The 72,089-nt window shown below is 34.6% G+C and overlaps 2 protein-coding genes across 2 annotated transcripts; one reads left to right on the forward strand and one right to left on the reverse strand.

Annotated features, from left to right (window-relative positions):
* Positions 1-30,906: 30,906 nt before the first annotated feature.
* LOC145031257 (uncharacterized) lies at positions 30,907-34,856 on the forward strand. The gene is made up of 11 exons (XM_078979780.1): positions 30,907-31,063; positions 31,158-31,229; positions 31,879-31,974; positions 32,060-32,135; positions 32,217-32,309; positions 32,399-32,466; positions 32,552-32,659; positions 32,773-32,910; positions 33,010-33,115; positions 34,250-34,458; positions 34,588-34,856. Exons 1-11 carry the CDS (start codon positions 30,989-30,991, stop codon positions 34,654-34,656), a joined length of 1,110 nt encoding a protein of 369 aa, XP_078835906.1. The 5' UTR covers positions 30,907-30,988; the 3' UTR covers positions 34,657-34,856.
* A 1,369-nt stretch (positions 34,857-36,225) lies between these two features.
* On the reverse strand, positions 36,226-45,167 carry LOC145031258 (uncharacterized). The gene is made up of 18 exons (XM_078979781.1): positions 44,379-45,167; positions 44,142-44,252; positions 43,989-44,045; positions 43,826-43,899; positions 43,629-43,728; positions 43,277-43,350; positions 43,046-43,140; positions 42,861-42,964; positions 42,708-42,761; positions 42,550-42,605; positions 42,383-42,421; positions 42,024-42,165; positions 41,199-41,383; positions 40,258-40,325; positions 40,102-40,174; positions 39,921-39,982; positions 37,774-38,950; positions 36,226-36,610 (listed from the first exon to the last, which is right to left on the reverse strand). The coding sequence occupies exons 1-18, from the start codon at positions 44,457-44,459 to the stop codon at positions 36,352-36,354; spliced, it is 2,811 nt and encodes a 936-aa protein (XP_078835907.1). The 5' UTR covers positions 44,460-45,167; the 3' UTR covers positions 36,226-36,351.
* Between the last annotated feature and the right edge of the window lie 26,922 nt (positions 45,168-72,089).

A 72,089-nucleotide genomic window follows, 5' to 3' on the forward strand; every position in this document is an offset into this window, starting at 1 on the left:
ATTATTAACCAATTTATGATAATTATTAGAAAGAAATTGAAAAGTCATGAAGTTTTCAAATGCATGTGGTGCAAGTAAATGCATCTTTTATGAATATACCAGGTGAATACATTGTGCATGTTAAAGTTATGTAATGTTAAATTTATGTAGTTATAACTTTTTAATGATTATATATTTTTAAAAATGACTATTTTATTTATATTATCTATTACAAAAAAAAGATTGTAAAAGACTTTTAAAAGCCATATATTATTGTTAATATGATTTAGATACTAAAGTTTAGGTATATTGTTTTTTTTTTTTTTGTAATTATATTATATTAATGAATCTCATTTTAGAATCAATAAAAAAAACATTAAAATTTTATGAGAGTTTCAAATGAATATTATATAAATAATATTATAAACATAGATATAGACTTCTTTGAATTTATATATGAAAATTAAATCTATTAAAAATATGTAATAAATTCTATATATTGTAAATATATTAACTTTTTAATTAGCAACTAAAACTTTTAATTGACATGATTTGTTTAATTGTTTAATGTTGCTTTGTTAAAATTTAACAATATAAATATGTATTAGAATCTTGTTAAATAAAAAAATAATTATTATATTTGTAAAGAAAAATTTTAATTTAAAGACACTAATTAAAACAAAAAAAAAAATGCAAGTTAAATAGAAAAGTGAAGGGTTGTAGTGGCAAATATGGAAGAATAATTGTAAGAGAAAATATGGTTGGGTGCAATATGCAACACTGAACAAACCATAGAGACTGAAAGTGTAACATTTGCATTAAACAATCTGATACGTGATTTGGCCTATATAATTTATTGCCTTTGTTTTTTTCAAGTATACATACATTTGAGGCCCTTTTGATCCATATATACTAACCGTATAAGAGTAATGGTTGTTTATTATAAACCACCGCAAGAGTGAGAGAGAGGTAAAGATTACTTGTAGTAAGAGAGACCCGGAACGAAGTGAAGCTAAGGTGTGTCATCTATGGCTAAACAAAGAAGATAACATGAGATATTAATTTTACTTTCCTTTCTAGTTAACTCCATTAAGGACGGTGAATGAGAGGTTGGGTTACCAGCCGCATGTGATCATGTCAAAAGAAAATAGGACTTCCAATAGGAAAAATATCATATTATCCCAACGAACTTCTCACCTATATATATTTATATATTAACAATCATTAAGTGTCATAAGTTAAAGAATACCTTTGATTAGTAGTAGTTAAGACTTAAGATTCACAATTAGCCATCATTATTAAAAGAAATTTGAAGATGAAGATGTGTGGGAGTTTCAAATGCATATGGTGCAAGTAAAAATGTATCGTTTATAAGTATACTAGTCGAATCTCCACGCGTTGCGCATAAATATAACTATTTAATTCAAATAATAACATTTAACAAATTGTTATTTAATATTTATACATGAAAAATCAGTGTCAGTACCAACACAAACTCTATAGTTAAAATATTAGCTAATTAGTTGTAATAAATTTATATCATTAGTTATTTCCACTATTAATTCATAATTTTATACATTGTTTTGCGTTATGTAAATTATATATCAAACATATATTCATTTCTATATATAACAAATACAAAGTAGTATGAAAAAATGAATACTAAAATTTATGATGATTTTATAGAACGTTTTAAGTTATGGAAATTATATATAAAGCGTATGTTGATTTGTATACAAAACAAATAATAAATAATATGTAAAAACACTATAGCTTTTAATAAATAAAAACACTACAACATTTACTATAATATTTACATCAAACAATACTTATTAAACACTTATAAATCATTCAAAATAAATATTTAGAAATCAACATACATTTAATATATAAAAACATTATTATAAAAAATATGTGTTTAAGTAAACAGTAATCCGACAAAACTTATTTTTTTCAACTCTTTCATTTTGAATCACAAATCTTTTCAAATATATGATTTTTTAATCAAAACTTACTTATATGCTACTAATATAGCTACAATGTGTATAATAAATATGTATAAAATAAAAAGGCATTACACATTAATAACCATAAGTTTAAAAAACTTTTGAATCTAGTGGAAAATATAAGGGTATGGATAATTACATTAAATTTGAAATCATAATTACATTTAAATTAAAAAACTATTGAGTTGTAGTGGAAGTTTTAAACTCTTGAGTTGTGTCCGATAATATAATATAAATATGAATAAATTACACGAATAGTCCCTATAGTTTAGGGTAATTTGCGCATTTGGTCCCTAACTTATTTTTTTAACTCGGAAGGTCCCTACTGTTTGTTTTTGTTACTCGTTTGGTCCCTGATTTACCAAAAAATACTATTTTACCCTTGATTTTTTGATTTATTTAAATTAATACACCCCTAATCCCACATCCTTCACCTTACCTTATCTACCCCACCATTTTTTCCTATTTAAATAATAGTTTTTTTAGGTAAGATGGGGACCAAACGTGTAACAAAAACAAACAGTAAGGACCAAACAGGTAACAAAAACAAACAGTAGGGACCTTCCGAGTTAAAAAAATAAGTTAGGGACTAAATGTGCAAATTATCCCAAACCATAAGGACCATTCATGTAATTTACTCTATAAATATTAACAATTATATGTTATAAAAAAAATATTATAAGCATTTATCATTGAAATAATAATTTTCATACTAAGTTATAACCAACATTATAATAATTTAAAGTATACGATAAGAAAGATATAAAAAATTGTGTTTGAATCAAATTGAATTAAGTTTCTGATTTAAAATTATTCTAAACTATAGATATTTTTAACTAATTTATAAATAATTTATTTGAATATTTTGTATTTCCTATATAATTATAATTATAATTATAAATTATTATTATTATTATTATTATTATTATTATTATTATTATTATTATTATTATTTCAAATAACAATAATTTTTAATATAATATAATCTATTATTTAGTTTTACGTTATTTTAAACCATTATTATTTTTTACTTAATTAAAAACTACTTATTTAAAAAATATATATTATTGTATTTAGAAAACAACTATTGTCGTTTTGTATTGTACTTTCATTAGTGTCTTAAAGATATAAAATATCGGAAAAGAATAAATGATCCAAAATCCAAATAAAATGATGATTAGAATTTGAAAACTATAATAATTGTTATATAATGTGACCAATCTTTAAAAAAAATAGGTTAAGAGCGGATGAGTGGAGTAGGAGTGCTACACTTAAGGTATATTTTTATCACTTATATTTTCTTATGAAAATGTTAATGTTTTATTTATTTTACGATACTAAACGAATAGGGAAAAAAGGAAATTGACAAATGTGATAAGATAATAATTTGTTTTTATTACTATAAAAACATTTAAAATTGATACATCCATATAGGTTTTGGTAGAACATAAAGAATTCATTTTTATAAAACACATAATCATTGGTTTTCAACAATAAAGTCATATCATATTAAAAATCATTCGTTATAATTCATCATTTTCACCAATAATTTGGAATAATAATTGTAAACTCCTTTCATCAAAATCAATTATAAAAAACTACATCGATGTTATTTACAACAAAATAAACGATAGAAACTAACATAATATATAACTTATAATAGCATAAAATACATGTTGAATAATGTTCTCTTGAACATAAAATATATTTTCTTAACATAAAAAAGAGAGAGACAACATAAAGATACATACATGTTAACAAAGTTAATTGCTCTAATTGATAAATAGCTTGAAGGTTGATTTACCAAAAGCTTATGAGAAGTAATTATTAGTATCACTTCATCATCCTGTGATTATAGAAATATGCATAACGTATAAACTTTACATGCACCCAATTTGAGTTTACATGAATTTATATGTGGAAAAGTTGCAATTACTTTCTTACATCCATAGAACCACTCACATAACTCTTCAAACCCTACAAATATAATCTATCATTTTGTATTGACATACATGCAATATTTAATCTATAAATTTCTTATATAGACTAAATATTTCCTTTAACTCATCAATTAAATAACATGATTTGAAGAGTTTTAGGTGTTACAAATCATATTATTTCAGTTAATCATAAATTAATTTGTATAAGTTGAATAGTATTGGGAATTTCAAATGCATGAGATTCAAAGAAAAATGTTTGCTTTATAAGATATATTAAACGAATTCTCGCGCGTTTGCACGGCGCATGTTAAAAATATATTGTTAGAATATATTAAAAAATATATATGCTTATAATGGTTATGTTATTGACATTAACTTTGACATAATATTTTTACACTTATATATATATATATATATATATATATATATATATATATATATATATATATATATATATATATATATATATATATATATATCTCAACTATTTTGAGCAATAATATTCATTGACATCAACTCACATTCCTCATTAATAGAATTAAATATAATTATCTACTGAGTATTATTTTTAACAGTTGTTATGATTGATTAATTTAAATTTTTACTTATTCAATTATTTTCTAATTTCATTAAGGATGTTCATTTAAAATAAAGTATATTTGTAGCTAACGCTATGTAAGTTATAATTTGATGTTATTATCATTTAAAATTATTTTTCATTAATTCTAAACCACTTATATTATTAATAAGTTAAATATGACTTTTAAGAAACACTTAATATTATTATTCAAATATAAAACATATACTAAATAATAAAGTGATAAGATTGACAATTTGCATTTCAAAAGAAACTTGTATGGATAATATGACATATTCATGATTTTTATAATTTGATTTTATTATTTATAACTATTGTTCATTAATTCTAAAAACACTTATTATTATTAATAAGTGAAAGAAAACTTTTAAAAAACACTTATTATTATACTTAAAATGTTAAACATATACTAAAATATATAATGATAAAATAGACAATTTGCATTTTAAAAGAGACTTACATAGATAATATGGATAATATGACATATCCATGATTTTTAATTAATTATTGCTTTGAAGCTACACAAACATACAAACATATATACAATATTTAATTAAATATTATATATATCACATTCTATAACATATGATCAATAACATGAATCTAATCTAATTTACAATAACATTTCAACCACAACATACAATGATTGTTTTAAAAGAATACTTAAACCAAGAAAAAAAAAGAATTAGTATATAACAAACTTACAAATTAAAAACTTTAACATAATAACATGGCTCGAAAAATGGTCCAAATTCCTCAAACCAACACAAAAATCTTTAAACTTGTTCTCTTTGTGAATTTTGTATGTGATTGGTATTCGTGTGTCTACTCAAAGAGATTGGCCTTTTATAGTAGACTATCCATTAGTTGCTTATTAAACATATTATATAAGGTATAAAACCTTTGAGTGGTTAATCATTATTAAGAGACTTTTGAGTGGTATTCATTAAAATATGAGGTTTCAAAAGGATATGAAATGAGTAAAAATGTCTCATGGTAGTTTCAAATGAATGTGGTGAAAGAAAAAATGTTTCCTTTATAAGTATACTAGGCGAATGCCTGCACGTTGCGTAGTGAAATAATTATGTAGTTTAATATGGTTATATATATTATGGTAAAATAAATACTTAACATTATTTTTAATCATATGCTTAATTGAAAAGTTATAATTTTAAAACAAATAAGATGCTAACATAATGCAATTAACAAAATTATTACATTATAATTGATATGGTTTAATCTATTCTGAATAGGTTGTACATAAAGGTTATAAATAATGCAATCTATTCTAAATAGTATGTATATTTTTTGATTTACAAATAATATATACTAATAAATAATGCAAAATTATTATTCGTTTAAAATTATAAATGTAATGTTTATGTACACATTAGTATGTAATATAATTATTCGATAATTGAGTAAATATGGGTTCTCATTTGTGGTCGTATGCGTTTAATTTCTTAAGTAAACCCCACATGTGTTGAATCACATTTTTTGAAAATTATTTAAAAGGATTAGAGAACTTACATATTGCCTGCAATGTTTGGTAATTTAAGACATCTAATTTCACATTTTTTTTTCTTTGTAGATTTTGTAGAACTTGTGGATTTCCGTCATTAAATCTCTCTGCTCAAGTTTCTCATTCATTTTTAAACAATTTAAATCTTATTTCATTCTTGGAGTTTCAGGTTCTTCAAGAATTATAGGTAGACCTCCTGCTCTTGCATTCTTTAGTAAGATTAGAACAAATATAGTTCTGGAACCTATATGAAATTCAAAGGTTTTGATATTCTATCTTGAGACTTTAAATTTAATAGAAAATATTGCCTTCATCGACCGACGATCAGACAACTTGGATTCATTTCTAGAGTATATTATCTGCTTTAGTTCATCCCTAATCCATATTATCCTATAACATCTGCCATATATTCAAAATCCATTTATAGTATTTGAAATTTTACAAACTAAAGGAGTGGAAGTTATGAAATGAATGATATAAACGGATTTAATTACAATGCAGTAGGATCAAACTAAAGGAGTGAAATGTATTGTAAGTCTTTAATTTGCCTGTGTATTAATCAGATCCGTTTGATGGTACGGAATCCCAATCAAACGGATGATGCCAGATCACAATAAGAAGAGAAAGAGAAGAAGAATATTAAGAATCTTGATTGTATTGATGATATGAATGAAATTCCTTACAATAGATTCTCTCACACAATATGCTCTTTCTTCCTCTCTCTCTCTCTCTCCCTCTCTCTCTCTCTCTCTTTTGGCCGTACAATCTCTAGGGTTCATCAATCTCTACTCCTCACCCTAACACCTATATTTATACTTAGAGAACATGGGCCGTAAATGGGTTTACGGCCGTAAGGTGTTTACTGCCGTAAACTCAACCGTAAACATGACCGCAAACTCCAAAAATATTACAGAAAAATACAATTGCCCAAAAAAGCAAAGTATAAACCATATTTTGACCCAACAATCTCCCTTTTGGTTTATAGCTTTCTTTTCTTAATTGACCCAACAAGCTCCCCCTAAAAAGTAGCTGGCTCTTCTTGTTGATCTTCATTGGGAGATTTGCTTCAGCATTTATCTTCAAATTCTTCACGAATTCAAGATGAACTTGATGAATCTTCAATGAATGACTTCATCTTGAGCACTTGAGCTATTCTTCAAGATTTGGAATTGAACGCACATTGGGTGAAGATGCTTGATATAGTGATTCTTGAAAATTGGTGCTTTCAGTTTGAGAATCTTCAGAGAGAACATCAGAGAGAAATAATTTTCTAGATCACTTTAGTAGGTACAACGATAGCAGCAGACTGATTGAGGAGGCTTCAATGCAATCCGTCACATAATCTTCAATTTCTGCTTCACCTTGCTTATGGGGTTGAAGGATTGAATGTTGAAAGAATGATCTTCATTTCTTGCTCCTTCGAATGAGAATTCTTCGATGCTCACGGACGAAGCCTTGGCTCAGAAATCTTCAACACAAACTCCATGAGGTTATCTTCACCTGAAATCACTTTTCAAGACAAAACAAAACTAAAAGAAAATTTTAGCACACAATATTTTTGGATTTTTCATATTTTCCGAAAAAGAAATAAAACAGAAATAACACTGTTTTTGGATTTTTAATTTTTTTGATTTTTGTTTGTTTTTTTTTTTAATTTTTAATTTTCCCCTAATATTTAAATTAGAAGAAACTATGAACAAATTTAACAAAAACAAAAATAATAGCTAACTTTAAGAGTGATTTGGGATCAAAGTTGTTGGACAGTCTTATTCCACTTGTCGGTACCCTTATCTTCACATCTTTGTCTGGTCGATCATCGGTATTGTGATCCACTTAAACACGAAAAATTGTGACCATTTTAGGACATACTAATAATTGTAAGACAAAGTGATCCTAAGTTCCTAGAAATTTTATTTGATCCTAATTCCTTAGATACTATCTCTTAAGGACCATTCAGCTAATGATGACCAGGGATATTGTTGTCCACCTAAATTGAGCAGCGAGATCTATAGAAAATCTTTGAGTGTTCAATTTTAATTTTACTAGAACATGTTTCCCGCTTCCAGATATGCCCCGGTAATCAAGGACTTCCAGAGTACTCCTTACATCAGATGAGCAGACCATCATTAGGAGAGAAGATAGATTCAGAGTTCTATTACTTATTACTTCAGAGGGGTTGAGAAGAAAAAAGTTGCATATGCTATGTACCAGGTCGGATTTGAGGTCACGCAAAGGAGAAAACATATGGCTAACAGATAAGAGGAATTTCATATATATATATATATATATATATATATATATATATATATATATATATATATATATATATATATATAACTTGCAGAGAAATAGAGTTGCATATGTTATGTACCAGGTCGGATTTGAGGTCATGCAAAGGAAACAACATATGACTAACAAATAGAAAGAAAGAAAATAATATGTTATGTACCAGGTCGGTTCCAAGTACAGGTTCAATTAATGTGACGGGTAGATTCCCATATATATCTCCATGATCAACCTATCCAAGCGTCGTATTGTTAGGCTGAACGGATCTAACGAGGTCAAGGTTTGTCAAGTCTATAAATTTCCTAAGTTCAACTCTGCCTAATCAAGTCCATTTAGAATCTTCCGTACCTACTGACGCATCAAGTCAGAGCATAGACCCTTCAACTTTGGGTACGTTATGCAGACTCAGGTTACCTGTTATCACTTGATAATATCACTTCCCAAAACATCTCCCTCAAGCACATTTCATAACCAACATATTTTTGATTTTTTGATTTTCTAATGTTTTTGGATTTTTGAAACTTTTCTAATTTTTGTTTTGTTTTTATTCTCCCCCTAAATTTGTGCATAGGAGAGAAACGAAAGTAAATGCGCAAATTTAAACTATCCTAAAACAAAAATTAGTCTTTAAAGCGAATCAGCTTAAGAAAAACTCAGGAGTATAGAGAAGAAAACTCAAACCGTAAGTCACCGATTGAATTTGCATCCAGAAGGTATGAGAATAGCACGCGTAATCTCAGAACAGATCCGAAAATTCTTCATGTCATTAAGCACTAACTCCATGAGTGATCTCTTCTTTTCTTCCTTTCCTGCAAAAGGACACATACTCTCAAGCAAAATTCTGAATGTTGTACAGTTGAGAAATGTACCCTATCATGTGCCTGGAACAGCCACTACCAACAAACCGAAGTCTGATGATATGCCTCCATAGCTGCTCCGACACAGAGCAGGATCAGTTGGTCTTTGGAACCCAGTCCATTTTGAAACTGGGTCGACCTTTGTCATCCTTTCACGTTACTCTCTCCCATGACATGTCCTGCTTATCACAAACAGAAGATGTAGAAATATTAGAGTCGTTAGTTGATTTGGGAGATTGAACCTTTTGTACCTATTTGTAGTTGGATTTAACCCTTTTCTTTTTCGATATGATGGGTGCCACAGTACTTGCTTTGGAACTTGATGTCGGCCGTTGAGATGACTTTGATTTTGGCTTCACGGGAGCATCTCTTGGATTGGACTTCTTAGCCGACATTCCCTTCTTGCCCTTGGGATTTGGATTCTTCTCCTTTGGAGTTTGATTCTTGGCCTTGGGAGTTGAATTCTTGGCCTTGGGAGTTGCATTCTTGGCCTTCTTGGCATTCCAGTTGTCAATGTCTGATCGTGATCTCGAGGGGTATCTTTTGGAGTATCTCCCTCTTGGCGCGTTCTGACAACCTTGTGCATAGTAAGGAACGTATGCGCGATTTGGACAATTTCAGGCAATGTGACCAGGTGTTCCACAGTGAAAACAATTCTTTTTCATCACTGGGAAATTGTTTCTTCCTGCCCCTGGTGGCGTATCCTTCCCTTGTCTCTGATTTTTCCCACATGCACAATTGCAAGAGGCACTCTGTTGCATTGGAATTGGTGGCATGTATTTCTCAACGGCAGGTTGATCAGAAGCAGTTGAGTTCGAAGCAACAGATTCAGAGTTCAAGGAGTCATTGGTTTGTTCAGTAGTGTTCTCTTTGTTCTCATCTTCTGCTACTTTACCTGCACATGAAGTAGAAACATTAGTATTTTCAACATTAATAACTCCTCCTGACACAAATCCAGCTCGTTTGCCATATAACGACCGAAAAATTCCAACCAATTTAAACTTTTCGAAAACAACCCGATTTCCTTAAATTATTACAAAAGGTTTTCAATACATTTATTATCAGAGTATTCGCATAACCATAACATATAACATAAGAACGAGGAGCGGTACGATCACGCCTTCGTCTTGCCACGGTCTCCTAAAGAACCTGAAAAACATTAAACCACAACTGTAAGCCCGAAAGCTTAGTGAGATACCCCCAAAATACCAACTACATATACCATACACGCATAACATGTCATATCATAACCGATCAAAGAGCAGCCATGCATATCGGGTCTACTGTGTGATTGGTCTGCCGTATCGGGCCTTCAGTCCACCGGGTCCACCCTCCGAGTCTAGTCATGTCCCTCGAGTCTACAATGTGGTTGGTCCGCCCGCACCGGGCCTTCAACCCACCTGGTCCACTCTCTGAGTCTACAGTATGATTGGTCCGCCCGCATCGGGCCTTCAGTCGGCCTGGCCCACTCTCCGAGCCTCGGCACGTCTAGTCCACCCTCATGGGGCCTACAGCCCATCCGGACCGCTCGCTGGGCCTTCGGAATAACCGGTCCGCCCTGGGTATGTTGGCCTACAGCACAAAGCAGGTCCCGCCTCAACCCAACTCCAGTCCAAATAACCACGTACACATAAACATACAATCATATAACAATTCACAGTCAACAAGCCGATCAAACAGATCACATAACATATCATCATCCTAACCAGGATACCGACCTAACAGGTCACTAGCATAGCATCACCCTACATATCAGGATACCGATCTTAACCAGGTCTCTAACATATACGATCCTAGCTACCAAGATGCAAACATATCAAAGCAATAACATAGCAAAAATACCCGGATCTCAATCCGATAAAGGGCCGGCCTTGGTGCCTTAGACCCTCTTGATATAGTGAGGATAACTCACCTCGCGATTGCCGAAACTCTGAACTAAAGACACCAATTCCCGAATCACCGACTCACTGAAAATCCCAAACTAGCCATCATAACAAAATAATCATTAGGCCAAACATACATCCACTTATCAGCCCAAGGCCAAAGTCCAAATCTTCTACAAAGCCCAATATTGGCCCAATTTACTAAATTGGACCCTCCTCACCAAATGGGCCTAGATTCAAGGTCCAATAATAATAATTGGGCCCAAAAATACTCTATCCATAAACTTCCAATCATGGCCCATAAACCAACAGCCCAATAACAGCCCAAACTCTAAGGCCCAAAATGGAAATCCAACAGGGGGAGTACGATGGGCGTACCCTCCTTGGTACGCGGGGCATACATGCTGATTCGCAGTTGGGGATCGGGGCACTTATTCTCTACGCGGGGCGTACTCAAAGGTTACGCGGGGCGTAACCTTATGGCTCAACAAAATCATATAATGACTTAATGGTTTAAGCTCTTAAGCCCAAACTTCAAATCCTTAGGCCAAATATGCCTAGGATCCATAAAGTCTTGAACTTTATCACATGGGACGTCCATAAAGCTCTTTATCTATGGTCTTAATCCATTAAGGCCTATATATCTCACACATCGAACAACCACAGCCCTTGGGACCTCATTTTTCTCACTCAAGACCTCTCCTAAGGTCTGAAAGGACAGATAATCTTGACCAATTCGAAACATGCAACAAGATGAGGACTTTTGGAACAAGAATGATGTCAAAGCTTCACAATACATAGATCTACACAATATGAATGTCAAGCAAGAAGCTTTATACCTCAAATACACTCCAAAGGATGATATCTTTCCAGATCTATAAGCTCCAATCGTTCCTCTCCTTCTTTGACAACTTCTCCTTTCTTCTTCTAGCTTCTCTTTTGCCAAAATAAGCTTTCCAAGACCAAACACACCCAACCATGGAGGGAATACGGATTTCTAGGGTTTCTGGGGGTAAAAGAGTGTCTATGGAGGCTTAGGAGGGAACCATTATGTTCCATATATAGTGGTTGCCCTTAAAATTAGGGTTTGGAGTTTCTGAGAGTACACTGGGCGTACTTACCCTTGCCCCCCGCGTTTCTCCCTTCACTACGTTGGGCGTACCCAGCCAACTTCAAGCATGGCATGCATGGGACCTTTTTCTCTAATTACCCCTAAGGAGCTATAATCAAAATCATCTTCAAAACGCCGCAAATCCTCTACTCTAACTTGCTCCCAATAAACTTTACATTCACACGAGGGTGGCGAGAATCCCTATGCTTCTATCAACCCACACACCTGACCAAACCTTCTCGGATAGAACCTATTTCCCACAAAAGGACCAAAATTATCCTTCCTCTTAAATCTCAGGGACTCATAATTAAATACTTTAGGAAGGGGGCGTTACAATTCTCCCCAACTTAAATTAGGCTTCATCCTCGAAGCCTGCGGCAACTCTACTCTAGAACTACCCCCGCAATGCACCACCTGGCATTCACCGGACCAGGTTCCTCAAGACTCAACCATCGAAATCCGAAACCCAGCTTTACCAACTTTACCTTTCTTGCTGACAGGATGACACATGCTTCAACCTCAGAGCAACTCCCACGAGTTCTCCATCGCAATCTCATAACCACACTGAACTGGCTCTAGCATCCTCGGGTTGGGAAAACTCGTCACACTGATGACACCTCCAAACATCCCCCAGGATGAACCACCACTACACACACAATTCCTTGATCAGAATCAAACTGGGAGTCCAAGACTCCATCCCTGCATCCCTTCCGAGCCTCTTGGCTCTACACCCGCGGAATTCCTTCCGCGACCTCAGCAGACATCTAATCCGTACGTGATCCCATACCACTACCGCAATCACGCTGCTCAATAACCATAATTGGACCACTCCAATCATAACTCTGCGTTGCTGCTTTCACTTCCGTGAATTTACACTCCCTCTCGGAGCTACATTCCTCTCTCTTTCCTTACCAAGGAAATCCACTTGGCCGCCTTGTCACTATGACAGGTGCCACGGTGCTCCCCAATGCTACACCACTCCCTTATAGCATAAGCGCTATCCATGCAACACACATGCCTTGAATCTGCTTGCAAGGACTCTCGAGTCCATGCACCATCTCCACTAATCAAGATCAATACCCGGGGCCAGACCTTCTAATGCTAACACATCGCGACATACTCAACCCATTTCCTCGAACTGGTCTAACAATATCTACAGAGTCTTCAGCATGACTGGACCGCCTTACCAGGCCTTCAGCCAATCTGGACCACTCTCAAAACCTTCAGCCAATCTGGACCGCCCTCCAGGGCCTTCAGTCTGGTTGGACCGTCCTCCGAGCCTTCGGCCTAACTGGTACGCCTATCGGCCTTCAGTTTATCCGGACCGCTCAACTAGCATTCATCACTCAGAGTTATCTCTCCGGGAAATCCTCCCATGCATACTGTTCTAGCCCTCTAGGGGTTTCAAACTCTATCTCCATCATACATACTCGATCCCGGCCTAATCCCAGGCCCTCCACAATCAAATTCCCTAGGTCTGTATCCCGCCCCGCACGCCTGCCACTTACTCATACCAGCCTATACTCTTGACTGACAGAACCACTGCTGAATCCCAAGCAGCTAAACAACCTCTCATGCCCATCGACCTTCCGGATAATTTCCAATTCTCCCCCACTTAGGGCACTGACTATCGACCACCGGTCGCTATCACCGACCTCCCAAAACAACTCTGCACAAAACCAACACTTACACGCGGACTGATTCCCCCTAGCACTAGCAACCTTCACAAAAATCACATTTCCACACTGATCATCCCGCTTGAAAGAAACTCAATCTTCAGCTAACCACTCCTCAGACTGCAGATGCTACCCGGCATTCAGACCAACGCCAGATTTCCACTAATAACCCTCATGAATGATAACCAACGAAATCCCAAACACTAACCCATAACCATATTAAATTCTCAAGGAACAACGGATACCACCGAAAACCACACAATGAGACTAGTAGATAAACAATATTCCACAATAATCACAAGATAATCAAGACATCAAGAAAGAAACATACCCGCAGCTGCATCCGACACTACTCTGACCTCCTATGCTGTAAGCTGAAAAGCACAACCCTGAGTCCTTGGGGGCTCCGCTCCACCTTGACCTCCACCCGTGATCCTCAAAGTGGCCGGTGCTGGAGCCTGAACCGACCCCGCAGCAAGCTGTGGACAGTTGACCCTCAAGTTCCCAACCTTATGACAATGATAACAGATCCTCAGATCCCGACCCGAGGCTGCGTGTCAATAATCCCTCGCATAGTGCCCCTCCTTTCCGCACTTGTGACATGCACCGCCGGACCTACAAACTCTGGTGTGACCCCTCCCACACTTCCCACAAGCGTGGCTGCTCTAATCTCCCACCCTGGAATCAACGGTCTTGGATCGTTTCGATGCCGGCTGCGACTGCACCGGAGCCTGCCTCAGCTCACGCAACTGCAACTCAATCTCTAACTCACGCTGCCTGATGGCCTCCTGCAACTCCAACAAAGCCTCGCACCTCTGCGTAGACACAAACTGTCTGATATCTCTCTTGAGCATACTCAGATATCGGGACATTTGAGCCTGTTCCGAAGCGAACTTAGGGCAAAACATCGCCCTCTCCATGAACATCCTGGTGATCTCAGTCAACAACTCCGAACCCTGCTTCAGCTCAAGGAACTTCTGAGCCAATCTCTCTCTCTCTCTCTCTCTCTCTCAACCTGCAAAACATAACGAGTGCTGAACATCTCTCTGAACTGATCCCATGAAACCGCAACCCTCTGCGCATCCGAATATGACCCCATGGTCAATCTCCACCAATCCTTTGCCCCGAGCCTCAACAGGTTCAGAGCACACCTCACCCTCTTATCAGCAGGGCATGAACACGTGAAGAAACACCCCTCCATGTCTGATAACCATCTCATAGCAACGATCGGGTCCTGAACTCCATCAAAGGTGGGAGGCTTCGTATTATTGAAGTCCCGATACTGGAAACCTCTACCAGCTCCTCCCCTGGCACTTCTACAGCCGTTGTAACCGCCACAGCAGCCGTCTCAATGAGAGCCGCATAGCGCTCATCAAAATACTCCACCATGGCAGTCTTGATCGACCCAAACAGTTCCGGCAGCTCGGCCCGGAACAACGCAGCAACCTCATCATGCAGGATCTCATGAATCCTCGGATCCAACTCGCATGTTCTCATCTGACCAGTAACCTCGGGCGGTATTGACCCGCCCAGAACTCCCTTTCCTGCTCCCGATCCTGACCCGGATCCACTCCCAGCATGCCTCAGAATCTCCATACTGAAAATAACCCACAAAATCTCAGTCACTTCCCACTAACCCGGGAACCAACTCTCAACCCAACCCTAGAGGTCATAGTTTCCCTGATACGCGTATGGGTCCTGTGCTTTCATTAGTACGGGCCCATACTACCTTCCACACCTACCCATATTTGTATGAAGTACTATCACAACACCCTAGTGAAAACAACATAATAAGAACTCAACCCTCACTCATAGAGGAACACTGGAAATCTCATGCAGAGGGAATCCATAGGCTAGCAGGCATCATAAAACAGGCAACATTATCATGAAATCTCGAAGATCCCTAGCCTAGTACTAGCATGTTGTTCTATCAATGCTTGAAAACAAATATCATGCATGGTATTTTGGGGTTACTTACTGGCTCTGGTTGATCGTACCTCCGCATCCTCCTTTTACTTATTTTGAAAACCATTTTAAATTGTCTTTTAAAAACTCTCCCTGATTTGAGACTGGATTCACACGAATGTTCCTCCAATTCACTCAAACCAAGGCTCTGATACCAACTTGTAACGACCGAAAAATTCCAACCAATTTAAACTTTTCAAAAACAACCCGATTTCATTAAATTATTACAAAAAGGTTTTCAATACATCTATTATCAGAGTATTCCTAGAACCATAACATATAACATAAACACGAGGAGCGGTACGATCACGCCTTCGCCTTGCCACAGTCTCCTGATGAACCTGAAAAACGTTAAACCACAACTGTAAGCCTGAAAGCTTAGTGAGATACCCCCAAAATACCAACCACATATACCATACACGTATAACATGTCAATTCATAACCGATCACAGAACAGCCATGCATATCGGGTCTACTGTGTGACTGGTCCGCCGTATCGGGCCTTCAGTCCACCGGGTCCACCCTCCGAGTCTAGTCATGTCCCTCGAGTCTACAGTGTGGTTGGTCCGCCCGCACCGGGCCTTCAACCCATCTGGTCCACTCTCTAAGTCTACAATATGACTGGTCCGTCTGCATCGGGCCTTCAGTCGGCCTGGTCCACTCTACGAGCCTCGACACGTCTGGTCCGCCCTCGTGGGGCCTATAGCCTATCCGGACCGCTCGCTGGGCCTTCGGAATAACCGGTCCGCCCTGGGTATGTTGGCCTACAGCACAAAGCAGGTCCCGCCTCAACCCAACTCCAGTCCAAATAACCACGTGCACATAAACATACAATCATATAACAGTTTACAGTCAACAAGCCGATCAAACAGATCACATAACATATCATCATCCTAACCAGGATACCGACCTAACCGGTCACTAGCATAGCATCACCCTACATATCAGGATACCGATCTTAACCAGGTCTCTAACATATACCATCCTAGCTACCAAGATGCAAACATATCAAAGCAATAACATAGCAACAAATACCCGGATCTCAATCCGATAAAGGGCCAGCCTTGGTGCCTTAGACCCTGTTGATATAGTGAGGATAACTCACCTCGCGATTGCCGAAACTCTGAACTGAAGATGCCGATTCCCGAATCACCGACTCACCGAAAATCCCGAACTAGCCATCATAACAAAATAATCATTAGGCCAAACATACATCCACTTATCGGGCCAAGGCCAAAGTCCAAATCTTCTACAAAGCCCAATATTGGCCCAATTTACTAAATTAGGCCCTCCTCACCAAATGGGCCTAGATTCAAGGTCCAATAATAATAATTGGGCCCAAAAATACTCTATCCATAAACTTCCAAGCATGGCCCATAAACCAACAACCCAATAACAGCCCAAACTCTAAGGCCCAAAATGGAAATCCAACAGGGGGAGTACGATGGGCGTACCCTCCTTGGTACGCGGTGCATACATGCTGATTCGCAGTTGGGGATCGGGGCACTTAATCTCTACGCGGGGCGTACTCAAAGGTTACGCAGGGCATAACCTTGTGGCTCAACAAAATCATATAATGACTTAATGGTTTAAGCTCTTAAGCCCAAGCTTCAGATCCTTAGGCCAAATATGCCTAGGATCCATAAAGTCTCAAACTTTATCACCTGGGACGTCCATATAGCTCCTAATATATGGTCTTAATCCATTAAGACCTACATATCTCACACATGGAACAACCATAGCCCTTGGGATGTCATTTTTCTCACTCAAGACCTCTCCTAAGGTCTAAAAGGACAGATAATCTTGACCAATTCGAAACATGCAACAAGATGAGGACTTTTGGAACAAGAATGATGTCAAAGCTTCACAATACATAGATCTACACAATATGAATGTCAAGCAAGAAGCTTTATACCTCAAATACACTCCAAAGGATGATATCTTTCCAGATCTATAAGCTCCAATCGTTCCTCTCCTTCTTTGACAACTTCTCCTTTCTTCTTCTAGCTTCTCTTTTCCCAAAATAAGCTTTCCAAGACCAAACACACCCAACAATGGAGGGAATACGGATTTCTAGGGTTTCTGGGGGTAAAAGAGTGTCTATGGAGGCTTAGGAGGGAACCATTATGTTCCTTATATAGTGGTTGCCCTTAAAATTAGGGTTTGGGGTTTCTGAGAGTACGCTGGGCGTACTCACCCTTGCCCCCCGCGTTTCTCCCTTCACTACGTTGGGCGTACGTCCAGCTTACATTGGGCGTACCCAGCCAACTTCAAGCATGCATGCATGGCATGCATAGGACCTTTTTCTCTAATTACCCCTAAGGAGCTATAATCAAAATTATCTTCAAAACGCCGCAACTCCTCTACTCTAAACCCGCTCCCAATAAACTTTACATTCACACGAGGGTGGCGAGAATCCCTATGCTTCTATCAACCCACACACCTTACCAAACCTTCTCGGATAAAACCTATTTCCCGCAAAAGGACCAAAATTATCCTTCCTCTTAAATCTCAGGGACTTATAATTAAATACTTTAAGAACGGGGCGTTACAGTTTGCCATATCGAAGATGTGGCTCCCTATCAGTTTCATCATGTGTCATAGGAATGGATGTGTAGTTATGATTATAAGGGGGAGGTACACTATCATACCCTAGACCCTTGTTTTGATTTTCTTTGAATTTTAATTGGGTTTCATATAAGGACTCCACTGTCTGACATGACGCAGTATAATTTTCAAACTGAAATCTGTTTTTCCACACTTAATTTTTAAAGCGTCAAGTTCTTCAGTTACAACAGCAAGTTGTCTCTTAATATAATCATAATTTTCACACTTGTTGCTATACTCTTCCTGAAGTTTCCTAAAGTCCTTGGTTTTTGCTTCTAATTCAGCCTTCAGGGGTTTCTGTCCTTTCCTGAGTTGATATCCTTCATATCTCAGGTGCTCAACTTCTCTTTTACATAAATCAATTTGTTCTCGAAGAAATTTAATCGGGGCTTTACAAGCTGGAGTACATGTAACTTCAGTGACTGGAATGTTTTCAAAACTCCTTGTTTGTCTACACTTCAAAGCATCAAGTTCTTGAATTACATCAGCAAGACTAAGATGATTGAGATCTTTTGTCTTCTTGATGATGAACACGTTCATATCCCACGATTTCGGAAGTAAATTCAATAGCTTTTTGTTTATCTCATATTTGGACAAGAAGATCCCAGCTATATTCATCTTAGTAGTGAGTGTAGTAAATCGCTGCAACTGAGTTTCGAGGGTTTCTCCAGAGATATAATCGAACATGTTGAAGTTTTGTCTTAACATCTCTTGACGACTCTCTTTCATGTTTTTAATTCCCTCGTAAACTTCAAAAACTATTAAAAGCACAACTATAACTTAAAAGTCAAACTTAAATTTAAAAATGCCCTTTGATTATAAACCTCAAAAATCAACCTTAAAAGTTAAATTTAAAAAGTAAAACTCAAAACTCAAACTTAAAAGTCAAACCGAAAAGCTAAATTTGAAAATTTAAAAGTTAAATGAAAAAGTCAAAGTTTAAAGTCAAAGGTCAAACTTTAAAAGTCAAAATCAAAATTTTATGTAAAAAGTTAAAAAAATAAAAGTCAAAAATTAAAATATAATTTTATTTATTAATTTTAATTTAATTTAATTTAATTTAATTTATTTATTTATTTATTTTTATTTTGGATGAAAAAGGAATTTAAAATTATAAGAAATTGAGTTTTTGGGTTAAAGGTGTCAAAATTCGAAAGTTGGAAGCGAGAAGGAGTCTATTTGAATAAAAATCAGAAGAGTTGAATTATCAAGTGGCCTAGCTGAGTTGGTAAATCGCAGAGGTAATGAACCGGAGGTCCCGAGTTCGAACCCCAGCTCCTCCGAATCCGTCTGTCCCTTTCTTCTTTTTTAATAGACGTTGCAAAGACTACTTCTTGCGAGGCCAAGGTGTGAGCCCGTAAACCGAAGACCGCAAGCTTGGATTGGCCGTGAACTCCTCGGACAGCAAACCGAGGCCGTGAACTCCTCGGACCGCAAACACTTCGGAAACCCTAACTGCTGGCCGCCACCCCCTAGTTGATTACGACCAAAAACACCGATTTTTCGACTTTGAAGCTCCAAAACTCGATCAAAAACCCTTTTTTATGAAAAACACGAAGAACAAACCCCCTTATTTTTCAGAGATCTATCCAAAAACGCAAGAATATTTCGAAAATAAGATCAAATAATGCTCCAAATCTGACAAAATTGACTGATACAACATTGCTCTGATACCAATTGTAAGTCTCTAATTTGCCTGTGTATCAATCAGATCCGTTTGATGGTGCGGAATCCCAATCAAACAGATGATGCCCGATCACAATAAGAAGAGAAGGAGAAGAAGAATATTAAGAATCTTGATTGTATTGATGATATGAATGAAATTACTTACAATAGATTCTCTCACACAATATGCTCTCTCTTCCTCTCTCTCTTGGCCGTACAATCTCTAGGGTTCATCAATCTCTACTCCTCACCCTAACACCTATATTTATACTTGGAGAACATGGGTCAGATAACATGGGCTGTAAATGGGTTTACGGTCGTAAGGTGTTTACTGCCGTAAACTCAACCGTAAACATGACCGTAAACTCCAAAAATATTACAGAAAAATACAATTGCCAAGAAAAGCAAAGTATAAACCATATTTTGACCCAACATGTATGAAATGAATGACATAAAATATTTAATTATCATGCAGGAGCAGCTTTTGTTTCATCATTCTTGCCAAATTTTCATTTAGGAACATATTTATAAGTATGTAGGAGCAAAATCAATTGTTCCTTCATGTCATGCTCTAAATTCACCATCTATAGTTCCATTCATAGCTTCAAAATGTGAAAAGGTGATGTGTTATTAATTACTTTGAAGGTGAAAACGTGTGAGGGTTTAAAATGTATGAGGTGATTGGAAAAATACCTCCTTTATATTATAAGTATATGATGATGATATAGATATCTAGATAGATATAGATATAGATATAGATAGATAATTTGAGGTTGTGAAAACTATAGTAATTTCCTTAACATGTGACGTTTTGACCATTCTCATAGAAATGTCGATTCCTATTTAGTCATTGCGGTGCATTGGTTTTATCCATAAATTTGGATAATCATGAAACCAACTATTACATGCCATTATACTTTTTTTTAAAAGTCACTTGATAACACTTTAAATAACACTAGCACCATCAATTGACTTGTACTACGCGTAAAACATAAATGTTGCCACAAATCCTACTATAAATGTTGGCAGCATCGGAACCTTAGTTTTAAAAGTTGCCACAAATTTAAATATAACCCAAATCGAAACAAAGATTTTTCAAAAATCAAATGTCCATTTTCAATGAAACATTTCAAAAGTTATTTCACCATTATGCAACCAGATATGGTAAACTAAGTAATTTGGTAGTTGATCATATGATGAAGGACACTAAATTATGTAATTTGGTAGTTGATCATATGAGGAGGGACACGATCTAGAAGTGACCACCATGCACATTACCAACTTTATAATACATAATGGAGGATGCCAGATATGGTAACAAACTTCAAGGGTAGCAAATATGAAAATTAGGGAAAATGACATTGTAACACATGAAAGTTTTGGCATTTGTCTAATTTGGTCAATAAATTTTTTTTTGGTACACTAGACCAATAAATTTGTATACAACCTATCAATTTAGTCATTTTCCCCGCTTTTACACAGTTTCCCGGTTGACATTTTATATGTGTTAATTAATATTTATTTTTGGCTAATCTGATGCATGTGAGATATCCCACGTCAATAAATGATATACGATGCTTAAAACCTATTATCTTCAGCTGTCGAACTTCATTGTACATTTTTCACTGTAAATGAAATTGAGCTAGGGTTGGTAAAGCATTTTTGTGATCGAGCTGAAGTACCAAAGAAGTCGCAGCAATTGTACAATCAGAACCTAATGGATTATTTGTGATGGTGGAACTCAACTACCAAGGGGTATTTACTCGTAATCCTTTCTCTTACACTGGTGGTGTGAAAACCATGTTCAATGATGTCAACTTTTCTTCTATGACTTATTCTGAGTGTGTGACCTTCTTCGAACGTTTCATGCATGAATTTTGTAAAAAGTTACACTACTGTGAATTAGGCATTTCCCTAATGGAAGGGCTTAATCCCATTTCAGATGATGTGGAATATGTTGCTTTAATTTTTCATGCTTATGGAACAGATGGTATAATTTATGTTTATGTTGATCATATTGGGGTTGGTGTTGATGGGTGGTTTCATGATAAAGATAATGATGATGATGGACGTGAGTCTTGTATTGATAATGAAAATGAATATAACATAAATGAACTTAGGAACGTTGAGTTTGAAATTAACGAGGATGTAGTGCATATGAATAGGACATCAAATGATCCTTTCTTGAGTAAGTTATGTGTTGATGAGGAGGAGGATAAAAACATTGTAGATGATAATGATGGGAGATAATTTGAACCTAACATCCAAACTCATTCCATATTTAATGAGCTATTACACTGGAAAAAACAAAACCCAATTCTAGGAATAAGATTTAAGGGTCTAGGGCAAGTAAAAGCAATGTTGTGCAACTATTTTGTGGCTAATGGATATCAACTATGCTTTCACATTTAGAATATGGGCTTCTTGGATGAGTGATGAAGAGAGTTTCCAAATCAAGTCACTAAAAATTGATCATAATTGTGCTAGGAACTTCAAGTTTTGATTACTTGTGACATATGCATGGACTGGGAGTCACTATACCAAAGAGATTGTATAGAGTCAGAAATTAAGTGTAATAAAGCTTATGGTAAAGGTAATGACCAATTTTAGTATCCAAGTTAGTATGGTCCAATGTAGGAGAACAAAGAAGTATGCACTAAATCTTATTGAAGGTAGTCTTTTTGATCATTATGGTAAGCTATGGTCATGAGATTTTGATGACAAATCCCGGTTCAACTGTGAAACTAGATGTAGAGGATGGTCTAGATAGAAAGAAATATTTTAGCAATTTCTATGTTTGTTTTCAAGGAGTTAAACAAGGCTGGCTGGAAGGGTGTAGAAAGATAATAGGTCTTTATGGATTTTTTGAAAGGTGTTTGTAAGGGGAGATTGCTTTGTGCAATTGGGAGGGATGAAAATGACAAGATATATCCTATTGCTTGGGTAGTGGTTAGCATGGAGAACAAGCAGAATTAGAAATGGTTTTGGAGCTTCTCACTGATGATCTAAACTTGAATTTAGGCAATAGATTCAGTTTAATGTCAGACCAACATAAGGTTAGTATTTACATAGTAATTCATGTATATTTATTTTAGACAATTTGATTTAAACCTTCTTATTAATAGAGGGTTTGATAGAGGTTGTTAAAGAGTTGCTTCTATATGTAGAGCACAGGCAGTGTGCTAGACATATTTGCCCAAATTTGCAAAAGATATTTACTGGTGCCATATATCATAGCTTGTTTTAGAGAGAATCTAAAGCTACAACTGAGCATGATTTTAAATTTGAGATGAAGGAAATTGATACATTAAATCTAGATACCCATCAATATCTCATGGAGAAAGATATAAAAACCTGGTCAAGAGCTTTCGTTCAACTTGGCAGGTGTTGTGATGTAGTTGAAAATGGCTTTTCGTAAAGTTTTAATGTTATAATAGTAGATGCCAGGAAGAAGCCCATAATCACCATGTTAGAGGAGTTAATATTGTACATAATGGATAGATTGTACAACATGAAATTAAAGGGACAACAATTAGGAAATCATATTTGTCTAGTGATAAGGGATAAGGTGAATTTGCTTAAAAAATTTCAGAGACATTATCAGGTACTACCTAGTGGATTAAACCAGTTTGAGAACCTCAACAACATGAACATGTTGAAATGACTCAATTTAAGATGGATACTACTCAAAATGATTTGCAAGCTACTCCTAATGATGTTGAATCCAGTAGTGTATGGGATTTTAGTCAGTATATGAAAGTTACTCCACCTATAAGTTATGAAAGTGAGGAGGGTGTTGTGGGTGAGGAGGTTGTTGAGGCTGAGAAGGGTTTGTAGGTGAGGAGGTTGTTGGTGCTAATGTTCAAGTTGATGAGGTTATTCCTAATGTCCAAGTTGTTTCTAATGTTCAAATTCAGGAGGTTGTTCATATTATCTAGGCTCAACAAGGTAGAGTTAGACCAATTTCATAGATTTTGAAGAGAATAAGGAGAAGAAAGTCAAAGAGAATCTTGAAGCTGAAATTAGGCAAGACAATTGGTGGTGGTGATGATCTAGGAAATTCTAAAGGAAAAGCTCTTCTGATTGATTAGTATTGAATTTGTCTTTGTGTTATTTGGATTTAATGTATGTGTATTAGGATGATGGTAATTTTCATTTGAGTTTAATGTGTGTATCTAGATTGTTTAAATTTAACGTAATTGTATTTGTTATGTACATGTGATGTGAAAATATTATGTTGGTCATTTTTATTCCATGTTGTTGTTATTAGTAAATTAAGGATAGAAAAGGGCAGTTTTGTAAAGTTTAGAGTGAAGTTTTAAAGTATATTGCATTTGTATGTAAATTAATGACATAAAAGGGTATTTTGGTCACTTATGAATGTATGTTTCCTTTTTAAGTAAACGCATGACATAAAGGGGTATTTTGGTCACTTATGAATGTATGTTGCATTTTTAAGTAAACTCATGACATAAAATGTTATTTTGGTCACTTATGAATGCATGTCGCCTTTTTAAGTAAACTCATGATATAAAAGGGTATTTTGGTCACTTTTGAAAGTATGTTGTCTTTTTAAGTAAAGTAATGACATATGGCTTTGTGTATTTCTGCATGGAAAAATTTGGAATAATGTGCATGCATGTGAATGTGTTATATGGTCTCAGATATGATTCTATAATAGGTTGAAAGGTCCCATTTTCCATTATAAAAACATCCACTAACTATTAACTAAAATGGTCCCCATACACAATGTACTTTCATATGGACCACTTTCTACTTTATTCCCAATATAATATTATGCACTACAACCAATTTAATTATATATAATAAAAGGAAAACAACCAATGCATGTTTTAATAACATAAACATTTCCAACATTTGATTATACAAAATGCCCTACAATTAGGACGTTCAATCTGGCTTTACAATAGTTATAAAATGCCTTTTCATTAGGGACTTACCAGCTTACAACATCAACACACCAAGGTTGACACCCCAAATTCTAACTAAAAGCAACTTCCAGACATATAAAATGCAATCATTGCTGAGTTTTCTAATCTACCTTTAAAAAAGCTTACACTAACCTCCTTAACTAACTACAATCACTCCCAAACTTCAAAACACAAAAGACCAAGCCAACAATGCAACTATCATCCTATACCTGCCTATTCCCTTCCGTGAATCAGAAACATATTACTTCTCTTGTTACAGCAGGAACTCCACTTCAGCAATCATTGTCCTCAAATTGTTCATCTCAGATAGATTCTCTTTAGCATCCAGTTTCTACTTCAGAGAATATGGAATTTTTTGTAGTACCCTTCTTCCTGTTCATCGTCTTTTGATTCAAAGAAGTTACATTTCTTGAACCTAGTCTGTAAATAGCCAATCCATTAAAAAGTGAAAATGCTTTGATTTAGATAGTAAAGAAAGATTAAGGAAATCAACTGCCTTTAATGTATTAACGAAATGATTTTGATTCAAGATCACAAAGATTCCTCAAGAAGAAAATAAAATTAGGTTTTTTTTTTCAAAATACAAATCTAGCACGATTGGATGTACATGAAGAAACACCACAGTCAAACCCTAAAATACAAAGGTAGCATGATCAGGATTATCGAGACTTACCAAACTGTTTTGACAATTCTAGAAATACCTCCCAAGGTTTGTTATCTTCCAACACATTCGTTCTTTAGTTGTAACATCGCAATCTCAAAGCTTTACCCCTTCTTGCACTTTAACACGAGTCACTTATTGTTGATTCCTTGAAGTGGATTAGCTGGAAGATATTGTTCTTGAGGATGGCAAGAGTCGGTGGAGAAGATTTGACTTTTCACAAAAGGGTAAGTAACATTTGAATAATGGTCCGATTCAAGGTTTCAATTAATAAGGGTTGTTGGATGAGTCATCTTCTTTAACACATCAGTATCCCACATACGTGTTACACATAAGCTTATTAGGCATATTACCCAGCCACATAAGCATTGGAACCGGTAAACCGTCTAATTTTTTGAATAATGGTGCAATTAAAAGGTAAAAATGGAGTTTAGTGGCCTAATGTACCAAAAAGAACAAAACTTTAGTGACCAAATTAGACAAATGCCTAAACTTTCAAGTGCTACAGTGTCATTTTCCCAGGAAAATTATACAAAATAAAACTTTTTAGTCTGCTTTAATGTCGATGAATTTAAAATCTTTGATATTTTTGTTTGGTGGAGAGAAAAGGAACTGCAATATTCAATTCTAGCAGTCATGGTTCATAAATTACTAACATCCCAAACTTCTACAGTAGTTTTATTACTAACATTCCAAACTTTTATGGTAGTTTTAAAATCTGCATTTTCTTTTAGTGGCAAAGTAATATCGGAACAAATGTTGTGACTATTCGTTGAATGAATAGTAATATACATTTATTTAAGAGATTATTTACACGATGTTGAAAGGATACAAAATTGTGTTTAACTTAAACTATTACTTTTACAGGGACGAAGCCATAAATTAAGAATAAGGGGGACTTACAGCACATCGTGATAATAGACATTTTAATAATTTGTTGGTTGTTATCTTTAATTTTAAGCATAATGGAAAATATTGATTTTGTTTGTGTCCATGTAAGAAAGTGAATGTATCACATTTAAACAATGTATCTAAATACTAATATACATGTCAACCCTAATGTATCCAGGAAATTGTTCAAATACGCCAAAATAGATTTTTATCACAAAATAAAATTTTATATAAATATGGGAAATCTGCGAAAAAAGTCCTAATATTTTAGGTCAGTTTACGATTTAGTCCCAAATTAAATTTTGTTTACCAAAAAAGACAGATTACCGACTAAAACTTCGGATTAACTCTTTATGGTCGGTTTCACAGATTTAGCCGGTATCTCGTCTTTTTTCGTTAATTAATCCAAATTTTGGGGCTTTTCATTAATTAATCAAAATTTTAGGGTTTTTTCATTATTTATTACCAATAAACCAAAATATTTGGACTTTTCTGAAGATTACCTTTAAACTAATATATATTATATGATCTAATTTAATATGTACTATTCCATGTCTTCTTTCGTATGCTCTTCTAGGCTCACCGTGTGTTTTTATCGGTGTCGTCAAACCCAACAACAAAAATCTCACTCACAAGCCTCGTTAACTCCATCGATTTTCCAAAATTATCCATTCATAACTCTATGATCATCTTTTAATCTCCAAATAAAGAACGGAGGAAATCCTTGTTGATTACGTGGATGTCTTTATTACCTAACCATGACTTAAACCGTGGTTCCAACAGTTGGATGTTCCTATTACCTAACCATGACTTGAATCCTATTTCGAACCCATACACTATTTGCATTGTCCATAGTGTTGTTCACAACAAAATACAAACCCCACATGGTTTAACCACTGATACCTTGGCTCAAGTCTTACATGAGTCTTGTTTCCTTACAATAGGGCTTGAAAACCATGAAGAATGAACAATTAAGCTTAAAAAACTCAACATAGATAAAAAAAATCAACTCAATATTATGTACTGAAAACCGTGAAGAATGTTAACTCTAATTGTAAAAAAAAAATGTCAACAAGCTATCCATCATAAACCATTAAAATATTAATTTGGTATACCTACGAGCTACGGTTCCAACACTCGGATGTTCCTATTACCTAACCATGACTCGAAACTTATTTCGAACCCATACACTAATGGCACTGTCCATAGTTTTGTTAACAACAAAATACGAATCCCACATGGTTTAACCACTGATACCTTGGCTCAAGTCTTACTGGACCCTTGTTTCCTTACCATAGGTGTAACATCCCGACTCCTAGGTATAATATTTAATTAATTTATATTCTTGTTGTCTGATCAACTTGAAGATTTGGAGGCTCCAACTCGCCGAATAGAGAGTGTTAATGGTCGCGTAATTTCTAGAGTCTACTCAACGAGTTGGAGGACCCCAACTCGACGAGTAGGAGCTTAATGTGAAAACCCTAATTTTCAGGGTTTGTGTCCTATTTAAAGGACCTTAAGCCTTCATTTCCACCTCCCTTATCATCTTAACACTCTAAGAGAAACCCTAATTGAGCTATATGCTTGTAGGAGAGAAAGAGGGAATAATATTGCATATTGTAGTGCATTTTTTGGAAGAAGATTGAGGAGAAAAATCCTTGGGACGAGAAGGAGATCTTGGACCCATCAATAAGATTGTGTTCCGATCTTTATCAAAAAGTTCATCATTTATTGGTTTTTATCTTGCCAAAAACTAATGCATTCTGGAAGCCCTAAATAGACTAAAATGTAATAATGACAATTGTTGTGATGTTACATTTAAGTCATAATGACAATTGGTGTGATATTACAATAATTGTCATTATTACGTTTTACTCTATTTGGGGCTTCCAAAATGCTTTACTTTTTGACAAAAAAAAAAAAACCAATAAATGATGAACCATGTGGTATTCATCTTACGTTGGGGCTTCTATAGTGTTGTAAGGAAACAAGGGTCAAGTAAGACTTGAGCCAATGTATCAATGGTTAAAAATGTGAGATTCGTCTTCTATTGTTAACAACACTATGGACAATGCCATTAGTGTATGAGTTCAAGGCATGGTTAGGTAATAGGAACATCCAAGTGTTTGAATCACGGTTTAAGTCATGGTTAGGTAATAGGGACATCCACGTAATCAACAAGGATTTTCTCCGTTCTTTATTTGGATATTGAAAGATGATCATAGAGTTGTGAATGTATAATTTTGAAAAATTGATGGAGTTAACGAGGCTTGTGAGTGAAATTTTTGTTGTTGGGTTTGACAACACCGATAAAAACACACGGTGAGCCTAGAAGAGGATAAGAAAGAAGACATGGAATAGTACATATTAAATTAGATCATATAATATATATTAGTTTAAAGGTAATTTTCAGAAAAGTTCAAATATTTTAGTTTATTGGTAATAAATAATAAAAAAGCCCTAAAATTTTGATTAATTAATGAAAAAGCCTCAAATTTTGGATTAATTAACAAAAAAAGACGAGATACCGGCTAAATCTGTGAAACCGGCCACGAATGGTTAATTCGAAGTTTTAGCTGGTAATCTGCCCCTTTTTGTAAACAAAATTTAATTTGAGACTAAATCGTAAATTGTCCTAAAATACTGGGACTTTTCGTAGATTTCCTTATAAATATCTTGCAAAACTAAATATAAATAATTTAGGTATAAAAGTAATGATTAAATTAAACTAAGGATGCAAAGTTGATTTACAAAACAACCAATATTGAAATAAAATGACAATCCATATAACTTTCTAGACATTTAAATAAAGATAATTAAAATAAAGTAAAATCTTCATAAAACAACAACAAATAATCACATACAAGGTTTAGATATAAAAAATGGTTTTAAGGCTCAAATATCAAAAAATAGCATTGGGATTATAAGCATCACATATATCAAAAAACTATAAACATCATTAATGAATATTTACAACAAAATATGCTTTCATTTTTACCTCAAATGGAGAAAGAGAGAGAGATGGAGCTCACTCTACAGCTAACTTTCCTAAGAGAGAGATATGAAGGAGATTGACGACGGTCTTTTGGGGATGGAGGCTGATGGCGAAAAGAGGAAAATGGTGGCGACGCAATGCCAACGGTGGGTTGGGTGAGGCGATTTATCCGAGAATATAATGGGAGCGGAAAGACGATTCGTTTTCTTCGAATTTTCGAGGGTGTTTGCATTGCTTTTAAAATGATTTTTAACTTTTAATTTTTTCAAAAAACCAGAAGATGTTTGGGTAATAGAAAATTTCTTTTGAAAATGACTTTTGCATAGAGGAAAATGAGGGGTTTCAAAAAATCATAAAAACCTGAGTTTTTGTGACTTTACATGTAAAAGTTACACCAAAAGTTATTTTGCTAATCCAAACACATTTTAAATAATTTTTTTTACAAAAAATCATTCTACAAAAAAGACTTTTGATGTTCAAAAGCAATCCCAAACACCCTCTTCGTCTTTTTAACTTCTAACTTTTGCAACTTTTTCAATTCTTTTTATCTCTTGGTTGCGATCTTTTCTCATATTTTGTCTCTCGCCAATTGGGTACACGTAACTTAGAAAAATAATTTCTTTTAAAATCTTCTTGGTTAAAGGATATCTAAGGATCATATTAATGCTATGTAATTTTGGATGGATACACCTAACGAAGAGAAAGTATGTAATAACCCAAATTGCATATGAATCCCACAAAAGGAAAAGATCAAACAAAAAACCATAACAAAGATATTATTAGCAGACAAGTTGGAGGGGGCTAAGCACCTGCTGCCTTTGTCACCTTACTCTTAGCACTTGTGTTAACAACTACATCCATGAAGAAGGTTTTATAAAGGGTTATCACGTGATGATGATGACATTGCTCAAGATAAAATTCTAGAGTTTTCCAAATTAAGATAAACTCTAATTCCATTAAGACGACGAATTTCAAATCTAAAATTAAAACTATTAGTATTTTTGGTTTCCAGGCTTATATGGTTATGTTGACGTAACGTTTTACTTTTTTTTTTTTTTTTTTTTTAATTTTAAAACCAAATATAATATAAATCCAATACAAAAATTAGAAAACATCCGGATCCTAATTTATCTGATAATTATATAAGAATCGTAATTTTTAAGAATTAGTTTTGGATTTAAACTGTGTGCATCTATGAGTTATATAAGAGGAAGGCCCACACGGCCCAACAAATGGCCCAATACTTATCACGACTTATATGCATCGCATGAAACACATGTCCAAAACGACGGCGTTTCCTGAAGCTTTTTTCCCGACCTCATCTTGTTGAAATACGATTAATAAAAAACATTTCGGTTTCAGTTGTAAATCGTGGATCGGATTTCTCTTTCTCGATGGATTCTATAAGAGTTCCAAGCTTGACTTTGATTTTGCTAATTATTTCATCGATTCTCTGCTTACAATCTAAGGTTCGTATACATGATCGCTGTTCTAGTTCAATACTTCTATTTAATCGAAATTTGATTTGGATCGGTGAATTGTATCTGTTTAATTTGCGAATAGGCCGATGGAACAGGTTCAGTTTATCTCCTCGATAGCTCAACTCACCACTATTTTCAATCTCACTCATCCGAGGTAGGTAACTTCGTATTTGATTTTTACTTCAAGTTTGCTGGTCGTTTTAGTTCTAATTACCACTGTTCACTGCAATTGTCTTTGATTGATCACATATTATGCCATATGTTGTTATATTATGTCATATATTGAAGTTGAAAGATAAAACCTCCAGATTTTGATCTTATACAAGTTCACAACAATGCAACAAGTAAGATTTTTTATATTTCTTTTGACCATAAAGGTTATTAACAAGCTAGTGTCCATGATTTTGGAATCGTTGATTAGCAGGTAATCAATGTTCTTAGATGTTCTAACTTGTTCCTGTAAAATTTTTTTATCAAAAAGTCACAGTTCAAATAACAGTAACTACATTTACAAAAGTTGGAAAGAAGATAGTCATATACTTGTAAAATAGTTCTAAAAGTAACTAACAAAAGATTCTTGAATACAAAATGAGAACTTTTTAATTCAATAGATCAACTGTTACATGTTGCCATACATAGCATTGAACTATTGAAGTCTTGCTTATTTAGTTTATCTGATATATTTATCATGTATCTGTTTGAACTAAAACACAATATGTTCAAAAAGAAAGAAATCTTATTTGCATAGTTGGAATTTGAAATCTCATATTCAGAAATCTTATTTTCATATCTTGATTCTGCAGTCCAAATCATTATCCCTTCCAGAAGTAGGTGCTGCCATTTCAGTCTTGCTTGGTTTTGCACCTCCTTCAACATTATCTTCTGCAAGCTCAGAAAAGGCAACATTACTTCTTAACTTTTTCAAATTTCTTAGTGCATGATTTCCTCTTTTAAATCTGATATAATTCTTTATTGATCTTCCAGTTGAACGAGGTACTTACACCTAACCCCTTTGTTAGGCCTCATGCTGTTTTCTTGCTAGAGGTCAATGGATTAGGAGGTGCCTAAATTTATGTCTATTATATTCTAAATTACTTCCAAATGAAATTTATCTTTTTAAATATTGCTATGCTACTTGCAGATAAGCAGCTTGAACTTAATTCAGATGGTGATGTTTTCAGTAGGGGTTTTAAGAGTGAAGTGGCTATTGAAAACACTGAAATTCAACTTTCAGGTAATACCTCCTTCTATATTTAGCATTCATTAGACTAATAAACAAATTTATTTATGCAAATGACGAAATTTTCATTCACATATTTGTAGAAGATGAATTGTCTCTAGTTTCTTTAAATGAACCCCTGGAATCAACCGAAAAAGATTTGATCAACTTTGTAAGTTTCAACTTATACTACACTCAACTATATCTTCCCATGTGTCATTTTACATTTTTACCCTTTCCATTGATTATCAATTCAGGCCCTTCGGTTGGGTGGAGAATACATTAACAATGCAGCCGAGCCATTGACCGGAGAGTTGACTATCCCCTTGTCAAACAATGTTCAAATCACTCTTCATATGTCAAAGGTTGTTTTTTACTTTTTCCATTTTTTCCATCTCATCGCTTTATAACATTGTTGATTTTGTACCGTTGTGGTAAATGACGATTATACCCCTGTTCATGTATCATTCATTTGCAGAAAGCAGACAGAGAATTTATAGTTAGTCTGGTCTCTCTTTTCCACAATGCTCAAAAGGCAGTTGAATTGCATGCAGATTTGGAGGGAAGTAAGCTTACTCCATCAGAATTGATCAAAGGAAAATTTGATGGTTTTAAGGTTATAAATAATTTTCTTTTCCCTTTTTTTTTAATCATATTCTTTTGTTACATTTTTGCTTTTGTGTCTTTACATTTTTATGTTTAAAATGTTGTATAGGCTTTTCAAGAACACTATGGAACAGATGATATTGTTCATAAAGGTGCTGAATTGTTGGTGACTTCAATCTCCATGATTTACAACTCTTTTCAAACAACATACAAAGGTCATCTTTTCTTTAATTCCTTTTTGAATTACTATTGTACACTTCACCTATTTGCCCTTCTTTTTTCCTCCTATTAAATTTGTTATTTTGATTTTTGAATGTAAGGGTAAAATGGTCATTTACTAGTCTAGAAAAGAAACAGACTTTATGTATACAACATTTTATCCAGACATACATCATCATCACCCTTTTAGCCACTTTATTAGGGTGAAAAAAGAAACAAACTACAAACATTAATTGAAAATTTTAATAGATATCATAAATAAATCCTTAATTCCTCAAAATATGTGAAATATTCAATCTTTAATCACCAACTAGAAAATACCCACACCCCGCTTCACGGGGGCGTAATCTGTAAATTTTCTATAAGGTAGAGACCATTTTTGTAATTTTTAAACACATGGGCGGAATCTGTAAAAAAAGAGGAGTAAATTACACGAATGGTCCCTATGGTTTGGGGTGATTTGCGTGCTTGATCCCTAACTTATTTTTTTTAACTCGGAAGGTCCCTACAGTTTGTTTTTGTTGCGCGTTTGGTCCCTACTATTTATTTTTGTTACACGCTTGGTCCCTATCTTACCTAAAAAAACTATTATTTAAATACGGAAAAATGGTGGGGTATGTAAGGTAAGATGAAGGTGTGGGGTTAGGGGTGTGTCTATTTAAATAAATTAAAAAAAAAAATCAAGGGCAAAATAGTCTTTTTAGGTAAGACAGGGACCAAGCGCGTAACAAAAACAAACAGTAGGGACCTTCTGAGTTATAAAAATAAGTTAGGGACCAAACACGCAAATTACCCTAAACCATAGGGACCATTCGTGTAATTTACTCAAAAAAGAACTTTGCAAGGACCTTTTCTGTAAATTATAGGGACAATTTTAGTACTTTATTTTCTACATAAGGGCCAAACATGTCCACATCCGAAAATCTTAAATATATGGACTCTTTTTGTAAAAAAAAAAAAAAGAACTTTGCAAGGACCTTTTCTATACAATACAATTACAGGCACTAAATCTCGCAAAATACAATACTTATGTGGCAAAACTCTAAAAACATGAAAAGTTACTATTGCTAAGGACTTTGCTTTTAAAATATATAGTATAATATAATGTTGTATATTTGGTGATCTTATAGGTCAAATTGTTGGGGTGGTTGTTTTCAATGGATCACCTACTAAAGAATCAGATTCAATGTTGACCATAAAGTTGACCACCCAACAACATCCTCGGTGGTTAGAGGAAAAAAGTTTGCCTGATTTTGCCAAGATCGCAGAAGTGGCTCTTGTTAGAAAAACCCTAGCTTGGATTACCGGGATTATTCTTATAGTTTCCACTCTCATGGGGGTAAGCTCAAGTTCTTTCTATCCCATTGATATCAGTGTCAGTGTCAGTTTCAGTCTCAGTTCCACAGTACATTGTTTTGTTTTGTTCTGTTCTGTTGAAAAGCGTAAGAATGTTTTTGGTTTTTTGCAGATATGCTTTTTGTTTAATATGCCAATCACGAGGGACACACTTTTGTATTCGAATGTGAAGCTTGATTAAATGTGTGAGGAAGGGGAATTATGGCGACACGAAGGATTATTGTTTCGTATACGTTGGTGTTATATATTTGATACTTTTAATGTTTATTTTTTAATTAACGAGTGACTTGCAATGAGATTTTTTGGTGGATGGATTGAGTTAATGGACAATAGAAACGATTTGTGTGTAGTGAAATGGTATTTATCTATTTGTTTTTTTTATGGGCGAGGGAATGGAAGAAAGAGCATGGCGAATTCAAACTAATCTTTAGAAAGTCTTATATATTATGTGTTAGTTACAATAGGGTGTAACTAACAAATTCTTTGTTAGATAGTACTTTTTGACTAAAAAGCTACAAAAAATGGTTATTTTCTTTAGAAATAAAATCTCTATAAATGTTACAAAAAAGAATTGTTTCTATAAAAGGTTGTAAAATTCGTTCGGCACTAGCTTGGCGGTTAACCGAGTCAATCGATTTGACAGGGATTAATCGGAGATTTTAAATTACTAATAAAAGTATTTTTAAAAAATAATATATTTTAAAGAAAATTAGTATTTGAAAATTTAAAATTTTGAAATTTTGGGAATTTGAAACCTTTGGTATAATATTTAGAAATTTGAATATTTAAAATTTTGAAAATTTGAAATTTTATAAATTTTGGTGTAATGTTTACAAATTTATAATTTGAATTCTTAAAATTTTTCTCGCTAAGGAGCACTAAGGACTCTCTAGCCCAAATTTAATTGATATTGACCAATTTCCATCAAACACCCCTAATCATAATCGGTTGCAGACCGTTAAACGATTAACCAATGCTGATTTCTACAACACTGCTAAATAGAGAGAATATAATAAGATTGCAATAAGATAATACTTGTTAGAAAGTATATTTCGTAGAATTACAATAAAACAACCATTTTTCAAATAAAGAGGTTTCACTAACATAATATATGTTAATTAGCATTTAATATATGAAGTTTTTAAAGATTACGGCTTAAAAACAAACATTATTTGCTAAAATCTCAAATGTGTAAACAATTGCCGGTTTTTTTTGTTATTTTTTTTGTAAACAAAATGCCCGTTTTATATTGGGTTCTCTTACCTTTAATTTCCTTCCATAAGTAGTACACGACATCCAATAATAAACATTTTAATCATTATTTTAACATTTACAAAACTTTATACCCATATATTCAAATCTTGACAAAAAAACATCAAAAAATAGACCTTACCTTTGAGATGAGAAAAAACTTCCTTTACAAATGTTCTTCTATGCAAGCTAAAAAAACTTCAATGATTGTTTCAAGCACATGATTCACGACTTAAATCCTTGCAACACTTCTATTTCTCTCTAAATCAACAAAAGTTGAGAGTAAATATATTTCATTAACAAAAATCCCAGCTAATTTTTTTCAGCCACTATGACAACTTTGAACACTTTTTCTTATTCTTGACAATAGAGTCAACTCCCACCAATTTACCACATTTTAGTCAACAAATACCCACAAAAAATGCCAAGAAAATATGTTGCATGAATTTGAAATTTCACCCAAGAAAGACAAATGATAACTTATTTATAACGATATAAATTAATACATAATGCACACATATTGCTATTTATGGTAAAGTTTAGAAGAATGAAACAACAACAATTAGCATGGATACAATCACAACAAAAGTAGGAATGGAATAGTTTTCGCTCAACAATTAAATCTCTATAGACAATGAAACACAGAGTTGCTAAAACACTTGGCTTTACGGGATTTCTTTTTAGCAGCCTTATAATTGAAAGACGTTCGTGAACTAAGAGCCGGTGTTTGAATACGGTCCATTACATTTACACCCGGTGCATCAAGTTCGGCCTTAGGTGCCGAAAGAGCCGATTGCATTGCCCAAATTGAAAGCGGCCTCATGTATACCAATGATCTAAAGTGTCCGTCCATTGTCCATCCTTCAGGTGTCTGAAACGCATAACTGCATATCAAAGGTTTGAGTCTTAGCAGCTGCAGTATGAGAGTTTTAGTTCCAATGTATATTGGACCGATCGTGGATTTGTGGTCATTAAGCTTTTATAGTCTTATGTCAACCACCTAAAGGGCCACCATGGGACGTTGTCTACGTAGACACGTCAACCACCATGGGATTTGTGGTCATTAAGCTTTTATAGTCTTATCTCAATTGTCTTCTCTGTTGAAATAGTTGTTCTATTTCTGAATAGCAGAGTCCTATCTAAACATATCCATATAACCATTTAATCATTCAACACAATCCATCATCAAACTAATCCAACGCATCATTCAGGTATAACCTTCTGCATCATTCAGGTATAATCTTTTCTTAATCTTTATTAATTCCATCATGTTGTTAAATTTTCACCTAGTTTGCCCTATGGCGAGATTTTTACGTCAACAGTGTGGGTTAACTCAAGAATGTCAACCACCTAGTGGGCTACAGTGTAGTGTGGGTCTCAAGGATGTAAACAATCTAGTGGGGCCCCTTCAGGGATGTCGGCCACCTAATGTGCCCCTGTGGTATGTTGTTTACATCGAGAGTGTTCATCACAGATGTCAACCACCTAATGGGCCACCTAAGGGATGTCAACCACCTAATGTTTACTTCGACAGCGTGGATCACAGATGTCAACCACCTAATGTTACATCGACAGTGTGGATCACAGATGTCAACCACCTAGTGGGCCAATTAAGAGATGTCAACCACCTAATGTTTACATCGACAGTGTGGATCACAGATGTTAACCACCCAGTGGGCCAACTAAGGGGTGTCAACCACCTAATGCACCGACAGTGGTGGGCCTCAGGAATGTAAACAACCTAGTGGGCCCATTCAGGGATGTCAACCACCTAATGCGTCACCGTCGGATGTTGTGTACGTGTGTACATTGACATTGTGGGCCAGCTCAGGGATGTAGACCATCTAGTGGGCCATTGTGGAATGTGTGGGATGTTGTGTACATAGAAAGTGTCGGTTACGGATGTCAACCATCTAGTGGGCCATGTATATAGAACATTAAAATTTTAAAAAGCTTGAAATGAAATGTGTAAAAAGGTTGTCTTTTTAGTTGCATAGAACATTAAAAATTTGATAATATTGGAAAATATGAAGAAAAGTAAACATACCCAAATCCATCTTCCGACCACCCGGAGGTGAAAATCCCTTCAGCCGTAGTAAACGCTTCATCCACCATTCCGGCATGAATCATGGTGGCAGCAACACCATAAGTGACACCTGTCCACACTTCCCTCGACTGCATACACGTTTCATCAACTTTCCCATTCGGATACATACCATTCACAGCTCCCATCCTCCCTCCTCTCACTTTCATCACATTAAAATCAAAAATCTTTCTCAAAGAACTTTCAATCTTACTTCCCTCAAAAAGATCCGGCAACCCCGCCGCTGCCGTATACCACTGACCCGCCAATTGATCCGCCTGAATCGACTTACTATTCTCATCATAATTGAAATACGACCCGTTCCATAGCTTCGTCTCAAAAGCAATCTTCGCTTTCAAAAACATCTTCTTGTATTTCTGGGCGGAACCCTTATCGCCTAACTGAACAGCCATGGCAGCGGTGGCTTGAAGGGCGGCGAGCCATAAACAACCGCAGTAAGCACTAATTCCATGAACAGTCCACGCGTCATAAGTTTGATCCGGGAACCCGTCGTTTTCGATCAAACAATCGCCGTCACGGTCAAACTGGTCCATGTACTCCATGGCGGCACGAACGGCGGGCCATACGTCGGCACCGAATGATAAATTTCCGGTGGCGGCGAAGTCGCGATAAGCTTGAAGGACGAATTTAGGGTTTAAGTCTTTCCATTTGCTTGTATCGTGGATGTTGTATGCGTTCATTTCGTGCCATGGATCGTGGGTTCCGAGATCATGAGGAACTGCGCCTTTCACTTTTCGGATTCCCGAATTACCTTCTGCGAGAAATTTGACTTTTCTTGTGTCTTCTGTTAACACAGCTTTCGCGAATTCACGTTGGATGCTTAGTTCGATTTTGGGGAAAAGCTCGAGGAGAGCGAATGATGCGTAGAAATGGACGTCGTATGTGCACCACATGATGTATTCCACGCCTTCGAGGTATAGAAAGCTACCAACATCGTCATTTTCATCATCATTATCGTCATTATCATGTGATTTTGGATTAGGGTTTATGGAAATGGTTGTGTCTTCTCTTTCGGGAGTTTCTGTTTCATCTTCTTCGCTGGAATTTGCATCGCCGTTGTCTTGTATGCTCGGTGGTTGCCGATCACTCCCGGAATCGTCTGCTCCTGGTAGGGGAGTGTCTGATTGAAAATATCAAAGTCAAATTCATAAAGTTAGAATTTTAAAGGGCTAAATCTGACAATTTTTAAGTTAGAAAAAAAAAATTAATTTAAACAGATATTAGTACTCATTTTAACCATAAAAGTCTTAATTAAGTTTTGTTATAATATTTTGAGTAAATTACACAAATGGTCCCTATAGTTTAAATTAATTTGTACGTTTGTTCCTAACTTATTTTTTTAACTCTGAAGATCTTTACTGTTTGTGTTTGTTACGCGTTTGGTCCCATCTTACCTTAAAAAAATAGAGAGAATTTCATATATGCCCTTCTTAAACATCAAAATATCATATTTACCCAACTTAATTTCTAAATATCATATTTACCCTTCATAAAATTTCTACATATCATATTTACCATTCATAAAATTTCAAAATATCATATATGTCCTTTTTAAACATCATAATATCATATATGTCCTTCTTAAATATCAAAATATCGTATATGTACTTTTTAAACATCAAAATATCAATTGTAATATCTAAAATATTCTTCATCTACAACATAATCAACAAAAAAACTGAATTAAAATATACATTCCATAGAGAAGGTTGAAGATGAATATTTTTGTTTATCAAGAGGACGACATTCCAACAATTTAGAAGTTCACATTCCATTATCATAGACGTAAGGATAATATCGTTAAATTTTTTAATTATTATAGTAATTTTAAGTTATAAAAAATGATTATAAAATATTAAAAACATTATAAAAAAGGATTTGGGCAAATATGATATTTTGAAGGTTTATGAAGGGTAAATGTGATATTAAGAAATTAAGCTGGGCAAATATGATATTTTGAGGTTTAAGAAGGGCATATATGAAATTCTCCCAAAAAAATAAGTTAGAAACCAAACACGCAAATTATCCCAAACCATAGGGACCATTCGTGTAATTTACTCTTAATATTTTTGTTGTGGATTTAAATATACCTATCCAAATTGTGCCACCAGCAACCAAAAAGTAAAGTTCGTTGAATAATGTAAACTTGTACCTGAAAAAATAAATGCTATATCAAAATTGATCGATTATAAAATAATAAATAATAATAATAAGGTAAAATTGAATGATACTAAAGTATAGGGATTATTTAAAGAATGTAAAAGCACCAACCATTCTGGTAGATCATCATTTTTCAAGATGGGATTTTGCCATTTCTCGATATCTTCTTCCCATCTTTTATAATCTAAACCAAAAATCATATTATCTCAACATTAGATCACAAAAAATATAAAAGAATTTGGTAATTAAAGTTCTTTAAACACCCACTTGTCAAAGCATCATGAACCAAGTCCTCAGCTGCCCCCTCTGAAGTACCATAGTATTTCGTGTACCTCCTGAAAAACAAAAAATTAAATAAAAACATAAAATAAAAAAATAAAAAAAAAAAGTCAATAAATCGAAGATACAAAATTGTTTAGGCAAAAAAGTTGAAATTTGAAACAATCATAATCTGACTGTGGTCCTTGTTTCAAGGTTTCATATCGATTTTCATCCTTATTTCAAGATTCTAACGACCAAAAGTGATATGAAACCTTGAAATAAGGACTAATAATAATGAAAATGTTTTCAATTTTGGACTAATAACGGGCAAAATCAAAAAGCAAGGGACCATATTTGAAATTCACTCTAAAAATTAGTAATTTTTAATTTATATTAAAATTGAAATATTTTATGTTTATTGTAAATTATATAGACTGAATTTTTGTTTCGCATAAAAGATCTTATATTTTGTGTTTTTCCAGGATTAAACCTCAAATTTATTTTTTGCCTGAAAAAAACCTTGTATTTTTCCATTTTTCAGATCTTTGTCCTTTTACTCATTTTTTTTTCCAAAAAAATGGTAAAATGCAAAGGTTTTTTCAAGAAAAACTAAAAAAGTTAAGGGTTTATTTGGAAGCAGTCAAAAGATTAGATTGAGGGTTTTTTTGGAAAAAATGAAAAAATACAAGGTTTTTTCACGCAAAAAAGAAAGTTGAGATTTAATCCGAAAAAAACACAAATATAAGGACTTTTATGAAATTAACCCTTTCATTTACTACGATCTATACCGACAGTACAACGAATGGAATTAAACTTTTTCAAAAATGATTCCGACGGAATTGAAATCCGTCCATTGGGCAACCACCATGGAATGGAATCTCGGATTCCAATTCCGTCGGAACCAAACACACCCTTATATACAAAAACTTGGATAAAGATTAAAAAACCTGTGATATGATTTTCCTTTCATGAATTTGACTTTTGGAGAAGACCATGCCAAAGCAAACGCGACAGTGCACTTCCCATTCGGTTCAACCCATGCAGAAGCAGACACCGCAGCACAATTCGCCTCCCCTGCTGATGATGGAAATGTAGCTCCATTTTCAAAATTCTCCCTATCAAATTCTCCATCCTAAATCATTCACAAATAACAAACAAAAAAATTATACAAATATCAAAAAGATTATAACTAAGTTACAAATCTGGTCCCTACAATTTACCAAAAATCACAAGTTCAGTCCAAATTTTCAAATTGTCCCAACTAGAATGATATTACAGGGACCAAACTTGTGGACAAACAAAATTCTAGGGATGAAACTTGTAAATCTACCAATATACGAAAGGTAAGGGGGCGGAAATTGTTGTTGTCCAAATTTGAGGGGATGAAAGTGATATTTTACAACGTAGAGGGATGAAAAGTGTCATTGTGCAAAGTACGGGTGGAAAGTGATAACATACAGAAGTCTAGGGACAAAACATTTCAACATACAAAAGTCCTGTGGCTATCTTAAATAGAAAAATTTTGTGGCCAAAATCTAAAATTTTTAACTCTTGTGGCAAAAAGGTGAAACATAGAAACTTTACTACTCCTAAGCCAATTTGTTTTAATCTATAGTATAATCAATAATATGCAACGAAATAGGACAATTTCAAAATTTGGACTGAACTTGTAATTTTGTGTAAACCATAGGGACCAAATTTGTAACGTACTCAAACTAAAAACTGAAAATACAATGTTGTAATAATGTTTTTATAAAGAATCGGAAATATACCTGCGCCATTTTACCCCACATATCTTTGGCAGTGACGTGGCTTTCATCGGATAATCCAAAACTTGGTAAAACGGTCACATTCACATTTTGCGTCTCACAAGCAGCTATGGCAAAAGTAACAGGGGGGTTATTTTTAGCTGTCCTGCATTGTTTAATATTTATTAGAAATGTACTTTTGTCTATTTGTTTATTATATTTATTATTCCAGTGTACTTGAAAAATCTAAAGAAAAGATTTGAAAATACAATCGTTTAATTGGTAATTTGATTGGATGTTTTCGAAGTATAGTTTTTAAAATTTAACAATTAAAATTGTATCAGAAATTTGGATTTTTTTTAAGTGTCAAATAGTGAACGAACTTGTGATGTAGAAGCACACCGGAGACTCCATCTTCACCTCTGCCAAAAGAAAAAATAGATGTGTGTAAAAAAAAAAAAGTTGTTATTTCTTGCATTTAGCCTTAAGAAAAATGACAAAACAGGAGGGACAAGATGACAATGGAGATATTCAAGTTAATTAAACTCACACGAAAGGCTCATTCACATGATCTCCTGAAAAGTGTGAGGTTCCTCCAATCGAATTCTGTATAATAAAAACACAATAAATATGTCAAAATGTTAAAATCTATAACGAAAATATGTTGCTATTTTTTGCTAATACAATAACAGAATCAAACAAACATACCGCCCATGTGAAGAGAAGGCTGACTTTTGCCCTTTCCTTCCCGGTATTCACCAACTAAAAAAATAAAAAAATAAAAATCTTATTAGTTCAAAAGATTTACAAAAAATGATACACATTGGGATTAGATTATTAGATTTACAAAAGATTATATACCGTGTAAACAAAAACGGTAACTGGAAGACTACTATCTCGGTAATTATGAGGCAAAAATGGAGATATTTGACGACATGACACTTTGAGTTCAGGGTCAGGTTCACCTGATAATAAAAAGTTGTTAAAAATAAACCAAAAAATTTTAAAAAAAAATGTTAGATAAAAAGTAAATGATATAATGATACCATCATAAACTGTCCATGCTCGTGGAAATAACGCATGGTATGTTGAATGTTGACCATTTAAATTCCATCCCCATGATGACAACCCTTGATCCGTTCTGAAGTAAATACATATATAAATAATTAAATAAAGTTTATCACATTATAACATTTAGAAAAAAAAAAAAAAAAAAAAAAAGTTGCACTATGATTTAATGATTTGTATTTGTTTGTGTTATGTACTTATGTTCTTACCCTGTTCCATCGTGTTGTCCTGGGGATAAAACCGACGCGTATTTTTTATTCCCACCGTCACGCGAAATAAAAATCTGTAGTTGGATTTAATGCTTTAGAATTAAGACGGTTATCAATGTTTTATTTGTTATACAGGATTAGACAAAGGCATTCACGTCTTTTGCACTGATGAGAAATCAAAAGCAAGTCCATGTCCTACCTTTTTGCGTTGGATTTTGTGCCACTGACATCAGTTTTAATCCTTGTCTCACTTTTTTTTTGTGGGACTTTGTGCCAGTGACATCAGTCTCAGTCTCAATCGCAGTCAAACACACAGTTCAAGATAAATGGATATAAAAAGTTAGAGATTTACGGAGAATTGATTGGCCATCATAGGAGAAGGCTCACATGCACCGGGAATTATTTGGAATTGCCTAAACTCTCCTCTAAAACCTCTAGTTATACTTCCACTTCTACAAAACATCAACATGATAAATAATACCATTATTCTCATATATATGACCATGAAGCAAAACATCCAAATCTTTTTTTTTTTAATCACAAATTTACCCCATTCCACCTAGTGGAACCCCTTGGGTTGCTGCTGGCTTGCCTTCGCGATTGAAAGGATCAATCGGTGCTCGCTGGAAATATAGAAGGGTAAAATGGTCATTTACTAAGATTTAGTAATGACAAACAAGAAAAGAAAAAGAAATAGTCGATTACGGATTACCCTTCCATGAGAGGCCTCTTCCCTTACATATGACCATAGTCGGATTCCAAGGCCAATCTGTAATCAAATTTTCATTACTAAATATAAACCAAGATTAATGGATAATTAATTGGGTATTTTATGTTTTAGTTAGTTTAAGGTTATTAAAACTACCATTTTCATTGCTTCCATGAAAGTAACACTGAATTCCTTGAGAATACCAGCATGGCTGTTTAACTTCCGTCTCCATGCGTGTTCGGGAGGGGCACCACTATCGAAGTCAAGCTGCAGAAATGGTAGAAAAAATTCTAGCTCTTCGATTGTCCAAAATTCATGGAATTTTCAAGAACTTATGGGAAAGGGAAAAAAAAAAAAAAAGAAGGATGTGAAGAAGGTTGAAGAAGAACTTACGAGTTGCAGAGTAGTCCGATTTACGTATCCTTCAGGAGGCCATGAGTCCTTTCTGTAATGGAAAATATTCCCTTTAACCATGTTTGCCTAATTTATATTCTTGTATTTAATAAGGGAATCTTCAATTCCAACCATGGAAGAGAAACCCTGCTTCGGTTTCGTTGAAGAAGAAAGATCAAACTTCAGCTCCAAATCTCCGATCCCAATACAAACAACAACCCCTTTAAAGTTCACCAAACGAGACGAATTAGAAACCGGGAACTTCAACACTGAAATTGTTGAAGAATTTCTGGAAAAAGTTGAATGAGGATTGAGATTTGCCGGATTTACGCCTGGCAACAGTAACGTCGAGTAAACCGTACGGAAAACGGGAAGAATCGGAACAATTCTGAAGTAATTACTAATCAACCGATTTGATGGAATTCAATTCTAATAGCCTTTAAATCGGAAACACTTTTGAGTTACAAACACGTACAGAGATGAGTTGCAGGGTGTAGAATATGAGGAAGATTGCGATTTCAGTTGAAGAAACGGCTGAAGACGGAGGATGTTGCTTTACACCTGTAGAGTATGATCCTTCAAGTTGTTCGATGGATTGCAAGAAGAAATGAAGTTCGAAATGGCGATATGATTAATGATGATGTAGATGGTGTTCTTCAATCTGTCAAACCATCGATCAGCCGGGCAATTTTGAATAGAAATCGGAGGTCAGAGTTCCTGTTGAATGTGAAACCGAGAGAGATACAGAGGGGAGAAAATGTTATTGAGGTAATTTAATAAATCAAAAAGAATAGGAAAGCCGTTTTAATGGGTTTATCCGTATATTTAATGGGTTTGGGTCGAATCTAATCACCATGTGTCAACTTTCAACCAATTATTATGTCAATAAAAAACCAAGCCATGTTTTTAACATCAAACTAATTATAATAAAGGTTTTTAGGGTCTAAACAAAAAAATTAAGACTTTTAGAAATAGTTAGACCGGTAGGTGTGGGCAACGCCAAGAGACGTTAATCTGAGTTGGAAGCCAAGTAACACTGCCATAACACGCAGTATATCACCCAAATCTCATGTTAGGTTATTGAGTGTAGACTACATGTTATTGTTTGTTACTATACCCGATCATCCTTATTTTCTATTTTATTTGGCAACACCAAATAACATGTCATAACACTCCTTATTTTTTATTTTTTTTATTTTTTTTTTATGTTTTTAATTTCTATATTTCCAATTTGTTTTTTTATTTATGTCATAATATTTATAATTATTATATAAATTAAATCATAGATTAAAAATAACATTTAAAAAGTAAAAATAAATTTTTAATAAATCCTAAATTAAAATAACATTAAAAAAATTACAACAAATGAACATTTAAAAACCTAAAAAACAATAAATGATGAGAAAAGTTATATTTTCCCACCTAAGTTATTGATCTTCGGTACCATTGTAGATACGATCTAACAGATCTCGAATTTGCTTGTGTTATCGTTGGTCTTGAATGTCAACAACTCTATGTAAGTATTATGTTGTCCCTGATTGAAATTGAATGTGTCCAGGTTCCGTAGGTGTATACTCCGCAATGTTCCGTCCTTTATATTCAATCACCATGTTATGCATTAAGATACATACATACATAATATCTCGTAGAGTGTCTAAGTGATATGGTCGTGTCGCATGTTCAATTATATGTCATTTTGTTTTCAGAACTCCGAAAGCACGTTCCACATCCTTACTTGCTCATTCTTATATTCTTTTGAAAATTTTATCTCTTGATTCTATTGGGTGTTGAAACGCCTTCATAAACGTGGAATATGATTGATATATTTGATCCGTAAGGTAATACCCAAACTTATACTCATGGCCATTAACTGTAAAAGGAGCATCTGGTGCCTTTCTTGTCAAAAGCTCCTGAAATATTGGTGATTGATCAAGAACGTTTACGTCATTGTTAGAACCCACAACTCCGAAAAAAGCATGTCAAATCCATAAGTCTTGTGAAGCAACAACCTCTAATATCAACGAAGGCGATCCAAGATGATCACTTGTGTATTGACCTTTCCACACTACATGACAATTTCTCCATATCCACTTTATGCAATCAAAGCTTCCAAGCATACCTGGCAAAACATGTATTTATTCATGCACTACATATAGTCGTTGCATGTCATTCAATGAAGGTTGGTGCAAGTATTTGTCACTGAAGGTTTCGATAACACCTCCCACTAATCTATACAAACTTTCTCGTGCAGTTCGTTCCTACATTCTCATATAGTCATCAATGGAAACGGGCGACTCCCCCATAGTCATAAGCTTGATTACAGCAACACATTTTTGCAACCCTGTAAAACCGTTTTTACCTCTCGCATCATACCTCATTTAGAGAAATTCATACCTTAACATATATTTAATTTGTAAAAAATATGTAGTTATGTTATATAAAAAACAAGTATCTAAAAAGTGTATTATATTTGTTTTCCAATGCATCGGCTAAACATCTATGCCCTTTTTCACAATCTGTATTTGACGTTGCACGTCTTATCAGTAGTGGAGTTGGCTCTAGCAATAGCATGTGCGTAGAATATCGGTACATCATACTCACGAATATATCATCGTCGGCGTTATCATCGTTGTATGGATGGAACAGATCAAAATAATCCATTTTTTTTGTAAATAGAAAAAGAGAAAATATAAGTGGAAAGAAATGTGAAATTGAGAGAAATTTATGAATTTTATAGGTAAAATTTTGAAGTTAAATGTGTATATATTGGAGTTAAAATGGATTTTTTTTTACTTCGTGCCCATTGTGAAACGGTCGAAAATATGACCGTTATACACGTTTCATCCTGTTGCCACACTAATGAGTATTAACATAACACAAAAAATGGGGACATGAGACGGTGTTTTTGGCTTTATAATATCGTTATTCTCTGGCCACATCGGAATAATGCCTTTCAGCGTTGCCTGAACGAGTGACCTTAATTGAAGTTATGGTAAGAAATGGTATCACGGCCACAGAAAGTAACGTGCACATTAACCAATCAAAAGCCTCTCTCTCTCTCTCTCAACATATTATAACATTTGAACACCATTTCCTACATAAATCAAACAGTGTTAAGGATGGCATGACATGTGAGCTAAAAAATTTAGGGTATGATGATATGTATTAACCTATTGCCCACACCTAATAGCCTTATTGTTTTCTAGGTTTTACATATGAAATTGGTAGGTACTTGCTCAATCACCAAATGATGTTGTTTAACAAAAAAAAAATTCAAATATGTATATTTTCCAAGTTATATATATATATATATATATATATATATATATATATATATATATATATATATATATATATATATATATATATATATAGGTGGGTTCAATTGAAAAAATAAAAAAGGTTGAGAATGGGGGAATCATTCTCAGCCACTCATTTAATTAGCCTCTAAACATAAAGGACATGGTGGCAAACTTGTAAATATGATATAATACCCTTCAATCACTAATACGAACAGTTGAAATTCATTCGTTTTTTGCTCTTTTAATCCAACCTTCAATTTTGTTTGAATACGAACATATCTTCAACATCTACGATTAATTATACTCCCAGCATCATTAGAACAATATCATCGATGATCAACAAAAAATTCAATTCGTATAATTCATTTAACATCGTTTATCAAATAAAACATCGAAATTAAGGTTAGCAAAAGATCAAATCATTTTTTGTTTGAAATTTTCATATATTTCTCTACCAATCTACTATTTTGTAAGATTTAGGTAGTCAAACTATCATATTTATCACATTTTTAAAAAAGTTAACTTGTATGCACTCCAACTGTTTGATGAAATGCATAAACTAAATTACCACGTTATATTCACATATGAATATGTTTTCTCACCTGAATCAATATGTGATTATTAAAACACAAAACAAATATGCAAGTCTGTATGGTATTCATATGTGAATAACATATAAAAATTATATATATTTCTAAAAACACATTGTAATATTCATATATGAATATACCAACTATTATTCATAAGTGAATATACGATCTAATATTCACAAGTGAATATAATATGTACTATTCTCATGTGATATACCATGTAATACTACATAATATTCACATATGAAAATATCATATAATATTCATAAGTGAATATATCATATAACATTCACAAGTGAATATACTATCTAATATTCACAAGTGAATTTATCGTCTAATATTTAAATATGAATATACTATATTTAGTATATGCTATATTCATATATGAATGATACTTAAATTGTAAAAAAAAAATAACCATAGTTTTTATTCATAAGTGAATAACGAATGTACTGTAGTAAAAACCAGATTCATTTTTATTCACTTATGAATAACGATAGCTGAAAATAATAAAAAAATAATTTTTTATTTTATCTTAAAACTCTATCAATATGGATGTCTATTTGTAGAAAATAAAAAATCATGAATTTTGGTATATTTAAAATCATTTTTCGATAAAAATAGTTTCTTAAAAATTAAAAAAATGAAAAAACTATGTCTTTGTATATATTAAGGTAATGCTTAGCATACTTTATGGGAACATGTTTTATTGAAAAATACATGTGCATTCCTTTCCCATTTCTGCCGGTACGTTGGAGGCTTTTGCGGCAAAAATAAATGATTGGCTGAGAATGATTCTCCCATTCTCAACCTTTTTTTTTTCAATTGAACTCTCCTCTCTCTCTCTCTCTATCTCTCTCTCTCTCTCTATGTATATATATATATATAGAGAGAGAGAGAGAGTCAAGATCAAATAAGAAGGAAATTTTAGATAGGAAGGTAAGAAGTTTTTTTTCTACATATTTTCTTCGCGAACAAACAAAATGAATCATTAGATGATTCATTTGTAAGATGATTCACAAGAAAAAATTCTCAAAAAAACATCTCGATCATTCATTTATATAATGATTTTGTTGTTATTCACTAAAATTGTCATAAAAGTGAATTTTTTCTTAATTTACTTAAAAATGAATCATAAAGATGTTTTTTTGGGAATTTTTTGTTGTGAATCATCTTACAAATTTATCATTTAGTGATTCATTTTTTTTATTCGTCAAAAAAATATGTAGAAAAAAAAAACTTCTTACCTTCCTACCAAACTGGATATATATATATATAAAGTTTTTATGGTAAAATTTCTAAGATCCATTTCCACTGCAAGAACATTTTATATTTTAATTTTATCTTAGGAAAATATATAACAAAAGAAAAAAGGACAACTACCGAATCAAACATTAATTTTTAAAATCAAAACCACAAATATTAACGAAAAACAGGGTTCATGTCATATCTTGATTTGATGGTTTTTATTTTTTTTACTGGTGGTTCATATTTATTGATGCATATTTATAAATCAGCAGTCATTTTGGACTGCACATGCAGATATGACTGTTGATATATATATATATATATATATATATATATATGTGTGTGTGTGTGTGTGTGTGTGTATGGAAAATTGAATGTACCCTTAAGGTTATATAAACTTATGTACCCAAACTCATTATACAACGTCGATATATATATATATATATATATATATATATATATATATATATATATATATATATATATATATATATATATACATATATATATATATATATATATATATATATATATATATTGTAATTGTCCAACGTTTTTATAATTCAACTTCTAACATAATTTACTTCCCAAATTTTTATAAATTTTACATTTATCTTCCTCTCACATATTCAACTATAATATATATATATATATATATATATATATATATATATATATATATATATATATATATATATATATATATATATATATAATATAGCCTAGCAGGTGTTTAACAAGAAGATAAGATGTAAGAGGAAGGTAATAGTGAAATTTCAAAAATCTTGAAAGTAAATCAAGTTACGGAATAAAGTTTAAGAACATTTTAATGAATATATCAAACAAAACGACGTATTATGGTGAATGTGAGTAACTAAACTTATATATCCTTAAAGGTATATTAATTTTCATATATATATATATATATATATATATATATATATATATATATATATATATATATATATATATATATATATCAACAGTTATATAAATTGTGGACATATGTTTATCCGTAGTTATATGACTGCAAATGTGTATTCTCAGCCGTTGATTTTGGGGTTCGCAAGCTCACACAAATCTTTAGATTCGTACAATGACGTAGCCATATATATATATATATATATATATATATATATATATATATATATATATATATATATATATATATTCGGAATAAGATAATAACCGGATGAGATATGATTTGGAATATTTTATCAAATGTTTTAAACATTTAATTATTTATTGTTTAGCTATATTTAGTACTTAGGCATTGAGTTTATGAAATCACATGTTCAATTGTGTAAATATGTTGAAATAAGATTCTCTTATTATGATAAGAATGACTAAGAGTTTATTGTTTATTTAGCAATTCAAAGAAGGTTGATTTGGAATGGGCGGCTTACAATATTATTAGAGTGAGGGCCATGGTGGCTAATTAGTATATTTGTCTATATGGATCTCATCTGACCCGAGTATGTTTTTTATAAAGAACGACAAATTTACAAAAAATGTGCCATGTGGTTTAACTTTTATTCATTTTATTTTGGTTACAGTGTTCTTTTGGATTTTTTCTACGGTATGTTTTTTAGCCGTTAGATTAAACGATTATCAATCAAAATTTTGTAAATAACAATTTATCTTTTTGTTTTTTTTTGTGTTTTATTATTTTATCTTTTTTTAGTATTATACTATTAAAAATAAAATTTAAGAGCAAAACAATAATAGTCTTAAAAGTTGGTCAGGTTCATGCATGCCGTGTGATGAGGCGAAGATCTGGGTGGCATTTTATGTGGGAGATGATAATGGCGATGATGGAGGGTCGAGGATGTAGTGATGTGTTAAATTTATAATCGATTTCCTCATAATTATGGATTATTATACAACTAGATAAGTGTAGGCTTTGTAGCCAGTTGTATCCATAATATAATATTGGCAAGGCTCGAACTCTAAGACTAAACGGAGTGGGAGTGTCAAACTCACTCGTCATGCTCGCTAGCGATCCAGGAACACCGCCCCTTAGCTCTCGCTAGGAGGGTCGCCACCCATGCCTCGTTACAGATTTGGCGAGAAGAGAGAGAGAGAGAGTGAGGGAGGAATTCGATTGGTAAAAAATCCCATAAATCTCCATCCCCAAACCCCACTGAGTCATCTTCATCCAGGTAATCTCAAATGGCAGGTGATGTCTTAACATTTGGATCAATCGATCCACTTTCTCAACAAAATCCGACTGTCGTGTTGGTGGTCAGGTGTTCCATTCCGCCCCAAATCAATTGACACCTCGTTCATCTTCACCAAGAATCAATAACTCAAGGTAATTTCTGGGTTATATATTCTCTATATCAAAGTGATTTGATGTTTATTTGTGTGGTAGCAGAACCAATATTTAGATCAACCCACCGATTGCACCACTGCTGATCGTTGGATACAGTTATGGGTATGGTGGTTGGGGGTGGTCACCGTTTTCATTCTTTGCATCTGGGTCTAGTGTAGCTGTGGGAGTCGGCGGTAGGTTTGATACTTTAATACCTTGGTGTTTTTTATGCTTCTTAGTGCTACGATAGAAGTCGTTTGAAGATTCTTTAGATCCAGGAATGAATATGACGATGAAGATTACTGGTAAATTTTTGTACACTTAAATGTATGATATATTTTTAGATGTATAAATCACATAAAAGGTGAATATCACTTGCTAAACTTGATGTCGCTATGAATTTGATTGGATTTGGAGTGTTTGCTAAACTTGATGTGGACATGAATTTGATTGGATTTGGAGTGTTAAGAGTGTTACCACTCCCTGCCAATTGTTAAGATTAAGTGCTAAATAGAAAAAAAAAAATGAGGTGGCATTTAAAAAGCTGACATGGCAAGGTGTTAGGAGTGTTACCACTCCTCTTAGCCTAAGGGAATGAAATGGTCACTACTTAACCACTTCAAAAGTGTATCAGGATATCATCATAGACTTTATACCACTTCCTCATCATAAACTTTAGAAAATTGTCATCACTCCACAGACATGTTTTATAGGTTACAATTTTATACATGCGGCGAAAATAACTTAACATTTAAGTTCACATGCAACCTATTTAGATCTAAGTTTTTTCTATTGATAGCTATAATCTATAAATATCAAGAACCCTAAGGTAACCTGCTATTTTCGAAAATAAGAAGGGAGTATGGTTTACATATCTTTTGATTATTATAGCAAATAATCAAATCAATCTCTTTCATCAAATGCCTTGGAAAGCAAGCAACAAAAACGTGATATCTCTAATGGTTTGTACTAAAACCCTAGTAACAAGAAGACTTGATTAGAGAGGAGAGAGAGGATGAAATTTCAGCTATCCTTCTTGGATTAGGAGTCAACGAAAACTAGTAGGCAATGGGTCATATTTATAGTTGAACTAAGGAACCATAGAAACCCTAATTTGAATATAGTGTTATTATTTAAAATTAGGTAATTATCTAACTCTTTAATTATCTTGAAGATTTAATCTAGAACCCTTAAAAAAACTCTCCAAAACCGTCCATGACCCATGGAAGGTTTTATTATATAGTATTATTATTTAAAATTAGGTAATTATCTAACTCTGTAATTATCTTTAAAATTTAATCTAGAACCCTTAAAAAAACTCTCCAAAACCGTCCATGACCCATGGAAGGTTTTAGAATCTCTCTTGTTCAACTATTGAACAATTATAGCTTAAGTTCATGCATTTTTAATTAATCTAATTACTCCTAAAATTAATTCCAATTGATTTCTAATTAATTATTAATTAAATAATACTATTTCTAATTAATTTATTAATCTTATAATATATTAACAATTTATTTATTGCTATTTATTAATCACATAATAAATCAATAAATCAACATCTGTGACATCCCCATTTTCACGGCCAGAAAAGACCGATTTTGTTTATGCTTTATGAAAATCAGAGTACTTCATTTTATAAAAAGGTTGCGGAATTTGTTCCCAGAAAAACACGATAAATACGTTATTAAAACATTTTCGAAGAAACGTATTTTTATTCATCTTAAAACGTTTGGGATGTCATCGTTAATACAGAAACATAAGCATAAACAGAACTTACAATTATTTACACTAGTAATCTACATCTCTTTAAATCTCTCAGTGTAATGTCACTTCATTTCGTCACCTGTGATATACATAAACTGAGTGGGTCAGGTTGGGAAACCTGGTAAGTACATAGGGTTTTCAACCCACAATAATATAATTATTATGTTTAATCAAACAATCAACCCAATTACCCATCCCCATTATCTTCTTTACTCTTTAAGGATTTAACCTAGGAGTCATCTATCCTTCATTCGTTTATTCCGAAGTCCCTTACTTCCAGGGTTCTAGGACTGGCACTAAATCCATAGCTGCCAATGTTCGTTCGTAAAGCACTAATTCCATAGCTGCTATATCTTACTCATCGGGTACTAAATCCATAGCTACCATTGCTCAACAGGTACTAAGTCCATAACTACCAATTCCTACAGGTACTAAATCCATAGCTACCAGTGTCTGACTAATAGGTACTAAGTTCATAGCTACTAACTCCTAACAGGTACTAAATCCATAGCTACCAACGTCTGACAGGTACTAAGTCCATAGCTACCGGTGTTTGTCCCATAGGCACTAAGTCTATAGCTGCCAATGTATACTCACGTCATCTTCTATCTCTCATCATTCATCTACCCATCATCATACCCAACATATTCGTATATATAAAATACATATACAGTTTAAATCCTTTAAAACATGTATAAAACGTTCATCCAGCATAGACAGCAAGTATTCAGATAATATGCACACATAGCACCTAGTTTATATAAAATACTTCATATCTATGTGTAAGATGAAAGGGACTATGCACTCACCTGATAGGTGGTGACTCAGCACTCGGACAGCGCTTCGATACTCTCAAAACAATTTCCTTTGATAAAACCTAGTATCAATACCACTAGGGTTTAGTCTAACGATAACCGTGACTAATTAATAGTCCGAATATTATTATTATTATACAAGCGTTAAATAACACTCAATATAACTCATAATAATAGCCCAAATACTCATTATAAGTTCCTAATAATGTTACTATATTAAAACATAAGCTATACTAAAGATAGCGTAGGCATAGCTCACTTACAGCGGGTTTTCTCGAAAACCGGGCTTCGCTGGAGCAGCGTTTCCAAGCCGAAAGACCCTTTTTCTCGGGACTCCGGGAGCCTCGGGGCTTCCTTCGGGTGCTAGGGGGTTTACCTAGGCTTTTAGGGGGGTTAGGGGGCTAGAGAGAGAGTCTAGAGAGAGAAAGAATAGTTTAGGAAGGTGTGAAGAATGAGGGAACCCGACACCTCTATTTATAGGGGAGGAATCTGATGGAATCGTCGATTCTGAGTCATGACTCGTCGAGTTGGTCCATGTGGTGGCCTTCTGGTGGTGCCACGTGTCCAATTCTGGTGGTGCCACGTCACCCCCTATCGTGTATCAGCCTTCAAACTTAGAAAAATCATAACTTTTGCATACGAGCTCCATTTTCGACGTTCTTTATATCCACGCGTAGGTAAAATCAAGATCTACAACTTTCGTTTAGACTCCATCAGCTGTTTAACAGTAGGAGGCGTTTAGACTGTTAAATGACCGCGAAGAGATCATAACTCCTTCATCCGGACTCCGTTTTCGTCTGTATTTTTACCGTTGAGTTCCTATTAATGAGACCTTCAACTCTCATTTAGGTTGCGTAAGCCAAAAACTGCTCGAACTAAAATTCGAGTTTCGGGTCGTGCACTGCTAAGCCGAATCTTCGAAAAATCATAACTTCTTCATACGAAGTCAGATTTGGGCGTTCTTTTTATTGATGTTCTTAGTTTAACATATTCTACGACTTTTGTTTAGATTGCTAAGGCTAAAAAGTCTTCTATCGTAAATTCACTATTTATGTCTCCCGGTGCCGTGCCGGTTTTACCGTGAAACTTCGGCGGGCCATAACTTCTTTGTTATAACTCGGATTTCGGCGTTCTTTATATGTACGGAAACCTTGTGACATATTCCACAACTTGGTTAAGATTATTTATTCTAAATAATCTTTTGTCGAAAAGTCGTTTTCGACCCCTAGTGCCTCTAATTTGACTAGCCCGGATCTACGGGCGTTACAACATCTCTCTCCAAATGTCATTCTACTTAATTACTAGTTTTTAGGGCAACCCAAAAATGACTTTGCTTTTAATTCAATTATACACCAATTTAGTTATTAACTTTATAGATTTTAATCCAATAGTCTCCTACTTGGATAAGTCTATAACTACAATTGTAAGTGTAACTTTTAAATTAAACAACAAAGTGTGCTTTTTGAAGTAACTATTGAACTTTTATCCAATTAGACATTGGCCCTAAGATAAGTGATTAAATATTCATTTGTTCTTCAAGATATCGTATGGACATGGTACATAGATTATAATCAATTTCATTATCCAAAAATTTTGTTTTCGAATTTCCTGATTTGTGATGAAGTCATAAGCTTACTAATTGAATACATCAGTTCAGTCCTAGTTGGGCCCAACACTATAATGTCAACAACAAATCATCGAGGGGCCCAAATATATCGTTTTTCCTATTAGGGAAAAAGGAACGAATAAACTTCAACTTATATACTTGTATCATTTGCTCACCAAATCATACATGACACTACATTCTATGACATCATGTTATTGTGCTAGGGTGCAAAGTTCTCCTTGGATGTTGCTTAACCTCTTTAATTGGGTAATGGATTTAGCCTTTCGTATAAATATGAAGTGAATGGCTCCTATTTTATATAAAACCCCATATGAGAGATTAGTCTAGTGAGAGAATTATTACAAAGACCCACTTTGTAATAGCTTACTAGATTAATGAGAGTTAAATCGTTTTTTTTTACTTCTTGTGTTCTTGATACGATTTGATTCACTTAATCATTACATTTCTGCATTCGTCATCATAATCGAGTAACTACAATTGGTATCAGAGCGGGTGCTTGAAGTTTTCAAGAAATTGATCCATGATGACAACATGATTTAGTGAATCATAAATTGTTGTAAGTTCTTAGTTTTTGGGATTCGCCGAGGACTTTGGATTCCCCGCTTGAGGTTGAGATTGTGCATGATCACACTATGAGTGATGCGAGGGTGTATCAGGATTGTGTCCTGAATGTGCTTGGGATAGGTTTCGTGTCTAGTCTTGATACTATTACGAGGGCTGAAGGTGATCATCGGGATGGACTTTTTGGGGGTAATGGGGCTATCATAGATTGCGAGTGCCAGCTGGTGAGATTATAATGTTAAATGTCCCCGTAAAATTCATAACTTCTACATACGGACTCTGTTTTCGTCTGTCTTTTTACCGCTGATTTCCTATTAATGAGATCTTCAACTCTCATTTAGGTCGCGTAGGCCAAAAACCGCTCGAACTAAAATTAGAGTTTCGGGTCGTGCACTGCTATGCCAAATGTTAGAAAATTCATAACTTCCTCATACGAAGTCAGACTTGGGCGTTCTTTTTATGAACGCTCTTAGTTTAACATATTATATGACTTTTTTAGATTACTAAGGCTAAAAAGTCATGTATCGTAAATTCACTATTTACATCTCCCGGTGTCGTGTCGGTTTTGCCGAAAAACTTCAACGGGTCATAACTTCTTCGTTATAACTCGGATTTCGGCGTTCTTTATATGTACTAAACCCTTGTAACATATACTACAACTTGGTTAAGATTAATCCTTCTAAATAATCTTCCATCAAAAACTCATTTTTTATGCTTATTGTCTCTATATTAACTAGCCCGGATTTACGGGCGTTACAAGTGGGTCCTTAGGGAGACTTTGATGGGCCATGGGTGCATTGGATTTAATAAGTTAGAATTGGGCCTTAGGAATTCTTTAAGTTATGCCAAAGGGGTAAAATGATCATTTTACCCTGAGTAGTGTTATAGATTCTGATTGAGTGTTATTATGAGTATGGTAGCCGGGAGTCATCGGAGCAGCTGTTAGAGATTACTTCCCGTGAGATTCGACACACAACTTTATGAGGTGAGTTACCTTCCAGTAGAAGTGGGTCTAAGGCCACAATGTCGGCCTACTGGTAAGAGTCTGTAGTTAGATGATTGTATGTGTGATAATTGTCTGGTATGCCACTATCTGTTATGTTCTATGTGCCAGTATGCTATGATTCTATGTGGTAATGGTAGGGGTGAAATAGTCTCTGATATCCGGTTGAAATAGACCGAAGGGGAGGCCAACACCCAGATATGCTAGACAGTTATCTGGTTGAAATAGACCGAAGGGGAGGCCAGCACCCAGATATGCTACGCAATTATCCGGTTGAAATAAACTGAAGGGGAAGCCGACACCCATATATGTCTGACTAGATATGTTATTTTATGGTATGTGGTATGATGGGGAAACTCACTAAGCTTTGTGCTTACGGTTTTCAGTTTTGGTTTCAAGTAATTACTCTTCGAAAGAAAAGGAGCTGACACAGTAGCAGCGCATCGCACACATGATTTCCGCACTATGATGTTCTTGGGATTGTACTCTAACATTATTATTATTCCGCGACATGTTTTATGACATTTGACTTATGAGATTATGGATTGATATGATATCGATGATGTTTTTCAGTAACCTATTTTATAAGTAACATAATTAAAAACAAAAATTTTTTATCATGATTTTTGGGATATTACACAAAAGATAGGTTTTTCTTCTTTCTATCTAAAATTTGAAAATACCTAGGTATCCTTAGGGTTTTTATTTGATTTTCATAGTTATAGATTCAATAGAGAAACATAGATCCTTATTAGGGGTACATGCACACTTAAGAGAGTTTATGTTTATTTGTTTTGCATAAAACTCATCACTAAGCTTCTAAGCTTGTGCGCAAACCCCAAAGAGAAGACCAACAGGAAAAGACTAAACTAGCCTATACATCAAAACGGCTCTAACAATCCCTTCATATAATCATAGAAATAACTGAACATGATATAACACTTTTGATGGAGTTTTTTAATAAACATCTTTAAATGAAAAAAGCTAATTTTATCTCCATAATAAAAGAGTTTTTCAATTTGCTTATATATATACGACTGGCAATCAATAGTCTATTTACACTTGGTTAAAAATATATACGATGCATCAAATCATTGAAAAAAAATCATATAAAAACTTGTTAATTAACAAATTCTTTGAAAAAGTTTTGGTTTGAAAAAGCTTTTCCAATAGCTTTTTAATTTTTCAAAAGTTTTTTAACTTGGAAAAGTTTTTAAAATAACTCTCACAGAGTTCTTTTCGTAAGCTGAGCATGTCCGGTATTTATACATTTGATTATTAGAAAAAATCCATTTTTATTGAGTTCCTATTAAACAGACCAAAGTTACGTGACGAAATAATTATTGACCTTGTCTCACTAAAATAAACACTTTATATCAATATTGAATTGAAAAAGTTTTTATATATAAAATTAGGTGAATAGAATAAATACTTAAACAAAGAAATATTTGGTTTACTTGAACCAAACGAGGAACAGTGGGTTTGATATCAACACTTCTAGATGATGACGCTTTCCTCCCATAGAACTTTTTAGAAAATGTGCATTTCTTGAATACTTTCGAAGACGACTTTTAGCGGTATTTGATTGAAAATATGTTTTAAAAGAAGTTAATAATGTAAGAGAAAAAATCTTTTTATAATTGATTTAGTGATTATATTTTTTTAGTAAATTAAGTTTTAAAAATAAAAAATTGTATTCATTTTGATCAAAAGGTTATCCAACTTTTAAAAATTAGATTTTGGCTAGGGTTGAACATGATACGGTACCAATTTATTTTTACTCAAACTGTGTGTTGTACGAACTATAGTTGAAACAATTTTTTTCTACTAGTTCCGTACCAAATATATTTTGTACAAACTTGTTTGACTACCAATAAGTTTGGTTGATACAAATTGATAATCGTATATTACCAACTTTTTCCTTTTTTTTTTTTTTTGAACTGACAAATTTAATCTACTCCTAAGCTAACAGCACCTATTCCACTTGATATCCACGACGTAACTTGAACTTTCGACCTCAAAAACAGGAGGGCACTATCTACTACCGTTGGACTACAACTCATTTGTTAACTTTTTCCTACTTTCAATCGCAATGATTAAAGACCAAAAACAACATTGGAAAATTTTATTGTCTACGAATATAAATTAGTAAATTAACTATCTTAGTCACTAAAAAATTTATTAAGTAACCTTTCATTTTTTTCAATTTAATGTGGTAATAATTTCTGACTTTGTCTAATTAATAATATCATGTTTTTAAAATTGTAAACAATAAACACACTTGATATATATATATATATATATATATATATATATATATATATATATATATATATATATATATATATATATATATATATATATATATATATATATATATATATGTGAGAGAGAGAGAGAGAATTGATTTGTATGGTAATAGGATGATATTTAAAATTTAATACGATTATAAGCACCAAGTTTATTGAATTGTTATGATATTACCACGATGCTTGGGTATAAATAAAGCCTTGCATTTTTAATTTATCTAAAATTTTATATAAAAAGAGTTTTAGTGGCTTACTTTAAAAACAATTTAGGATCTACTTTACCCATAAAATCTTAAAATTTATATAGAAAATTTTCTATAAAAAAATCAGTGAACCACATGGTTTGTTATTCTTGACTCGCCATTGGGTACTACCAACAAAACATATTGGTAACCAACTTATTTGATTCGGTTGGTAATATATTGGTTAGTTCTCCGTGGTAAATATTTGGTAGCCCTACTTTTGACCCAAATTTTAAATTTTATTACAAATTCGGTCCAAAATTTACACTTTTAGCATAGATTTCAAAATTTTGTTACAACATCACATGTGAAAAAAGTATTACAAAGTAGGTTACCTTTATAAAACCGTCACACAATGTTGTTAAATATATTATAAAAAAAAAAATTAATGTGTTATCAATATAAGGGTTGTTTAACAAAACAACTTACTAGCTTATTAGTGGTTCCACATCACTATAAGTTAAAAATATGTTTGGATAAAAATATTTTACAGTGGAAACAAATCCCTAATAAGTTAATTTTTTTCATCAGTGAACTCCCTTTAACCTATTAGCTTATAAGTTAATAAGCTAATAAGTAATAAGTTTTTTTTTGCCCAAAACCCTTATAATAAAGAAAATTGATACAGTTAGTATCATATCAACTAGTCCACTTGGTAGAGTGTAACATCCCGAATGTCACACCCCCAAATCGAACGGTGGAAACGTTCGAGGCCTCTTGTGACTCAAATTGAATACCATCACAATGGATATACATGAATCATAACACTAATCATCACCATGAATTGGAATATTACAAATGATATTGTTTACATTCAGTACATTGTTTTAAACGTTACAATTCCATGACATAGACTGTCTAATAGATAATTTAAGCAAAACACCATGACATAACTTGACACTTTTTCTTTGGCTTACCTGTTACCTGAGAATACATGTTATTTTGAAAAACGTCAACATATGAAATGTTGGTGAGTTCATAAGTAATGTTATGGAAAAATGATTTTTGTGAAGTTTGAAAAACCCAGAAAATCCAATATTTTCTTAAAAGAGTATTTGTTTATAAAAAGTGTGAAGATCCGTAAATATGCTTGTCGATTTTGAAAACATGTATAATTGTTGAACTTTGTATACATCTCATAGGTTAAAATGTTGAACTCCACGGGAAAACCCGATGTTTTCCCAATACGTAAATTACATGACTTGTTTATTGTTATACCGATACGACGATTGTTTTTTATTACCCATGTGACATTGGATTAATTAAGGTTTGTGAGTTGTTACAATCACACATTATTGAAAATGACTAGTTTATAACTACAAATTACGAACGATCCTTAAGGCGTCGTCCGTACTACTCACATAATCCAACCACCCTGACTTCTCTTGATTAACGCCATGAATCTAATTACTCGAATTCTCATAAGCCGGTCAACCGAGGAGAAAGGAGGGTACGAAGCCCCCTTCATTTCCATAAGTTATTCAAGGCTATCAGGAATGCGAAAGGCACTTGGCCCAACTCGTATTTGACTTCTCGACCTCACTAGCAGTACTGATGGACCATTAGGGCCCAATAGCACAATAGAGCTATTGAAAGTTCTTTTACATGAAATTGGGTCATAGAAGGCCCGTTAACATGTAAGCGCATTCCCTTCGGGCCCAAAGATCATGTTATTGGGCTAGCAAGGCCCAACAAGCACGATTTGAAACTTTCAAGCCCAAAGTTTGAATGTTGACTCCTCATAGTTATCGTGTGTTTATTGAAATACTATGGTTTATTGATTTTTGTTTTGTTATTGATTCGAGAACGAATCAATTCGTTTTGTAACGATATTGGTTGTTGAGAGTGTATTTGTTTTTACGTTTCGCCGGTAGTCGTGGATCTTGTAACAACCGAAAAATCCAACAAATTTAAATTTTTCAAAACCAACCCGATTTCATTAAATTATTACAAAAAGGTTTTCAATGCAAATCATTTAGTGTATTCCTAGAATCACATTACTACAAAATCATGAGGAGCGGTACGATCACGCCTTCGCCTTGCCATAGTCTCCTGAAGAACCTGAAAAACATTAAACCACAACTATAAGCCCGAAAGCTTATTGAGATACCCCCAAAATACCAACCACATATACGCCCTTCCAGGCTACGACCTTCCGGTCCAAAACATATTGCCTTCCGGCCCATAGCATAAAAAGCATACATAACATAACAGAACATAGAACAGTCATGCATATCGGGTCTACTGTGTGACTGGTCCGCCGTATCGGGCCTTCAGTCCACCGGATCCATCCTCCGAGTCTAGTCATGTCCTTCGAGTCTACAGTGGGGTTGGTCCGCCCGCACCGGGCCTTCAACCCACCTGGTCCACTCTCTGGGTCTACAGTGTGACTGGTCCGCCCGCATTGGGCCTTCAGTCGGCCTGGTCCACTCTCCGAGCCTCGGCACGTCTGGTCCGCCCTCGTGGGGCCTACAGCCTATCCAGACTGCTCGCTGGGCCTTCGGAATAACCGGTCCGCCCTGGGTATCTTGGCCTACAGCACAAAGCAGGACCCGCCTCAACCCATCTCCAGTCCAAACAACCATGTGCATATAACATACAATCATATAACAGTCATAGTCAACAAACCGAGCAAGCAGATCACATAGCATATCATTGCCCTAACCAGGTTACCGACCTAACCGGTCACTAGCATAGCATCACTCTATATATCGGGAAACTGACCTTAACTAGGTCTCCAACATGTACCATCCTAGCTACCAGGATGCAGACACATCAAACAATAACATAATAACCATATCCGAATCTCAATCCAATAAAGGGCCGGCCTTGGTGCCTTAGACCCTGTTGATATAGTGAGGATAACTCACCTCGAAACTGTCGGCTGAAAGGATAAGATCCCGCTGCTCCGAACTCTGACACGAACTCCTCCACTGAACATCAAAACATTCAACTCAATATATATACCCTTATTTACCAAGATATCCCTGGAAGACAACTGGTCAACCCCTGACTGACTCTACTCGCCGAGTCAACCCGATGACTCGCCGAGTCCCCAAGCTCAGAACTTCCCTCAATCCACGACCTGACTCGCCGAGTCACCCCGAGACTCGCCGAGTCCAACCACTCTGAGTCCACTCACACCCAACTCACCGAGTCATCCCTTGACTCACCGATTCTTCGACTCAACCAGAAAATAATGGGACTCTTCGACAAGACTCGCCGAGTCCAAGAACAGTCTCGCCGAGTCTAAGGCTATCTTCAACCTACTCGCCGAGTTGTTCATCCAACTCGTCGAGTTCCAGCTCATCTTCAAGCAACTCGTCGAGTCCACCCTTGTGACTCGCCAAGTACCACCGGCCTGAATCCATACAGAAGCATCCCAGGCCATGCAGTTGATCCAAAACATAGATCTAGCCTCCTACAACCCATCCATCACGTAAAATGGCAAACTTTACGTGAATCCATGAAGATCTAGGCATTATACACATTAGGGCTTAGGTTTGGGACAAGATAGCTTCACTACATACTCAATCACAGGGACTTTCAGGCATTCCAACCCTTCTCTATTCCAGATCTGAGGTAGCAACCTCAGATCTAACCTCTAGACTTCAAAACACCAATATATGTGATCTCAACATCCCCAAAAGTGAAGAATCTAGACAATAGCAGCTCAAGAACGAGATTTTACCTTCAAAGAATGCCCCAACAGCAATGAAACTCGAATCCAAGCAAAAACCTTTGATCCAAGCCTTTTCTCCTTCAAGATTTCTTCAACTAGCACTTCTCCAAGCTCCAATTTGCCCAAAAATGGTGTTCCTCCACGAAATTAGGGTTTCTGGGGCTCAAGGGGAATCAAAGAGGATGGGGAGGAAACATAATGTTCTTTATATAGAGCTCAACCCCGAGAATTAGGGTTTTCTCCACTCAGCACCTACTCTCCGAGTCCATCTTTGGACTCGCCGAGTAGGCCACTTGACACGCGACCAAAGTCGTGACCTGACTCGCCGAGTCCATCCATGGACTCGCCGAGTTGCCCTCCAAAACTTACACTTTTAGCCCTTCAACTCAACTCTTGCTATTCCAGGATGTTATAATTCTCCCCCACTTAAATTAGGCTTCGTCCTCGAAGCCTACGACAACTCAACTTCAAAATACTTCCCACGACGCGCCACCTGACCTTAATCGGACCAGGTCCCTCAAGGCATACCCAAAGAATCTCAAACTCACTTTCTCTTTCCATACGGTGTCCTGACCACCGTCTTAAACTGGGCACCGGCTGTACCCCCCGATAACCGCACTCAACAACCGAGAATTACCTATAATCCATTACTGCTCCAAATCACAACCATTACTCGACCCATATGAGCTATAATTAACTTTGCACCACCCGATTTCCCGATCCGAGTCCAACTCTATCCATTCCAGGCTGACAGGAAGACACACTCTTCAGAGCAACTCCCACGAGTTCTCTTCTTGCAATCGCATGCACATGCTGAACTAGCTCTAGCACCCTCGGGTCAGGAAATCACCAGAATCTTTACTGAGAGGGCGATGTTTTGCCCTGAGTTCGCTTCGGAGCAGGCTCAGATGTCCCGATATCTGAGTATGCTAAAGAGAGACATCAGACAGTTTGTATCCGCGCAGAGGTGCGGGACCTTGCTGGATCTATGGGTTAATGGACCGGATCTGACCTCATGATCAAGTTTTAGTCATTGCATGGCACGGACTCGCCGAGTCCGAAGAACAGACTCGGCGAGTACTATGAATGTTGCCCGATCATACAGCGTGTGGTCTTGTCGAGTTGGGAAGGGTTGACTCAGTGAGTTAGGGGGGAAATCAGAGTGGACAGGTGGACTGAGTCAAGTTGGACTCGCCGAGTTGTTCTTGAGACTCAGTGAGTTGAGTCGTGGTGGCCCCACAACTCATGCCAGGAGGGACTCGTCGTGTTAGGGGAGTACTCGACGTGTCAAGGGAGGATTTCAGGGAAATTAGTGTATACGCTCAGACTCGCCGAGTCCGGTCAAAGTTGACCGTTGACCGTGGACCAGGGTTGACTTTGTAGACTTATCAAGGAGTAGCCAACCTTAGTTGGGGAAGTGTTAATTAGAGTTGTATTGTGATTTAGGAGGACTATAGCTCGGGAGATCGAGCGCTAGTGATTTCAGGACTTACGACTTATCGAGATACGCAAGGTGAGTCTTCTCACTATACTTTACCTTAAGTAGGTAACCAGATTTATGTGACAGAGTATCTGTATGCTATGTATGTTATGTGTTGTACTGCATTATTTCTATGTGATTTATGCTGTGCATGTTTACAGAGTTAGAACCGGAAGGTTCACAGAGTTAGAACCTGAGGGTTCACAAAGTATGAGTGCACGAACCCACAAAGTCATAGCCTCGAGTGGCTAATCTGTGTTATATGTGGTATTTTGGGGAACTCACTAAGCTTTGTGCTTACAGTGTTTGATGTTATTGTTTCAGGTACTAGTGACGACCGCGGGAAGGCGCCGGCTTGATCCGTACACACACACGGAGTTTATACATTTGTGACTTTGGGATTTTGTATTTACTTGAATTGGATAATTAATATGGTTGTTTTATGAATATTAAATGAATTAATTTGTTTAAAAGTAGGATTTTTACATTTTCACAACCTTTCTTTTATAGAAATAGCACTTTTAGTCCTTTATATAAAAGAATTTCATTTTAGTCCTTAAAACATTATTTTGACACATTTGTATCATAAACTTGTTGAAAAGATATTTTTAGCCCAAATTTATTTGGTAAATAGCTTTAATCCTTCCAGAATGATGTTTGCTCGGTTAAAACCCTCAATTTCGCAACTTTTACAGTTTTGGCCCAAAATAGAAATTTTTTACATTTTTGATCCTTTTTGAATTTGAAAAACATTTTTGACCATTGAAATAGTTTTAATACACTTCAAATCCCCTGTTTTACAAAAAGTTGCATTTTCAGCCCCTCAAACTTAGAAATCTCGCATTTTGAGGCTTATTGGACCGAAAAGCCCAAATTTGGCCCATTAAATTCAAATTTTACATTTTAAGCCCCTAAAAAATGTTGTTGTTCAGAAAAATTATTATAGAAACTGTTTGGACCCTTTTGACCCTCCAGAAACTATAATTTGTCGGTTTGGACCCTAAGTTTTGTATTTTTGACAATTTAAGCCCAAAATGGGTTTTATGTTCAAGTATGTTCATCCTAACCATATAAACTATTTTTATTGACTTGATTAGTGTAAAATAGTTTAAGTTATGTTTATTTCCTTCCTCATGTTTTAGATCTCGGTTTTTACACACTTTTTGGATAACATATTCATCACAAACACATGATATCACACACATACATGCATCAAATTACACCTAGCATACATTTACACATAGATCTACACATTTACTTGTATTCTCCCCCATAAAACTCATAAAAACCGAAAAGAAGGGGGTATGAAACTCACCTTGAGTTGTGGATCGGTTTTGAAGAAGATTTAGAGAAGTTTGGTGCTATTTTCGCCCTTAGCAAGTTCCTTGGATGGATCTCGAACTTAGTGGGTTCTAAGATGCAAGATCATGAACTTGAGTGGATTAAGAGATGATTTTTGATGAAAAGAAGTAGCTAGATTATCGATCTAAGCAATATCTTGCCTTAGATGATGAGTTTTTGTGGAGAATATCCTTGAAAGCCTTCTAGATCTCAAAAGTTTTGAAGAAGAAGTAAGAAGATGTTCTTGAAGACTTAGAGAGAATGGATTGAATTTTAGTGAGTGTGTGTGTGTTGTGTTCAGCCGAGAGCAAGAGAGAGGGGAGAGAATAGAGTTCTTGCATGGAAATATAGGAAATACATGGATGTAAGGGTTATTTTTGCATAGAAATTCTTTAGGCAATTGTGAGGTGGAATAGGAAAAGTCAACTCCTCCCTTCATTTGGGCTTGGGCCGAGATTTGGAGAGGGAAAAAGAAAAGGATTGGGACTTGTATGCTTAAGCCTATTTCATGGTTATGTTAAGTGATGTTTGGCCCAAATAAATATAAATGTGATTTTTATAACCTATTAGGGCTAAATTAGGATAATTATGGCCCAATATGGTCCATTTAAATAATTTATTTCATTCTAGGCCCAATATGGCCCAAAATATTAAAATAAATGAAAGTGGGTCCAATTAGAGCCCATTTAAGAGGTCTAAGTCCATGATATTCCAATTGGAAGCTTATTGGTCCATTCGGCCCAATAAGGAAGTCCTAGTCCAAAATGGACTTAAACAAGGACTTCTACGGGTTTCCAATTATTTGTTGACTATTTGTAGTGCATGTATGAAGTGTTTGATTGAAATTTTGTTGTCATAGAGTAAGCATCATGCATGCTTTCATGTTTTTGATTCATAATTTGACATAAGTGTTGTAGTTACAAGGCACCAAAATTTTCTAGTTGTGACATCGAACCTCAGGTGTGACAACCCGAAATTTCTATCATGCAAATCTAATCATTTCAATCAAAAGTCAGACTCGTTTCTTCTATCTTTTAACATTGTTAAGGGTCTGTTTGAGTGTTTTAAGCCTAACATTCAAGGATGGTGTGTTAGGATGTTTTAATTTAAGTTCATTGGGTTGCAATTGAGCCGGAAACTCCATCAAAAGGAGTTCACGGCTGCAAACAATGGTTACGGTCGTAAACCCAACCCATGTTGGTCGTGAACCCCTCCCCATATGTATGATTTTCCTTCATTATTTCCTTATTTCTCTGATCTTCAAGTCAAGAACACTCAAAAATCTCTCAAGTATCATCAAGAACACTCTCATTTCTCTTCAAAATCGTAAGTGTTTCTTCCATTATTACTTGATATCCTTCTTATTCATGGGAAGCTCTTTGATTTCACCCATGAATTCAACACTTTTGGTATAGATCTTCAAATCATAATCTTTTCACCAAGAACACAAACTTGTTCTTAGGGTTGAAAACACCTTCAATACTCCTATTAAGTAAGTATCCTTTCCATATACTTGTTATCCATTAGAATCACTTGATTTCCAACCTTAAATCAAGCATATTCTGCATGATCTTAAAGAGTTCACGTTCGTGAAACCTTCATGTGGCAGTGAAACCTCCTTCTTTGCCCATAAACCCTTATTAAACCTCTGATAGGACAGCAAACACTTCATAGAATCAATTTTGGGTCGTGAACACATCATGTGTTCTTGGTCGTAAACTTTTCTATGGTCGTAAACATACTTTGTGTGGCCGTGAACACATCCTTGTGTGGCCGTAAACTCCATTTAATCAATCACATGTGATTGCAACACTTCATTTTAAGTGTTTTCTAATACATAAGGTTGTTCCCTTACAAGATGAGTTGTTATATATACTAATTATACACATATATGTGCCATTATATTCTTAATAGGATCCGTTTGTGCTCGAGGTTTCACTTGGCATACTTAGAATCCTATATTGATCTTTCATTCGAATCACTCACTACATGTGAGTTCATACCCATACAATCAACCTTTTACATGTTTTAAAAGCTTTTTAGGGGGAGGATACAAGTTGAAACACAATAGAATTGTGTTGTTCATACATTTGATTACTTACAAACAAAAAGGACTTTAACTATTTCCAAATACTATTAAACTTCATGTCAAAACCCTTTGTTCAAAATTACTTATAAACTCTTTTACTTTCAAAATCATATTTATATAAATATTTAGATATAAATATACTTTAATGGACTTAGGACTAGTGTTAATGACCTCGACTCTTGTTCCTTGTTTGGTTGTAGGCTTAGGGTAGTATTCGCTAGTCCGAATGTCGATTAACTTATGATTATACATACTAAATACTTATATGAATAATAAACCTTTTTATCAAGGCCTTACTTAATAATTGAGTCCTTTCAACAAGTCGGTTATACAGTAAACATACTAGTAAACTATAATAGGTATAGTTTAGAGATCATACATATACAAGTACAAGAAGTAACAATATACATATACATTTACAAAGGGAACATCTACATTTATAAAAGGAACATATGCATTTAAAAAAGGAACACACACATACATATACAAGAAACAGAAGGAACATACACACTATACATGTACATGATAACAAAAATGTGAGATATTACTTCATGGCACAACAATACACTTGTTGTGTCACGTTTTGTAACCAGAGTCTCCTAGAGGGAGAGTGTGAGTTTTTGTATAGATCTATACGGGATTGACCATCCCCCACCTCACTGCTAGCTACAATGGGACCTGCAAGTCCACGGGTGAACAAATGTCATACATTTTCGATGTCTGGAGAACGTCGTGTATTTACATTAGGTTGATCAAGCATGGTTATAACCTTATCACATTTTAACCTAAAATTTACCAATTCGGCTATAAGGTGGTGAACTAATATTGAGTATCATTCATTAGTACAAATATTTCATTTACATTACTATAAGAGAACAAACAAACGGTACGGTCTTGGTAGAAGACTATATTTCATGCAAGCATAAAATATAGGATTTTTTGGGAAAACAAACCAACCTTTTTATGATACAAATATAACAGAATGAAACTAAACTGCTTATGATCTCACTAACACCTTTATGTCCTCTATTTTCAAAATAACTTGTATTCTCAGGAAACCAGTAAGACAGGTACGCTTGTTCAGATTTTGAGAAGATGGAGAAGAATCCAATACTCGTCTCATTATTTTGCCATACATTCATTTTTGATGTCATTGAAACTTTACAAAGAACACACTTGTATTAACTATACTATTTGATGCAATGGATTTTGCTGCTTGATTTACTATATTTCATTGTTATGACACTATACATGACGTCCTCCACCACTGAATGTTTCCGCCAATTCTGTTTGGGGGTGTGACATCAGGTATGAGATTTATTTCTTTAAAGCCAAATTATTCTTTGGAAATCGACGAGTTGATGGACTCAGACACGACGTGTTGGAAGCTCTGAACTCGACGAGTTGATGGTTGTTTATGAAACCCTAATTTTCAGGGTTTTGCACCATAGTTAAAGAACTTGTGACTCATTTGTGGCCTCCCTTATCATCCCCTCGGTCGATAGAAAACCCTAATCACGCCCCTTTCCCCATTTTGAGTGTGTGTGAGCTTAAAGAGTATTATTTGGTTCTTTTCTTGAAGGAGCTTGAGTTTGGTGGTGTGAGGTTGAAGGGAGAAGCTTTAGATCCAGGATTCCAGTGTTGTTGTAGCTACCTGGAGGTATAAAGTCGTTATCTTGGTCATCCCTTCTTCTAGATCTCTTCTTTTGAAAGTTATGGCCATTATTAGCTTATTTAAGGCTATTCTTGGATTTGAGCATGTTATGAAGCCATGGGTTCAGATCTGGACTTCACATGGCCTCCATGGACTTAAGGTTGCCAACTTTATCAAGTCTTGTCCATCCTTCATGCCCTAGGTCCCTTGATAAGCCTTATTTGAGTGTTTTATCCCTCTTGATGCCATGCATGAACGTAAAGATAGCAGGTTTACATGGTATTTTAGTCCTAAGGGACTAGATCTATAGTTTGGGGATTTGGTTTTTGCTTATAAGTGTCTGAATGCATTAAGGCTAGGAAAACTCGACGAGTTGCTTAACCAACTCTACGAGTTAGATCGAGTTTTCCCGTCTTTTGGATACTGAGCGAACTCGGTGAGTTGGCTAGGGGTTTTCCCGGTTTTCTAAACACTGAAGGAACTCGACGAGTTGCTAGATGCACTCGATGAGTCTGGTCAACATGGACTGTTGATCTTGACTGTCTACCGTTGACTTTGAAAATGGTTGGCCAAGTTTGAATTTGAGGGTATTTTTTGGGAATTCGGGATTTTGATGGAGTTAGTCGCATGGTGGTTGTAGGTGGTTGAGCTCATAGCTATGATTCGAGAGTTGGATCTTCTCAGTCAGTGCTACTTGTGAGGTGAGTTTTCCTCACTATACTAAGGGGTCGAAGACACCAAGGCCAACCTATTGGATTGATATCCTAGTAGTTATTGATATGTTGAGTATAAGTTAGATATGCATGCTAGTTTGATATGCTAGTCTGGTAGATCTGTTGGACTACCTATGGTATTGTCTGATTATCTATATGTGTATTTATCTGTTATATGTCAACATGTTGTGTGGGATGGTTGAGGTTGTAATGCTCTGTGCGGTAGCCAACAAACCCCGGAGTATGCCAGATATGAGCTGAGGATCAAGCAGGGCATGCCAGACTCATACTGACGACTCCTGAGCATTCCAAATACGAGCTGAGGGTTAGGCAGGTCATGCCAGACTCATACTGTGAGCTAATCTTTTGTATTTCAGTCCAATGAATGATGGAGCAATCCAGACATAGGTTGTGGGCCCAATGGGCAAGCTAGAGTTATGTTGTGGGCTCGAAAGCAATCCGTACATGAGTTGTGGGGCTGATAAGCTAGCCAGATTCATGGTGTGGGCTCGGGAGCAATCCAAACATGAGCTGTGGCCCTGACAGGCAAGCTAGACTCATGCTGTGGGCTCATGAGTAATCCAATCTATATAGTTGTGGACCCATTACATGTTGTTATTTGTATATGTGCTATTTGTTATGTATCAATATTTTGGGGGAACTCACTAAGCTTCTGGATTATAGTTGTGGATTTTGTTTCGGGTACATCGGATGATCGCGGGAAGGCGTAGGCTTGATCGTGCACCTCCTCACATTTTATGTTATGATTTCTGAGAGTTCTCTGATGTTAAACTATTTTGAAAACAATTTGTAAACAATGGATGGTTTTGGAATGTTTAAAAAGTTTAAATTTTTCATGAATTTTATGAATGTTACATAGAGATTTTAGGTTTCAAGTTATAGTCCGAACATAATCGAATTCTACAACTTGGTGATATTAATTTCTAATCTCAGTTAGTTATGGCACCGCAAAT

Source organism: Lactuca saligna, chromosome 2 (assembly GCF_052625555.1).
Source record: "Lactuca saligna cultivar CGN05327 chromosome 2, ASM5262555v1, whole genome shotgun sequence".
NCBI classification, from domain to species: Eukaryota; Viridiplantae; Streptophyta; class Magnoliopsida; order Asterales; family Asteraceae; genus Lactuca; species Lactuca saligna.

Excerpts from the sequence above, each read along its gene's own strand:
- LOC145031257 (XM_078979780.1), top strand. The coding sequence starts at position 30,989 with ATGGATTCTATAAGAGTTCCAAGCTTGACTTTGATTTTGCTAATTATT. Across the intron at positions 31,064-31,157 it reads TTCTCTGCTTACAATCTAAG|GCCGATGGAACAGGTTCAGT; the intron begins GTTCGTATACAT and ends ATTTGCGAATAG. Across the intron at positions 32,467-32,551 it reads AAAAAGATTTGATCAACTTT|GCCCTTCGGTTGGGTGGAGA; the intron begins GTAAGTTTCAAC and ends TTATCAATTCAG.
- LOC145031258 (XM_078979781.1), bottom strand. The coding sequence starts at position 44,459 with ATGGTTAAAGGGAATATTTTCCATTACAGAAAGGACTCATGGCCTCCT. Across the intron at positions 44,253-44,378 it reads ATCGGACTACTCTGCAACTC|CTTGACTTCGATAGTGGTGC; the intron begins GTAAGTTCTTCT and ends CCATTTCTGCAG. Across the intron at positions 41,384-42,023 it reads TGTGGGGTAAAATGGCGCAG|GATGGAGAATTTGATAGGGA; the intron begins GTATATTTCCGA and ends TGAATGATTTAG.